Source organism: Monodelphis domestica, chromosome 2 (assembly GCF_027887165.1).
Source record: "Monodelphis domestica isolate mMonDom1 chromosome 2, mMonDom1.pri, whole genome shotgun sequence".
Taxonomy (NCBI): Eukaryota; Metazoa; Chordata; class Mammalia; order Didelphimorphia; family Didelphidae; genus Monodelphis; species Monodelphis domestica.
The window spans coordinates 268,269,367-268,341,455 of record NC_077228.1 but is presented as its reverse complement, the minus strand read 5'-3'; the positions used below and the strand labels follow the sequence as shown (position 1 = coordinate 268,341,455).

Genomic DNA, 72,089 nt, shown 5'->3' with positions numbered 1-72,089 from the left:
ACTGAGTGTGTCCTCACACAGGGACCTTCCCTGAGATTCAGATGGAAGGATCCAGCCAGGGGGCTACAGGCTCCCCTCTGTCTCTCTCTGTTTCTCTGCTGTCTGGGTGCCCCCGCGACTAGCTCAGGTTGTTTTCAGGATATAGCCTTTAGAATAGCCGGCCCTGAGGTCCTTTTGCCGGCTCTATGGGTTACTGTTGTTTTAGAAGAGCCTGCACTCTGTGATAAGGAAATCACTTTAAAAGACTGATATATATTAATTTAAGGTCGCCAAGGAATTCAGCTATGTAATTCCTAAATGAAAACTCAAGTCAGCAGTCAACCTTTTATGGAGTTCTTAATTACAAACAGGAGGAAGAAAGGTGAGAGAGAGAGAGAGAGAGAGAGAGAGAGAGAGAGAGAGAGAGAGAGAGAGAGAGAGAGAGAGAGAGAGAGAGAGAGGGTGAGAGGGAGAGAAGGGAATAGGGCTTAAATACCCCCTCTGTTTAGGCTGGGCCAAAGGCCCAAGCCCTTAGATAGCTGAGGCAAAGAAAAGAGATCAGTCCCTATCACTCACATGACCAAAATGGAGAAACAGTCTCAGGGGCCTCCACCTCCAGTCTCCTTCAGAGCAAGCTTCTCAGAGCACAACCTCTCAGAGCAAAACCTCTCAAACCCCTCAGACCCCACTATCTTTAAGGAAACCATTTAAGTCCCCTCCCCTCAGTTCTCACATCTACCAATCACTGTCGATGTCTCCCCTGTGCCAATGGTGGCTCTAGCTTAACCCAGGACCGCCCAGAGGTCTGTTTCCTTTGCACATGTCTGTTGTAGGTCATATTCTCAAATAATTAAATCTTGATCCTTTGCTGCAGCCCTTCCTAAATCCTGTTAGACTGAGTAGGGTGGAGATTGTATTTTCCAAGACCTGGTTCTGTCATTCCAAGTATCTCTATTGTATCAATTCTAAAATCAATCATGACTCAAAGAACTTCCTGTTCTATGCTTAAGCATAGGTCAAAGCCCTTTTCATTGTTTAGCAAAAGGTTTCTGTCCTAAAGTAGTCTTAGGTAGGAAGGAGAAGGACCCTCCCTACCTAATGTTGGAAATGGGGAAATTTCCAACATTCATAAGTCTAAGAAATTTTAACGTTTACAACTCTGAGGGGGGAGGGGCCGTGGCTTCCCGGAGCTCAGAGGGCTCCTGATAGGATTAACTTCACCTGGGTTGGACTGCCTGTGCCCTTTCCCCGAGACTCGGATGGAAAGATCCAGCCAGGGGGCTACAGGCTCCCCTCTGTCTCTCTCTGTTTCCCTGCTTTCTGGGTGCCCCTGTGACTGGCTCAGGTTGTTTTCAGGGTGCAGCCTTCAGAATAGCCGGCCCTGAGGTCCTTTTGCTGGCTCTTAGGTTACCGATGCTGCCTCAGACTCAGCGCTCTGGGTTGGGGGGAATGGGTCCTGGGACCTTCCTTCTGCCTACCCCTTAGATCTGAGTGATCTCAGGTTTTGGCTTTTGGGGGGCCATACCTTTTGATCCAGGTCCAGGAGGAGGGTTCCCGGGGTCTATCCTGTTGTTTGTTTTGAATTTCAGTGTCCTAGGAGCATATAGTTCTAGATCGGTAAGGAAGGGTTTCCGGAGATCTGAACTTTAGCTCTCTCTAAGCTGCCATCTTGACCAGAAGTGATTCCATATTTTTTAAAAGTATTTTGTTCATATTTGTAATTGTATGTTACATACTAAATTTCAGTTAGTGTTTAGTGAAAAAAGACGTACATTTTCCCCCATGTGCCTCTTAAGAATCTCTAGCCACTAGGCTAAGGACCCCTGAACTATATATAATAAAATTAAGGTCAATAGAGAAAATAAAAACCTTATCCTTAGGTGCAAAAAAATCCATTTCATAAGAGAGGATTGGGACAATATGGTTAGCCAACACTTTGTCTGAAAGTGGACTTAGGATTCTAGTGGATCATAAACTCAATATGAAAATTATGCTGTCAGCCCTAATAGCTAATGTGATCTTGGGCTTCACTGAGAGGCATAGCTTTCAGGAAAAAAGAGATTATGACCTCTCTGTATTCTTTCCTAGTGTTATGGGATTTGGGAACATTCTTAGACCACCAACAATAACGTTATCCATGGGGAAGATACTTGGAGACAACTTTTGGAAGACTAATGATCTGGAGCAGGCATGGACATTCTGCTATCACATGGTTGGAAGTAATCTTTTATTCCCCATAGTTGTTCTGTCAGATGCTTTGAAATTATTTGATTGAAAAGGGAAGTATCCCTAAGGGAATTGATTCTTGAGTCATAAAGAGAGCTAAAAATTTCAAAAGGCAAAAATAAGGAGAGTAAAGAGAATATTCCAGGTACTATCAGACTTATTCTCACACTTGGAACATTCTGTTTGCTGTCATAATGCAGAAGGAGAGAAGATAGTAATGAGAATTAAAAGCAAAGCTGTTCGTTTGCATGAAGAGATAGAACTGCTTCCAAAAATTGGAGAGACACCCATGAGATGGGACATTGATGCTTCAGGAAGAGAAAAAGTGTTTAGAAACTTCATGTATTCAGGGTAAGTCAATTTCTCAACATGCTCCTAATTTACAGCCTGCCTCTTTATAGACTTTATAGACTTTCCCCTCATGTGGGATAAGTCCACTTTCTTGGTTTGAGGTGAAATCTTAACTAACTTTCAGCAAAGAGCTCTTTCACTCATATATATTCTGATATCCTATTCTGTATTACTTCTCTGGTTTTGGTTTGCCGATTGCTTGGCTAAATGAGTTCACATGCTACTTACTATTTGTGATGATCTTTTATGTAACCAGTCTTTGGAAGGAAAGGACCTGCCTGGTAGAAATTAGAGTAATCCTTGCCCTTTAGAGCAACCAGGGATATATGGAGTATGCAGAGACAACTTGCTTCTCTTTGCATCTCTTGTATGAAGGCTTGTGAACCCTTTTCAAGACTGTTTATTCACCTTTGGTGTCTACCTTTGATCCAACTCTCACCTGTGTCTCCAAGAAGCTGTGGTAGGCACAGTAGCAACATCCCAGTAAAACCATCTTGGCAGGATAAATCAGGTTGAGACTAACTGACAAGCCTCAAACCCATCAGTGGCTTAGGGGGGTTTCTACCCCATGCATGCAGTCTTCTCCTAGTGGAAAAAGCATATGAAAACAATTTGTTCCAACATCCATAAAGGCAACTTAAGAAAGTGCAATGGAGCACCTAAAGCCATATTGGTGAACCTATGGCATGTGTGCCAGGAGGCTGCTCCCCTTCCCCTCTCCACCACACCTGAGGACATTTCTTTTATCATCTGCCTCTCTGCTCAGCAGCCCAATGGGAGCACTTCCTCCTTTCCCAGTCTGGGGTAAGGTGGTTCACATGCAGCATGAGAGTGCAGTTTGGACACTTGGTCTCTAAAAATGTTTGCCATCACTGACTTTGAGCTTGGTCAAACAAAGATGCCAAAGTCATCCACTGCATCCTGAGTCATGGCCAATCATTCTGAATTTTGCCTCAAAATTGGCAAATGGACTTTCATGTCTCTGGACATAAAACTGGACTTTTATGACTCCGGAAGAGAGAGGGAGGCTCACAGTATTGTTCAACACTACCTTACTTAAATCCAATTCATGGACTAATCAAGACATCATTTCATGATACCATTGGCTTTCTTCAAAACAAAGGAAAACAACAAGAGAAACCATAAAAAATGGTGTCGTACCCCTAGACCAGAAAAAAATCACATAAAATATGTCTCTATATAAATAAATTATACCTATTCATAAATATAGGTCTATGTCTACATATAGTTATAGTTCTGTCCCTCTCATGTAGATAGGTGAGAGAAGGAACAATCACTCAGTCATGGCCCTTCTCCTATTCTCCTCAAGGAAGAAATTTCATTGTTGCTTGGAGAGGCTGGTCATATTTAAGAGATAGTTATCCATGCCTCTCCTGTGAGCTATGCATGCATGTGTATACATATGAGTGCACTCATGTGTGCATACACACAGGTGATATGTAGCCTATATAAAGATACTGAGGTGAGAGATGCATTGTTAATGCTAGGTTAAAGAGTAGGGCAGTTTGTAGTTTGTAAGGGGAAATAATTTGTGATCATCTGGCACAAAGGAAAATTAGTATTTTATTCTAAAGAGAAGACTCCTAAAGAATATTGACTAGCGAAAGGACATGATTAAACCTATACTTTGAGAATATCAGTTTGAAAGCTTTGTGGAAGATGAATTAGTAAGGAGATAGACAAAAAGCAGAGAGAATAATTAGGAGGAATCAGAATAAAATATAATTTAAAAATCCCTACCCTGAAAGTGCACAAAGATCATCCAGAAGCTTATGGGCAATGGAAAAAAAGACTGCTCCTATAAGCAAGATCCAGTCCAGAGGCAGCAAAAGCAGAAAGTTTGCCTGAGAAAACCCTAGAGAGTTCAGAAAGCCCCAGATTAGGGACTTAGAAAGATATATTAGGGGCCTCAGTCTCTCTTTCTTTGCATAATCACTTTGCATAGCTGACTATGTCCCTCTTTCTCTCCCCAACCTCAGACAAGTCTGGCCATGAGTTTGCTTCAGTTTTATTCTGCCACCAACCACATTGACTTCATACTTGCTAAGCCATCTTGACACATTCCATCTGGGCACTGCTGCCATGATTTTGTGTCTTTGGACAGTCATTTATCTGGAGTTGGTCTTTACTGCTTTGGATCTAGTGGACCAGATATGCTTATTCTCCTGACTTCTGGCTTCATTTACTGGAAATCACTTAGACTTTGGGCCTCTCTGGTATCCCCTCAGCCAGAATTCCTGAAACCTTCCGGCCATTTTTCTTTGCAAAGCTCAGCTGTATTGAGGAGCTTACCAGAACTTCTCTTTACTTACTATTAACATTTTGCATCATTCTCCTTTTTCATTTATTCTAGCATTTCTCAGAGGTGTTGGACATGGCTTGAAACTTTCATATCATTATTTTTGACAAATGCCTGGAACTGGAATTTTACTGAAAGACTGATATAACTTGATCAGGAAAAAATTGGACCAGGTGGCCTTTAAGGTCATTCAAAGTCAGAAGGGAAAGGGAGAATAAGAGAAACAGAGAGGAAAAAAGGAGGGAGAAAAGGGGAGAGAGGAAAAGAGAGATGTGGAGAGAATGGAAGAGGAAGAGAGAAGAGAAAGAGAAAAAAGGATAGGGAGGAGAAAGAGAAAAATGGAAAGAGAGAGGGGGAGGAAAGAAAAGAAAGGAGAGAGAAAAAGGGAGGAAGGAAGAGAAAGAGGAAGGAAAAGAAAAAAAATATGTCCAGAGTCAGAGGTGAACTTTATCTGAGTTATTCAGAAATAGATTTTAGCTCTCATTATACCCATCTTCTTCCCCTACCCTAAACTAAGAAAGGAGCTCATTGAAATTATATTGAGGAGATTGCTTTCAATTCCCTTTAATGCTTCTCATGTTCTATAAGAATCATATAGGCTAAGGTTGGAGTAAGACCTTTTGGGCCTCAACCGATAGAAAGAAGGCAGGAGTTGCAATCATGATATCTGACAAAGCCAAAGTACAAATAGACCTGATCAAAAGGGACAGGGAAGGTAAATATATTCTGCTAAAAGGAAGTATAGACAATGAGGAAATATCACTAATCAACATGTATGCACCAAATGGTATAGCACCCAAATTTTTAATAGAGAAACTAGGAGAATTGAAGGAGGAATTAGACAGTAAAACCATATTAGTGGGAGACTTGAACCAACCACTATCAAATTTAGATAAATCAAATCAAAAAATAAATAAGAAAGAGGTAAAAGAGGTGAATGAAATCTTAGAAAAATTAGAATTAATAGACATATGGAGAAAAATAAATAGGGACAAAAAAGAATACACCTTCTTTTCAGCACCACATGGCACATTCACAAAAATAGATCATACACTAGGTCATAGAAACATGGCACTTAAATGCAGAAAAGCAGAAATATTAACTGCAGCCTTTTCAGATCACAAGGCAATTAAAATATTGATCGGCAAGGGTACATGGAGACCCAAATCAAAAATTAATTGGAAATTAAATAACATGATACTCCAAAATCGGATAGTTAGAGAAGAAATCATAGAAACAATTAACAATTTCGTTGAAGAAAATGACAACGGCGAAACATCCTTTCAAACCTTATGGGATGCAGCCAAGGCAGTACTTAGAGGAAAATTCATATCCCTGAGTGCATATATTAACAAATTAGGGAGGACAGAGACCAAGGAATTGGAAATGCAAATCAAAAAACTTGAGAATGAACAAATTAAAAACCCCCAGAAGAAAACCATACTAGAGATCCTAAAAATTAAGGGAGAAATTAATAAAATAGAAAGTGACAGAACTATTGAGCTAATAAACAAGACTAGAAGCTGGTACTTTGAAAAAACAGACAAAATAGACAAAGTACTGGTTAATTTAATTAAAAAAAGGAAAGAAGAAAGGCAAATTAATAGCATCAAGGATGAAAAGGGGGATCTCACCTCAAATGAAGAGGAAATTAAGGCAATCATTAAAAACTACTTTGCCCAACTATATGGCAATAAATATACCAATCTAGGTGATATGGATGAATATTTACAAAAATATAAATTGCCTAGACTAACAGAAGAAGAAATAGTCTTCTTAAATAATCCCATATCAGAAATTGAAATCCATCAAGCCATCAAAGAACTGCCTAAGAAAAAATCCCCAGGGCCTGATGGATTCACCAGTGAATTCTATCAAACATTCAGAGAACAGTTAACCCCAATATTATACAAACTATTCGACATAATAAGCAAAGAGGGAGTCCTACCAAACTCCTTTTATGACACAAGCATGGTACTAATTCCAAAGCCAGGCAGGCCAAAAACAGAGAAAGAAAACTATAGGCCAATCTCCCTAATGAATATAGATGCAAAAATCTTAAATAGGATACTAGCAAAAAGACTCCAGCAAGTGATTAGAAGGGTCATCCACCATGATCAAGTAGGATTCATACCAGGGATGCAGGGCTGGTTCAACATTAGGAAAACTATCCACATAATTGACCACATCAACAAGCAAACCAACAAGAATCACATGATTATCTCAATAGATGCAGAAAAAGCCTTTGATAAAATACAACACCCATTCCTACTAAAAACACTAGAAAGCATAGGAATAGAAGGGTCATTCCTAAAAATAATAAACAGTATATATCTAAAACCATCAGCTAATATCATCTGCAATGGGGATAAACTAAATCCATTCCCATTAAGATCAGGAGTGAAACAAGGATGCCCATTATCACCTCTATTATTTGACATTGTATTAGAAACACTAGCAGTAGCAATTAGAGAAGAAAAAGAAATTGAAGGCATCAAAATAGGCAAGGAGGAGACCAAATTATCACTCTTTGCAGATGACATGATGGTCTACTTAAAGAATCCTAGAGACTCAACCAAAAAGCTAATTGAAATAATCAACAACTTTAGCAAAGTTGCAGGATACAAAATAAACCCACATAAGTCATCAGCATTTCTATATAATTCCAACACAGCTCAGCAGCAAGAACTAGAAAGAGAAATCCCATTCAAAATTACCCAAGACAAAATAAAATACTTAGGAATCTATCTCCCGAGACAAACACAGGATCTATATGAACACAACTACAAAACACTTTCCACACAACTAAAACTAGACTTGAACAAATGGAAGAACATTAACTGCTCATGGGTAGGACGAGCCAATATAATAAAAATGACCATCCTACCCAAACTCATCTATCTATTTAGTGCCATACCCATGGAACTTCCAAAATTTTTTTTTACTGATTTAGAAAAAAACATAACAAAGTTCATTTGGAAGAACAAAAGATCAAGGATACCCAGGGAATTAATGAAAAAAAATACAAAGGAAGGGGGTCTTGCAGTCCCAGATCTCAGACTATATTATAAAGCAGCAGTCATCAAAACAATTTGGTACTGGCTAAGAGACAGAAAGGAGGATCAGTGGAATAGACTGGGGGCAAGCAACCTCAGCAAGACAGTATATGACAAACCCAAAGATCCCAGCTTTTGGGACAAAAATCCACTATTTCATAAAAACTGTTGGGAAAATTGGAGGACAGTGTGGGAAAGATTAGGCTTAGATCAACACCTCACACCCTACACCAAGATAAATTCAAAATGGATGAATGACTTGAACATAAAGAAGGAAACTATAAGAAAATTAGGCGAACACAGAATAGTATACATGTCAGACCTTTGGGAAGGGAAATACTTCAAAACCAAGCAAGAATTAGAAAGAATTACAAAATGCAAAATAAATAATCTGGATTACATCAAATTAAAAAGTTTTTGTACAAACAAAACCAATGTAACCAAAATCAGAAGGGTAGCAACAAATTGGGAAACAATCTTCATAAAAACATCTGACAAGGGTTTAATTACTAAAATTTATAAAGAACTAAATCAATTGTACAAAAAATCAAGCCATTCTCCAATTGACAAATGGGCAAGGGACATGAACAGGCAATTCTCAGCCAAAGAAATCAAAACTATTAATAAGCACATGAAAAAGTGCTCTACATCTCTTATAATCAGAGAGATGCAAATCAAAACAACTCTGAGGTATCATCTCACACCTAGCAGATTGGCTAACATGACAGCTATGCAAAGTAATGAATGCTGGAGGGGATGTGGCAAAGTGGGGACATTAATTCATTGCTGGTGGAGTTGTGAATTGATCCAACCATTCTGGAGGGCAATTTGGAACTATGTCCAAAGGGCGATAAAAGACTGTCTGCCCTTTGATCCAGCCATAGCACTGCTGGGCTTGTACCCCAAAGAGATAATGGACAAAAAGACTTGTACAAAAATATTCATAGCTGCGCTCTTTGTGGTGGCCAAAAATTGGAAAATGAGGGGATGCCCCTCAATTGGGGAATGGCTGAACAAATTGTGGTATATGTTGGTGATGGAATACTATTGTGCTAAAAGGAATAATAAAGTGGAGAAGTTCCATGGAGACTGGAACAACCTCCAGGAAGTAATGCAGAGCGAGAGGAGCAGAACCAGGAAAACATTGTACACAGAGACTGATACATTGTGGTACAATCGAAGGTGATGGACTTCTCCATTAGTATCAATGCAATCCCTGAACAATCTGCAGGGATCTAAAAAAAAAAATACTACCCACAAGCAGAGGATAAACTGTGGGAATAAAAACATCGCTGAAAAGCAACTGCTTGACTACAGGGTTGGAGGAGATAAGACTGAGGAGAGACTCTAAATGAACACTATAATGCAAACTCCAACAACAGGGAAATGGGTTCGAGTCAAGAACACATGTGATAACCAGTGGAATCATGCGTCGGCTATGGGAGAGGGAAAGGCGGGGGAGGGTGGGGGAGGGGAGGGGAGGAAAAGAAAACGATCTTTGTTTCCAGTGAATAATGTATGAAAACGACCAAATAAAATAATATTAAAATTAAAAAAAAAAGAATCATATAGGCTGGGCTGGGGAGTAAAAACCAAAAAGGATTATTAAACTTTTTTCCACTTTTCCAGATCCTCCTACTATTGCCTTCTGTTAATCTCTGCCTTTTGTTACTTTTTACATTTTGTGCTAAATTCTAGACCATGGAAAAACATGTCTAGACTCATATAAAAAGCATTTGATTGTCTCTACAAATAAATGAATAAAATAATTATATTCCATCTTTTAAGTAATTATTTTTCTACTTGTGTAGTTTGTAAAATGACATTTTCAAAATTTTAGAGCACTTGTGTGAAAGTAAATATTTCAGCATCTTATGGAAGGGGAGTATTGCCTTTCTTGGGAAAGGATTTTCCAAAGGTTAGTTAAGGAACTTCCCAGAAACACATCATCAGACATGTGATCATTCAGAGGAATATGAGGCCAGGTTTATCTCTAACTCCAGTTTGATATTGTCAACAAGATTTGACCAGCTTTGACCACTTCCCTAATTCTCTTCCCCTTGACTTCAATTGAACATGTCAAATGAAGCCTCTTCAGATGGGACATCCTGCCCTGAATTTGTGTCAATATGGAACAGATAAAGGTTACATACATCAGTAGGCAAGAAAGTAAATCCCAGACTATTTTAGGTGTGAAAATGTCTGTGGTTCCACCACAAGGAATAACTCTAATGTCTGTCCTATTCTCTACACCTATGCTGTAATCATTTCTCTGGTATTCTAGGGAAAGGAACCCCTGGACCAACCACTTCCTATTTGGGTATTTTTTGAATCCTTTTTTTAAAATCACATATTTTTTAATTACATGGTAAATAAAAGTGGCAAATTAAAATTAAGAAAAGCTGGCCTATTTGGCACAGTGGATAGAGCACAAGGCCCTAGAATCAGAAAGACCCAAGTTCAAATTTGATCTTAGACACTTAATAGCTTCAGGACCCTGGAGAAGTCACTTAATCTCCATCTACCTCAGTTTCCTCAACTGTAAAATGGAAATAGTGACAATAATAACACCTACTTCCATGGGTTATTGTGAGGATTAAATGAAATAATATTTGAAAAGCTCTTAGCGCATTGCCTGCCATACTTAATAAATACTTGTTCCCTTCCTTCTTATATGGAACAAAATATTGTGCCTGTTTATTCTTCCTATCTCTTTAGTGTTGCCAGTTATGCTTGATGCCTAATGTTTAAAAATGCTAACAAAAAAAAATCTACTGAATTTCATCTTTTTTTTTAACTCTACGACTGTTATTACACAGGATAAATACAAATGTGCTAGATACTAGGATTGCTCCCCTTTCTTCCTTCCTCTCTCATATGAATGGATGGGGGTGGGGGGTAAGTCATCATTGCATCTGAAAGCATGGATACCAGTGCATGTTAATTCAGAGTCACAGTCTCTAAGACCTGAAGAGACTTTAGATTATAGCTAGTTCAACCTCTATCTGAACTATAATCTCTTCTACAAGATCCTCTAAGTGATAATTTAATCTCAGTTTGAAGGTCTCCAAAGGGAAGAACTCTATCTGGAAAGAAAACCTCTTTTGAATAATTCTAATTGTTAGGAAGTTTTCCCTTTTACCAAGGAGGAATTAATCCATCTACAGTTTTTACTCATTGTTTCTAGTTGTTAACTCTTGTCCACATGTCTAATTCTGCTTCCTAAAGGGAGCTTTTCAAACACTTGAAGACACCCATCATGCCCCTACTATGCCTTCAGTTCTCCACATTAAATATCCCTTATTCTTTCAGTTAATCCTCTTCAGCATGTCCAATAGTCCTCTCACCACTCTCATCTCTCTTTTCTAGATTCTCTCTGCATTGTCCAGGACCTTTCCTAAAATGTAGTTCACCAAACTGAACATGTGACTCCAGAAACTGCCTGGCCAAGACAAAGTGGAGCAGAATCATTACCACCAGGAGCCTGGCAAAAACAGCAGACCAACAAGTAAGCAAAGAAATAAAAAGTCAGTCAGTGGAGAGTGAGAGAGTGAGAAAGAAAAGGACTCAGGACACTTCATCCTCATCTTTCACAGTGGCAATGACACTAGAAGATTGGAAAAACAGAGATTTTTCTTAATTTTTTTAGGGAAACTAGTGGATCAGGCAATTGTTCTTTGGAGCTGGGCAACATCATGGAACATGTCAAGAAAGTTATATATTTTTAAGTTATATTGGATGAATCACTTAACTCCCATTACCTAACCCTTACCTCTCTTCTACCATTGAACCAATACATAGTACTGATTATAAGACAGAATGTAAGTTTTTTTAAGCTATATGGTGATCAAAAGAAAGATGAAAGGGGGCAGCTGGCTGATTCAGTGGATTGAGAGCCAGGCCTAGAGATGGGGGGTCCTAGGTTCAAATCTGACCTCAGACACTTCCTAACTGTGTGACCCTGGGTAAGTCCCTTAACCCCCATTGCCTAGCTCTTACCACTCTTCTGCCTTGGAACCAATATACAGTAAGGTAAGGGTGAAAGAAAGGAAGAAAGAAAGAAAGGAAGAAAGGAAGGAAGGAAGGAAGGAAGAAAGAAAGAAAGAAAGAAAGAAAGAAAGAAAGAAAGAAAGAAAGAAAGAAAGAAAGAAAGAAAGAAAGAAAGAAAGAAAGAAAGAAAGAAAGAAAGAAAGAAAGAAAGAAAGAAAGAAAGAAAGAAAGAAAGAAAGAAAGAAAGAAAGAAAGAAAGAAAGAAAGAAAGAAAGAAAGAAAGGAAGGAAGGAAGGAAGGAAGGAAGGAAGGAAGGAAGGAAGGAAGGAAGGAAGGAAGGAAGGAAGGAAGGAAGGAAGGAAGGAAGGAAGGAAGGAAGGAAGGAAGGAAGGAAGGAAGGAAGGAAGGAAGGAAGGGAGGGAGGGAGGAAGGGAGGGAGGGAGGGAGGGAGGGAGGGAGGGAGGCTTGGAGGAAGGTCTGTTGCTTAGAGCAAGGAAAGGGAATAAACATTTATCTAGCACCTTCTATGTGGTAGGTACCATGTTAAGCAATTTGATCCTCACAATTCTTTAAGATAGATGCTATTATTATCCCCATTTTACAACTAAGAAAACTTAAGTGCTTTCTCCAGGGTGGTGTAATCAATAAGTATCTGAGGTCAGATTTGAACTCAGGTCTTCCTGATTCTAGAGCCTGTGTTCCATTAACTGACTTATTTCCCTTCAACCAGCAGGGACTTCAACATGACTTCAAGATACAGTGATTTCTACCAGAAGAAGCTTTATATTTAGGAATGACTCTGGGCCAATGTGGTACAGTGCCAAAATGACTCAATTTAGCATTAGAGAGCCCAGGTTCAAATCTTACTTCTGCTACTTACAACCTGTATGATATTAGACAACCACTCTGGTCCTCAAACTACATATAGATCATATGTAGGTTCATATGTAGGACAAGGAAGATTGGTCTACTCGGGCTGTAAACTTGCCTCCAGAGGCAAATTTATGCTTTATACATATATCTTTAAGATGAATAGTTTCTTTGTTGGGGTTATAAGATAAGAAAGGGAGGAACTCTTCCCCACTCACTCAGTGTAATCACATCCTTTTTGTATCATAAGACTTTCTAATACAAACAAGAATTACCTTTTTTTTTTACAAACAAGAAATGAACATCTTCATATTCTAATCAGCTCAGAATTAGAAATCTTTTTGTTGATTCTATTCTAGTACCCAGTTTTAATAACTAAATCCCTGTCTGGTGACCAAACACCTTCCCACCCGGACTTTGAATCAAAATTCCAAATCCTGGATTTCAATTATCTTTATTCTTTATTTGTTTTTCTACCCTTATACCAGACCTGAAAAGTTGAGTTTACTTGCCCAGGGTTTTAGCTAATCTGTTGCAGAACAGGGATGATTACCAGTCCTAAAATGTCTATACCAGACTCCAAAAAAGTGGTCTACAAAATTATCCAGTTTCTTTGAGTATTCAAATGTCCTTAATTCTCTAGAGAAAAAAAAATATATATATATTTCCAAATTTGCTGAGGAATTTCGTTAATTCTCTCTTTCAAGCTCAGAGCACAGGAATTGTGTGTGTGTGTGTGTGTGTGTGTGTGTGTGTGTGAGAGAGAGAGAGAGAGAGAGAGAGAGAGAGAGAGAGAGAGAGAGAGAGAGAGAGAGAGAGAGAGAAGTAAGTTGGGTGTAGACCACAGATATCAGGGAATGGTCCCTGATCTCTAATGCTGGGGATTCTCTGGGAATCTATATCAATTTTCTTCTAACTTCTCTTTATTCTGCCCCTCCACCCACGATATTTTTTTTTCTATTTCCATTTGCCATTGGGAGGCAGAGCCTCTCTGCAGCCAATCAGAGTTTAAGCTCTGTTTTTTTTATATAATGCCAGAGTGAGTTTGTTTCAATGTTTTCTGATTCTCGACCATGGGATTCTTGGTGCTCTCTCTACTTTTGTTGGGGACCCTGGTCCTTACTGAGATAAGGGCTGGTAAGTGTAATTATTAGGTTAAATGCCTGGAGACAAGGTCGGGAGGGCTGGGACTAGTTTGCTCCGGGACACCTCAGCCTTTGCTACAGATACTGAGCACAGACTAGACTGCGACAGCGGGAGTGCACCGAGACTCTTGGGATCCAAGTCCTGAGCCCCGGCCAAGTTCTTCCTTGTTCCTTGTTCCTGACTCAGGCTCTCACTCTCTGAAGTATTTCTACACCGCGGCATCCCAGCCCGGGCTAGCCGAACCGAAGTTCACAGCTGTAGTCTACGTGGATGATCAGCAGGTCTTGAGCTTCGACAGTGACAGCCGGAGCCAGAACATGGAGGCCAGAACTCCGTGGATCGAACAGGAGATGTCCGATTACTGGGAGCTGGAGACGCGGTTTTCCAGGGAAGCCACGCTGCGTTACCGAATGTGCCTGCAGAAGGTACCAGTATACTACAACCACAGCGAGGGAGGTGAGTGACAAGACGGGACCCCAGGTTGACACATCCGTCCATTCCTGTTAAGGGCTACACACGTGGTCGGGGGCGGGGATGGGGAATCAGAACTTGGAGAGAAGGGCGTGTGGACTTAGGGGGAGAGAAACAAGATTTCTGATCTTGTGGAAATGTCTTTGGGACGGAGATGCTGTGTGATCTTGGCGAGACACAGCCCTTGGGCCATACTGAATCTTCTTGGGGGTGTCAGGGGTTCACACATACCAGCGTCAGTCAGGCTGTGAAGTGTTCTCCAACGGGAGCTTCAGCCGTGGCTTCGTGCAATACGGGTTCGATGGACGTGACTACCTAACACTGGACACTGGGACGCTGCGCTGGATCGCTGCAGATGTCGGAGCTCTGAACAATAAGCGCAAGTGGGAAGCAAATCAAGGAATTGCGGAATATTGGAAGATCTATCTGGAGGAGGAGTGCGTGCACACGCTTCAAAGACACTTGGAAAATGGAAAGGAGAGGCTACTTAGGGCAGGTACCTTCCTACCTTCCTACCTACCTCCTAGCTCCGCTGCACCCCTTCCCTAGGGGGCTTATCAGGCTTCTTCACTCTGAAGCCATGTATGTGCGTGCCGGGAGGTTTCAGAGAGGCTCAGCCTCCCCCTCCTTGAATGGGGGAGACTCTAGCCCTTCTCTTTCCCCTGCAGCTGCTCTCCTAGCCTAAGCTCTCCCAGGAGATCTCTAGTCCTATTCTGGGTCAGAATCTGCCCAAGACGGGACTGTGGTCCCTCTCCCGGCCTCCAATCTTATCTTTGTGTACCTGAAGCAGGATCACCTTGGTCAAGCAACTCTTACCATACTTCTGCCTTTGGCCCCCCACAGACCCGCCCTCTGCTCGAGTGACCCGACACACAAGTTCTGACGGGGAGGTAACCCTAAAATGTAGAGCACAGGACTTTTACCCTGCGGAGATCTCACTGGTTTGGCTGAGGGAGGGAGAAGAACAGCTCCAGGACACGGAGTTCATTGAGACCAGACCTGCGGGAGATGGCACCTTCCAGAAGTGGGCAGCTGTGGAGATGCTCTCTGGAAGTGAGCATAAATACACCTGCCGAGTGCAGCATGAGGGCCTGCCTGAGCCACTTTTCCTGAAATGGGGTAAGGACCGAGGTGGGATTGGGGGAAGCTCTCTGCCTCTAGCTATTTCCAGGGACAGAAGGCTCTGAAGCTATTCTTGAGTGGTAAAGTGGGACTTCGAATAGGGAACAGTGTCTCTCACTTTTCATTTTCCTTTTAGAGTCACAGTTCTCATCCATAGGACTCTCTGCAGGAGTCATCACTATTCTCCTCCTCCTAGCTGCAGTCATTATCGGAGTTGTGGTCTGGAGGAAAAATACTTCAGGTAGGGAAGAGTGAAAGGGGTTCAGTAGGTAGCAGGCATGGTGGAAATTCTGTGTCGTTCCTCCTTGTTTTGTATCTGTCTCACCCAACAAATCTCATTTCATAGTAAAGATTGATAATCTATATAGTCCCTGTGACAATAGATGAACAAACTAATAAAGGTACACTATTTTTTCACAGATTATCTATTTTGGGTGCAATAGGGTCAGTGAGTAGGGTAATTACTTCAGACAGACCAGAAATAGATGCAGAAATTTAGGTGGAAAGAACTGAAAACTTTCTTCTCTTCCTGTTGTTAGAGTCACAGTTATAAGAACTTATCCTAGGTAAATGGCAGATCAATTGAATCCCTGGGATCTCAGTGTACTTGCCTCTCCCCTAAACTTTCCCACTGGCTTGTTGTTTATTCATTTATTTGTTTGTTTGTTTAAATTATAGATAGCAAAAGAGGAAGCTATACTGCAACTGCAAGTAAGTAAAGGGTTGGCATATGGATAGAAGGGAGAGGTTGGTTTATTTAAACCTTGGGATGTGGGAAGTGGGAACCCAGAGACTCTCACCTCTGCCCATCCCTTTTCATACTCCTTCCTGTTCTGGGCAATAAGATCTTGATTAGGTTATCTCTCTCATGTTTCTCTAGGTAATGACAGTGCCCAGGGATCAGATGTCTCTTTTACCGCAAGAAGTAAGATTCTGGAGGGGATGGTATAAAGGTGACAAATGCAATGAAGATGAATGACAGTGATTGGGGCTAAGAGAGTTCCTGATTTTGGGAGTGGTGGTGAGATAGGTTGTCCAAAGTAATGAGAGGTTTGATGGTAGAAATGACTTTCCTTAATCTGTGTTTCTTTCTTTCCTTTTTTTTTTTTAAGCCTAATGGAGTTACCCTGTATGGGACAGAGAGACAACCACGGGCACTTGCTTCTCCATTTCATTTTTATTTCCCTATTCCCAGCTTCTCTCCCTGTATAAACCTTTGTGATCAAACCCATACCCACCAGTCAAACCTTATAATAGGGAACATTGGCCCTCTCAGTGTATTATTTTCTACCTCTCCTGCTCCTTCCACCCGCTCTCTTTCTATACTACCTACCAGACTTTGGAGGAAAGAAATTAGAGTGAGAGCAGTAAGATTATATAGACTTCTCTGTCCTCCCCAGCAATGAACTTGTCTTTTTCCTGATGTTTGCTTTATGAGTAGAAAGATATACTGAGTAATTTTTCTTGATAGCTCAATTCCCATTCCTCCCCATCCCAATTTCATGGAATTGTGCATAATACATAATATATAATACATAATACAAGAAAAGGAAAAGAAAATAAAGATTTTAAGATTTTTAAGAATTATATTATTGGCAGGGTTGATTCCATGGTTGCAGATGGGAGTCTTGGTTAGGGTGGAGGGAAAGACTGAAGTAGAGGACAATGTCTTTTTATAATAACTACTCAAATATTTTGTTTTTATTTTGTTTCTCCCCTATACTGTATGTTCTGTTAGTCTGCATATGTTGTAAAACTGACATTTTCCAGGAAGTCAGAAAGACCCTACGTTACTGTAACCAGAGAGTTACAAGCTGATAAAGTTATAACCAGAAAAACCTCAGGGGCTATGTAGTCAGATCTTTTTATTTCATTTAGTTGGCTAGGTGGTATAGTGGGCTTGGAGCCAGGAGAACCTGGATTTGAGATGCCAGCTCTGATAATGTCTATTTGCATGACTCTAGGTAATTCACCTAGCCTCTCTGGGCCTTAAGTTCATCATTGGTAAAATAGGCATGCCAATAGCACCCACCTTACAGGGTTATTGTGAGGATCAAATAAGATAATATCACATATGCAGGTTCTTTCCAAACCTTAGTTCGGTTGTTCAGTCATTTTTCAGTCAGATCTGACTCTGTGACTACATTTGGGGTTTTCTTAGCAAAGAGATTTGAGTGGTTTACCATTTCCTTCACAGGTGAGAAAACTGAGGACAATAGGGTTAAGTGAATTGCCTGAGGTCACAGAGGTAGTAAATACCTGAGGCTAGATTTGAACTCAGGAAGAAAGTGAATCTTTTTGACTCTAAGTTCAGCATCTTATCCACTGTACCACCTGACTATCTAGGATATCCCAGTGATTTTCCTAACTCACTACCCACCCATCCAACACATACATGGGACCATGTGGGGATGCCAAGAATGTTTCTCCTCATCATAAAAACCTCATGGGTTAGCATGTAGTGATAGACCTGGGGTATGGGGATAGAAGATGAAAAACAAAGAACCTGGAGTCTTGACTAATAACCTGACAGAGTAAGTGCTATACCACTCTTCTCATTTTCTATCATTTTCCTCCTGGTTTATAGGTTGAAGGATAAATATTTTGCTTTCAAATAGTCTCAGTATCTCTGATGAAAAGTTACTTCACATTCTCCCTAACCAGAGCAACTGCTATGTTCCAAATCCCTAAACCTGTAGTACGTAATGCATATATATAATATGTATACAACATATGGATATTTGATATATAATATGCATATATATGATATATGAATATCTATAATATATCTCTTCATCCTACTCTTCTAATACAAGGTCCAACCACTTTACCAATCCTGTCAGTACTATCTTCAAACAATATTTTAGGAAAAGACATATTGATATTATACCAAACAACAACTCACAAGAAGAAACTTAAAGATAAGCAAAGTTGCCTCTGAGTCAAAATCTGAGAACCCTACTATAGGCATACATTCCAATAAAAGTAAATACTAGTCCTACTTTCACAACAGGGTCTATGATTGCTTCTCTTATCTTTATTGAGAATCAGGAGAGAGTAAATCTGTGTACTTGACATAAGAAGCTCTTAAGTTTATCTATCAGTTAATAAACAACTGTGACCAGCCTTTCTAACTTTCTAGTTACCTATACTACTTAAAGGATTGTATAAAACTAATTAGTTTCATACTAAATCATATAAAAGCAAGTTAAATGAAGTATATGCAGATGAAGCTCTTTACTATTACATTTTCTGATCAGATGCTGGTAGTATTCTCAGGGCTGTCACTTCTTGGATGCCATTAGTTGAAATCCTACCCTTATTCTTGGGGTTCTTGTCCATTCCATTAGTTAGCAGTGACTAGGGTCCCAGGTCCAATTACCCAGTTAGCATCAATAGCTTTTTATAAAGGAATACTTAATTAGAATGTATTACAAGGATGAATTTCTCACCAATACCTTGGGAGTTCACTGTCCCCTGAAATTACTTCAGTTTCTGGGGAGAGTAGGCTCAGACATAACCAAATTTCTATATTACATTGGTCCCTCCTAATTTGTATCTAAATGCAGTATTATTTGGCAGTGGCCAAATAAGTCCTCATTTCAGCTCCTTCTGTCTGGGTCCTGAATGTTTCTCCTTCATCCAAACTTCAAAACCTGGCATGGATTCCTTGACTTCCAGGCTCCTGACTTTCTCTTCTGACCTTTGGAAATTCCTATGGTCATAACCTTCAACTTATTTCACCGAAAAAAATAAAAGAAGGATGACCACAGCAAACAGATAAAGAACCAAAGCTAAGATTCATAAGGTCACATGTCAGCCTCAGAGGGAAAGAGACACAAGGAATTTCCACTTATCTCCTTGTTTCTCACTGCTATCAGTAAAAGAGTAAAGCCAAGATACAAACAAGAGGCACAATGACCAGAGAGCTAGTATACGTGGGAAAGTGCAATGTGGAAAAGAGAGAAATTATAAGGCATGCAGCAAGACAAGAAGCAATGACTGGAGATTGATCAACTGTGAATCAACGGAAGGTTCCATTTGGAATGTTACAGGGAAACAGTTGAAGGCAAGAGCTAACTGCTGAATAATTTCTGGGTTTCTTGGCTGATGGTGGTGACTTTGAAGGAAGAAGCTGAGTTTATCTCTAGGACTTGGGAAAATCAAGTTGGAGGTGGGTTGGCTGATTTGAAGGCAAAAGAAGAAGGACAATAATCCATATATCTCTCTCTGACTTGCTCTGTTTCATGGTAGTGACTGAATTGCCATTTTCTCTCAATATCCTCCAACCTAAGGCTCATTGTAGATAATAAGGAAAACCCCAACCCTGTTACCTCCATCCTTCATCTTTTCCTGTCTTCCCCCAAATAAACCCTTACTTAAGATAAAAGAAGATAGAAAGTATTTTCATTTGAGACAGCACAAACTCACCTTGAGTAATTTAGTAAGCAGAAGAAGAAGACAAAGGGGAGGGAAGCTGAACAGGATGAAGAGGGAGGTTGAGAGAGAGGGAGGAAACAGGAGGAAGGGAGGTATAGAGGGAGGAGGGCAGGCAAAAGAAGATAACAACCTGATTTATTATCGTTTACCCATCAAATATACCCCCCCCAATATTATCTATTACAATTTGGCACCTCAGACTGACTGAACTTTATAATCTCTAAAGATAACAGCAAGATGTTTAAGCAAGTGCTCTGTGGAGTTGTGCTGGGAGCCATTATGGCTTTTTGGATTTATAACACCCTATACAGTAAAATGACCACCATGATTGTAGATTCAGTGGAATACCTTGGCAACACCATGATATTCATACTAAAGTTGCCATTCCAAAAAGAAACTGTCCTCTGGCACATTATGACTCAAGTTTATATCATCTCCATGGCTGTTATACAGACACTGACTTATTTGAAGAACATCTATAGATTTATAATCCCCAAAAAGGCAGCACAGATAATGGTGGTGGATACTAACTTGGAAAATGTTATTAAGAACATGTTTGAGGAATTTATGAAGGCAAAAGGGCTAGACAAGATTAAGGATAAGGGACATGGCCAGACAGATAGTGCACCCAAAGAGAAAGACAGAAAGGCAAAGAAAGCAAAGGCTGATTTACAGGGAAATGGCAGTGACAAGGACACTAAGTCTGAAAGTGGACCTGAGAAAATTTTTCCACTAATGGATGTTACCAAATTATCAAGTACACCTGGTATGTTACATTCAAAGGTGCATAGACAGTTTACAACCCAGGAGCTTGATTCCCTGAAGAAACGGGTTCCAAAATTTATCGATCAACCCTATAAGACTCAGAATTCAAACGTGGTTTCCGAATTTTTGATCCAGATTTCCAAGATGTAGAATTTCTCGTCTGAACTGTTTAGTTCCCATGAGCATTGCCAATTCATTGAAAAGACTAGGTCAGAAAACAACCTGACCAATTGACCCACAGAGGAGCAAAGGGAAGACCTCGATTTTTCTAATCCCACCAGCATGACCTACTTAAGGAAATGTAGGGAAGACCTGCTCCAAGCTATTAAGCTCTGTTGTTCAAAGCCTAATGCCTGGGCAAGATTTGACAAACTAATGCAAAATAGAGGGGAACATACAGCTTCATTTATAGATCATCTCTTTGAAATGGCTGAATCAATTATGATGGTTTAGAGGCAAATACTGATGAGTCTATAATAATCACGTGAGGAGACAGTTTTTGAAAGGGTGCACACCTCACTTGAAGTACTTTTTTTCAAACATTACTTTCCAAAGTATGATTCTGTGAGTCTGATCAAATTACGTGAAATCGTGACTTACCTGCATAAAAATCATTCAGAGCAAAATAAACAAATGCAAGATTTAAGGGAAAAATTAGAGGTAACAGAGAAAAAATTAAGAGAAAAGGAGATTGAGGAAATCAAGAAGCTGAATACCGTTAGGACATACACAAAACCTACTTATAAACCAAAAACAATACAGAGAGAAACTAGACAATATTTTTTCTGCCATAAGAAAGGACACTGGATCAAAGAAATATGAAGTAAATAAGAATAAAGGCACACTAGTAAGACACAGAAAGCAAAATTCTACTTGCTATTCTCATTGTAAGCTAAAATCCACACAACAGCCAACTGATTTACAGGAAATGCAACAGGCTATTAAATCAGTAGCTAAACCTAAATATTCTGACATGATTAGGAGAGAATTATGAAGCCAGGCCTATAATGTATGTAGTTTGATACATTGAGGTAGAAGAAATGGTGAAAATTCAATACAAGAAAGTGAATCTGTGAGTGATAGCAAATGCAATTAGGCAAATTTGGTTGGAGGGTATGTGGAATAACTGAAGAAAAGTAAAATATGATGGATAAATATATAATGTATGCATATTATAATAATGTATATATAATAAATACTTAAGGTATAATATATTTGTAATATGCAATAGAATGGACAAGGAAACCTCCATTTATAGGGTTGAGTTTGCACTGGCTCTTAAAGAACAGGTAAAATTTAGACAAATAAGAGTGTGCCAAGACTGGAAAGTCAGTGAATGGAGGAACTATTTCTAATCCTTTTTATCTGCTTCAACACTTAACACAATGTTTTACAATAAGTAAGAACTTCAATATTATTGCTTGATTCAGCATTAAGCTGGGGAGTAAAGAGATTTATATATATATATATATTATTTATATATTTTCATATATGATTTATTTATATGGGGATATATTTATATATTATAATATTTTATATATGTTTATATATATATTTAATAACAGTACAAAGAATGCTAGGTTTAGAGTGATGTTAAGCTGCATTCAAATTCAGGTTCAATTACTTATTACCTGAATGACCTTGAACAAGTCATTTAAGTTGTCTGTGCTTCTCTTTCCTTTTCTTTAAAATGAATAGGTTGGATTTGATGAACTAAAAGTTGACTCACAACTCTATATCTAGGAGCCCAAGAGCCTATCCGATAAATCTAGCCAGTATACCACTTCATACAGGGGAGTTAATGTGCTGCCTTAGATAGAATGTTGGATTTGGCGTCCCATCTCCTTGTTTTAAATCGTGGAACTTCGACTTATTACCTGTGTGACCATCTTTGTGGACCTCAGTTTCCCCATTTATAAAACAATGGAGCTGAATTTGATGATCTTTGGATCCCTTCCAACTTTTAATCTATGATCCTTATGAATGATGAAAATAAGAAAGTTGGTTCAGGCTAAATTCCTAAAGGCATTTTCTCTCCAATCATGCAACCATCATCCTAGTTCAGAATTAACTTTTGGCTGAACTTTTATAGTAACTTTCTACTTGAGATCTCATTATCTTAAGTCTCTCCTTATTCTAATCCATCCTTTATTAAACTGCCAAATTGATTCCCCTATAGTGTGGTTCTGACCATGCCACTTCACACTATTTAATAAATTCCACTGACTCCCTCTTACCTCCAGGGTCAAATAGAAAGTCCTCCCTTTAGTTCTTGATAACCTAGACCAGAGTTGGCAAAGGTTTTCAAGTTCAGGTGATCAAACTGCAACTTCAAGTGGCTTGTGAGCCCCTCCACATTACCTCAGAGAGCAGAAAGAGGAAGTATTCTTTTTGAGTGGCTGGACAGAGGGATGGGGCACGCAAAAAATGTCTTTGGGCCCTGGGAAGAGGGGGAATGAAGCCTCTCCCTGGGTGCTGGCTCTGCACATGTACCAGGCCTTCGTCAATGCTGACCTAGATAGACCCTTTTCACCTTTCCCATTTTCTTATACTTTCCTGCTCTCCATTCACAAGATTCACAACATTCCATTTCTCATTTCCATACCCTTTCACTGGCTATTCCCTATGCTTATGAGAGAAATAATTTGACCCATACTATATTTGATTAGACCCCTGCCCATCCTAAGTCAGTGATTCTAATTCTATGCTAATTCCCTATGTAAGGGACAGAAATATAAAGGGTTAATATAAAAGGTTGGACTGGCTTATTTAAGAGTAAGGTCGCCAGGAATTTTGATCAATTCCAAAATGATTTTTTTAGCAATTTACTTATAAAATATAAAAAGAGTTAAAGTAAGAAAATCAGAGAGAGGATAGGGTAAGATATCAAACCTAACATACTAAGTATTTTGCTCCAACCCCTGTCCTGCCTCAGCACAGGCAAGGCTAATTAGTCCTTAGCTGGAGGGTCCTCAGCCATGAGCAAAGGACCTGGGGATGCATGAAGCCTCTTTCAAGAGGGGAGGCCTCTCCTGAGGCTAGTCCCTTCAGAAAATCTAGGAGAGGAGTCAGTCTTTTTCACTCACCCCATGTGGTAGTTTTAAGGGAAAAGTCCAAGAGCAGTCTGAGGTCTCAAGCTGGAGCTCCTTCAAGATCAAGTTGAAGGTAAAAGACATCTTCACAGGAAGTTCTTGGCATTTTTAAAGCCCATCCTTTTCATCACTTCCTGTAACTTTCCTCTACTTTACATGCACCAATTACAGCTAAAGCTTTGCTTAGGACTGCCCAGGAGGCAGTCAGTTGATTCTGATTCATCACCCACTATTGCACACGTGGGTCACAGATCTTCCTCACTCAAGTGTAAGGGGGGTGTATATGCTTCTGGAGATTAAATCTAAAAATATGCAGAGGAGAGTTAATCCCATATTTACACCTATCAGTATTATCTAGTTTAATGTGAATCCATTGGGAGAGTGATTATTTCTCTTATATTAACAGACATTAATATACATTCAGTTGGTTAAGTACAATCAACTAATCTTAATACACAATATAAGAAGGAGTAATTAGATTGGGTTGGTTGAAAAGAAGCTTCAAACTTGCAGAGGACTTCCATCCAAGAGACCTGATGAGCAAATGTCTGCCTAAGCAAGACCTCCAGACCTCCATCCTCAGCCTAACCATCTAAGTCCTGTATGATTAGACTAGCACACGTCTCTATGGAATGTATCTTAATTGTTCCAATTTTGTAGAAAGTGCTGGGACAAGGGATATGAGATCATTCCTGTGATTGTCAGGATAAAAGAATGAGGGAAAAGCCATGAAAAATACAATGTTACAGAGCAGTATTAGAATCAAAATGGCATAATATCAAGAGTAAATCTTCACAATTAGAATATAAGGTCCTATAGGGCTAATTCTGTCTTTCATTTGATTGTATTTGTATACCCAGCAGTTTGGCATGCTGTATGGAACATAGTAAGCACTTATTAAATGCTTTTTTCTATTCCTATCATATTTTCTTCCCATTTAAACAAATCAGCAAAAATTACATAATTAACTTTTAATCATGAAAAATTTACTAAAAAGAATAATTATTACATAGCAGTCCACCCATAACTCTGACCAATATGCAAAGAGTAGAAACAAAGTTACTAAAAGCTATCAAGGAGGCATATTAATAAAACTCACATGCCTAGGGCCATTCTGGACTCTGACTTCAGTCCCTGATATTCTCCATTTCTTTGGGAATACTGTACACCACAATTCATCTCCTGGGAAGGCCTCTTTTTCACTGACTTTCACTCAAACTGTGTCTTCATTCGTCTCTCAGATAGTACTATGCTTTTTTCCCCTCTCAAAAGCAGTTTCTTTCTGTATCCCAAAGAGACAATAAAAAGGGGGAAAGGACTTACTGTATAAAAATATTTATAGCAGCTCTTTTTGTGGTGGCAAAGAATTGGAAATTGAGGGGATGTCCATTAATTGGAACAAACTGTGTTATGTGTTGATAATGGAATACTCTTATCCTATAAGAAACAATAAGCAAGATGATTTCAGAAAAATCTGGACAAAAATCTGTGGGAACTGATGTAGAGAGAAATAAGCAGAACTGGAAGAAGATTGTACGCAATAACAGCAATAATGGATGATGCTTAACTGTAAAAACTTGGCTACTCTCAGAAATGTAATGATCTGGGACAATCCTGAAAGACTTATGATGAGGGATGCTCTCCACCTGCAGAGAAAGACTGTTGGAGTTGTCTTTCACATCAGTGTATTTTTGTTTTTATTTTGGGGCTTTGGTTATGTATGACTTTTCTTTTACAACAATAACCAATATGGAAGTGTGTTTTACATAACAATAAGAATGGAGGGCCGGAAAAGCAGTTTCCTTAGGCTTAGGATCTGCAAAACTATTCAGGATGAAATCTGAGGAGTTTTTCCTTCTAAATCAAAAAGTGACAGGAATGAACAAAACAGAGAAACCTCTGAGGGGTTTTCCTTCCATAGGTGGTAGAAAAGGGAAAGCCATACTTCTTTCTTCAGGCAGCTCTATCAAGTAGCAGTGAAGTTTTTCCTCTAATCAACTCAGCCCTCAGTAACACATAGAAAGCCTTTTTTCCTTCCTTCAGGTCAGGGGGAAGGGATTGGGGAATGCAAGCTCTTCTCTCAGTTCTCATTGCATCTGCTTTTCTATGAGCCTCTATTCAACATGGCTCTGGCAGGTATTAGCTCCTTTCCATCAGCAGGGGACACTCTCCTCATTCTGTCTGCTCTATTTTTAATTTATTTTTTCCTTTTCTGTTTCCTTCCTCCAATGCTTTTTCTTTCTTCTTCTACTTTCTGTCTTTCTGGTGCCTCAAAGTGAAATCACCTTGAAACTCGCTTCTATCTTATGATAGAAAATTAAATTCCTTTTTCTGTTAGATTTATCATAAAAAATACAACAGTCTCATAGTCATCAAAAGTACTAGTTAAAAAATTTCCCAGCTATCAACCTTAAATTACTTATGATATTAATAAGTACATCAATTGATAGGAAACAAAGCACTTTAGTCATATTTGCTAAAGTCATTTTTTCTTTGAGAGCTGCATTCTCTTAGGTCCTCTTAGAACTGCCTCATTCTCTAGTTTGTTTCTCCAATGACTTACTTTCTCAGAAATTCATTCATAATTGTCCATGTTTCTGTATATTTTCACAAACAAAATTGTCACATTTGAAAAGGGGCACTCCTTTATAAGAATATAAATCCCCTTTGATAGTCTTGACTTTTTGTTTTTTCCAAATGAATTTTGTTTTTTTTTTTCTAGTTTAATATAATATTTTTTTTTGGTAATTTAAAAATTGGGATAGCATTGAATAAATAGATTCTTTTAAGTAGGGTTCATCTTAATTATATTGGCTCTGCCCAACAGTGAACAACCTATATTTTAATTGAATTAAATAATTAAGCTATTTATTTAAATCCGACTTCATTTGTATAAAACATGTTTTATAATTATCTTTATATAGTTTCTGGGTTTGTTTTGACACAATGTCTAATAGCTGGTGATCCAAGTAATGAAAACCTTCACTAAGGAGTAACCCACCACTTTCCAAGAAATTTCTGTTCCACTTTTGGATAGATAGATTTAACTGACAATAAGTTTTTCCTCATAGAAGTTAGCAGTAGCAGTAGTTGCAGAAACAATTGAGATGGTAGAAAGCATGAGCAGAAAAGGAATAATGATGGCAGTCACAGGGGCCTGATGATATGTGCCTTCTTTATCTTCTTGTCTTAAACCACTGGTGGCAGCACAAATAGCAGCAACTGGAAGGCAAGACAAAGGGTTCACGACTCACTGTTGGCAGTGGATGGATCTTTTCAGGGTCTACTTTCACTTCCCCCTCCACCCTCTTTCCCTTCAGGTGGGGATTTAAATCCAAAGCTTCCTGTTCTCTTAATGTTAATGCATTACTATTATAATGGTATTTTATCTTGTTAGAGATCTCAGTTGAAATTCTTCACTACTATTTCATGATTATATTTTTACTAGGGCGAAGTAGGGATTGGATTGCTGCAGCTATTCTTTGGCTGTGTGGATCAGTGAAAGTTGCCTGTTCCCAACTTGGTGGTTAAAGGTCACTGGAGCAAATCAAGCTAATATTGAGTTATTATTCCATTTCTCTTAATAACTTAACAACTCTCCCCAAAGTGAGACCCTTTGTACCTCGTAGCTTTTTTCCCCTATTCCACACCACCCCTTCCCTATGTCTCCACTAAGTGAGACTGTCTTTAATATTTTCTTATAATCCTTCATGAATCACAGGGAGGGAATTATATGAGCCACAAAGCTATTCTCTCTTCCATAGGGACTGTGACAAGGAAATCACTTTAAAAGACTGATATATATTAATTTAAGGTCGCCAAGGAATTCAGCTATGTAATTCCTAAATGAAAACTCAAGCCAGCAGTCAATCTTTTATGGAGTTTAATTACAATAGGAGTTGGAATTAGAGATAGAGAGAGAGAAAAACGGAGAGAAGGGAATAGGGCTTAAATACCCCTTCTGTTTAGGCTGGGCCAAAAGGCCCAAGCCCTTAGATAGCTGGGGCAAAGAAAAGAGATCAGTCCCTATTACTCACGTGACCAAAATGGAGAAACAGTCTCAGAGGCCCCCACCTTCAGCTTCCTTCAGAGCAAGCTTCTCAGAGCACACACGAACCACACCGACCAACTACTCCCCCCAAAAAAAACCCCTGGAGTCTTCAGACCCCCTATCTTTAAGGAAACCATCCAAGTTCCTCCCCTCAGTTCTCCCATCTACCAATCACTGTTCATCAATTTCCCTGTGCCAATGGAGGCTCTAGCTTAACCCAGGACCGCCCAGAGGTTTCTGGCTTTTGCACATGTCTGTTGAAGGTCATATTTTCAAATGATTAAATCTTTGCTCCTTTGCTACAGCCCTTTCTAAATCCTGTTAACCTGAGTAGGGTAGAGATTGGAATAATTAAATTTTGATCTAGGCTGCAGCCCTTACTCAATCCTGTTAGGACTGAATAGGGTGGAGATTGATTCCAAGTATCTCCTTTGTATCAATTCTAAAATCAATCATGACTCAAAGAAATTCCTGTTCTATGCTTAAGCATAGGTCAAAGTCCTTTCCATTGTTCAGCAAAAGGTTTCTGTCCTAAAGTAATCTTAAGAAGGGAAGAGAAGGAACCTCCCATGCCAATGGGGTTCCCATTCCAATAGACTATCAGTAAGAAATTTTCCAAGTATGAAATATCCCAATGGTGAAATTTCCAACATTTATAAGTCTAAGGAATTTTGAGGTTTACAGGACCCTGGAGAATGGAGAGGACTAGTCAAAGGATAGTGGCTAGGAGAGAAGACTCCTTCCTGAGCTTTCCTAGGTTTGGTCTCAGAGGATGCTTTCCCTTCCTCCTTTCTGGTTGGTCAAGGAATATTATGGAGAATAGGAGACACCCAATCAATTGCCAACAACAATGTTATCTACTGATTTCAACTTTCTAGAATTTAAGTTAGTTAAATGGTTCCAAATACATTTATGTATATTAGAAACTCTTTAGAAAGGTCTAACTCTTTAGAAAATCCCCCCCCCTTTCCCTCTTCATCACAATTATTTCTTTTGCATCTTTAGAATTCCCAGGGAAGAGAGATAGATGGCAAAATCTCTTAGATGTATCCTCCTATTTCTGTTGTTCATAGCTGAATCTGAGGGAAGGAGAAGTGGAACAAGAGAGAATCAATCACTACTAATGGATATTCCTACTGTAAAGGAGCCTACCTAAATTCCTCTTCTATCTTCTATCTATCCTCTCCATCTTAGAACCCACCTCCATTTCTGTGTAAAAGAACAAATCTCAAGCATCTCCCAATCTCTGGATTTAGTCTGGTTGCAAGGCTAACCCCAGAGGGAAGTACATTTTCTTACTTCTGCTTCTTCCCAGGGACAACCACAAAAAGAAGCAAGTTTTCCTTCAATGATTTTAAGATCAGGTGCAAAACTTCAAAGATGAGAAGTTGTTTTTTCAAGGTAAAAAACAAAATCCTCCCATTGGAATTCTCTCATAAACACACTGATTAAAACAGTCTTCTGGCTTACAACCTAAATTGTGAGCTATGAGGTTTGTTTTTCTTCCTGTGACTTATTTGATATATTTGACAAGATTTCAGCACATGGACTCTGTGATGAGAAACTGCTTTCTGTTACCAGATCAAAGATATGTAAAGACAATTGCTGTAATCATAGATAGTAGTTAAAGACTTGGGTGATATACATATCACCCAGGAGAGGAATTGTTAGTATATGTCTATCCCTTTCCCCCTGCCACTGTATAACTTAGTGATGATGAGCTATTTGGAAGGACCTTGACTCTCATCCCTGTAGTGTTTGACCACAGAGTGTCCTTTCAATGGGAATTTTCATGAGGTGACTCAAATTTTGGTGGTGACATATGGGCTGGAAAGAAAGAAAGCTCTGATTCCCACCCTTCTGGCAACTTGCCATGAGCACAAATGCTACCTAGGTGGCCATTTCTATAACCTGAACCTCTTCTTTTTTTTTTTTAAATCCTTACCTTCCATCTTAGAATCAATATTGGTATCAGAATTGTTTCTAAGGCAAAAGAGTGGTAAGGACTGGACAGTGGGGGTTAAGTGACTTGTCCAGGGTCACACAGCTTGAACCTCTTCTTAATGATATGAATTTTGGACTAATGAAAGGGAAGCAGAAAATTTAAATAAACAATCAAGTATTAATTAAGTGCCTTCTATGTGCCAAGCACTGTCTAGGTACAAAACATAAAATGAAACAGAAGTGGTTTTTACAGAGGTTTCTCTTTGTCACTCCTATGTGTTTGTGATTGGAATAGGTGAACCAAAATAAGTTTCGGTTCCCCTAAGAGAAATCCAGTATATTAATGTATTTTCCTCATTTTTCCAAGACTTGTAAATTTTCTGAATAAATAGAAGAGATATGACAAGAAATCCCCCAAAGGGTCAGTTTAGCAGGACAGTGAATAGAGTGCAAATAGTTTGGAGTCTGGAAGATATGGGTTCTATTATGGCTTTAAAAGCTTCCTTGTTGTATGGCTCTGAACAATTAGTTTATAACACCAATTGCCTAGCTCTTATTTCTTTTTTTTTTAAACCCTTACCTTCTGTCTTGGAGTCAATACTGTGTATTGGCTCCAAGGCAGAAGAGTGGTAAGGGCTAGGCAACGGAGGTCAAGTGACTTGCCCAGGGTCACACAGCTGGGAAGTGTCTGAGGCCAGATTTGAACCTAGGACCTCCCATCTCTAGGCCTGGCTCTCAATCCACTGAGCTACCCAGTTGCCCCCCCCTAGCTCTTATTTCTGTTCTGCCTTAGAATCAATACTTAATATCAATTCCAAAACAGAAGATAAAAGTTAAAAAACAATTCCCAAGAAGCAACATTCAGTTAATTAATATTGATATAGATATATACATATGTCTACATATATATATATATCTACAGAGATATTTTTTTACCTGTACATGGATATTTGTAGATTCTCACTGAGAATATTTCTCTATGCATATTTGTTCAAAGACATTTTATTTTTTCTTAATGGGGTGGGAGATGGGAGAGAAAAAAATAGATGTCTTGTGTTTAATATGAGTGTGTGGGGGGAGTGCTATATATATTAAATGTTTCGTACACTTTTACATTAAATTATTTGTACTTTTATTTAATGATTTTTCTTCAAGTAGAAGTAATTTGTTAATATTTATAATGTAAAAACAAAACATAGCAATAAAACAGTAAAAAAGCCTTCAAGTGCTAATTAAATTAGAACAACATTTTAAAGAATGATGGGATTCTTTGATCAGTACACAAAGACTTGTAAAAAGTGCCAAGATTTTTATTTCAGTTATATTGTTTGTTTGGGTTAGTATATAAATGTGTGAATGCTGTTAAGTGTGTAGATTTCTTTTTGCTTTTGCTTATGCAACTGCATGTATATGATGAGACCTATTCAACGAAAAAGGCAAACAGTCCTTAAGATAAAACAAAGCAAAAAAAGTCAAATAAAAAAAAATAAGAGCTTATGAGTAGGAAATTTTTTTCTTTCATTAATTTTTTTTCATTTTGAATATGAAAAAGAACATTTCCATATATGTATATCAGAACATGCAAAAATTATTCTATATGAGACCATAAATCTCTAAAAGTTACCATCAAAATTGTTCTACTTGTTTGTTCTCCAGGAGCAGCTAAGTAATAGTACTCAGACATTTGCTAACCATGTGTCTCTGGGCAAAATCTTATTTTGTTTGCCTCAGTTTCCTCATATATAAAATAGGAATAATAATAACAATATGAGAAGAAGCTCCCAGGGCTGTTGGGAGGATCAAATGAGATAACAATTGTAAAAGCATTTAGCATAGTGCCTGGTATATAGGAAGCATTTTTATATATATTAGTTACAACTACTACTATCAGTACTACTACTGCCAGTGATTTCCTTTCTTTTCTCTGTGTATTTTTTAAGTTACAAAGTCTTCCTAATGTTAATCACCATTGATCTCTTCCTCCCCTGCCTCCTCCAATCAACTTAGAAAAAGAAAAGAGGAAAAAACATCTTTTTAACAAATAAGTTTAAAAAAGCAAAATGAATCCACACAATGAATAATGTGTGTGTGTGTGTGTGTGTGTGTGTGTGTGTGTTGCATGTTGGGTCCATAACATCTCTATCTGGAATTAAGTAAATGTTTCATCATATGTCCTCTGCAGCCATGGCTGATCATGGCTTTGGTCAGTGTTCTCAAACCTTACAAAGTTATTTTCTTTAAAAATTTGCCTTTATGAAAATTCTTCTCTTAGTTTTGCTCACTTTACTCTCAATTCATATTACCCAGAATTCTTTGAAATCATCAGTTATATAATTTTTATACTCTTGTAATATTCTCTTAGATTCATGTATCTCAAATTTTTCAAGCCCTTCCAAAACTGTATGAGTTGATCTAAGGCACTTCCTTAGATTCTCTTATTTTCCATGTTTTTGCTTCCTCTTTTTAATCACTTTCTTTAGGATTGGGAAGTTTTGCTCCTGACTATTCCTTCCTCTTTATCTTCTTCCTTGACCACTCCCCAGCAATCCTCCTTTGTTTCCTCTATTAAGTTCCAGGTCTATACCAAATGGTGCTTGTGTGTGTGTGCGTGCATGCATGTTTGTTTTCAACCCTCTTTTGTTCCAAATAAGAAGCCTATCCACTCTAAGACTTCTCTTTTTCTCGCTTTGAATACATTAAGGTTCTGAAGGGATATTTTTTCCTCCTAACAATAACAATTACCATTTATATGGCACAATGCAGTTTGCAAAGTGCTTTACAAATATTATCTTTTATCCTCACAACAAACCTGGGAGGTGAGTGTTACTATTGTTCCCATTTCATAAATGAAAAAACTAAACCATAATGATTAAGGGACTTGTCCAAGATCGCATAGCTAGTAAGCGTCTTAGGTACATCTTGTAATTGCTTTTTAAGAAAGCAACTTTCAGGGGCAATAGGATGGATCAATGGATAAAGCACCAGGCCCAGAGACAGGAGGTCCTGGGTTCAAATCTGGCCTCACACACTTCCTAGCTGTGTGACCGTGGGTAAGTCACTTAACCCCCATTGCCTAGCCCTTACCATTCTTCTGCCTTGGAACCAATACAGTATTTATTCTGAGTCAGAAGGTAAGGTTTGTGTGTGTGTGTGTGTGTATGTGTGTGTGTGTGTGTGTGTTTAACCCCTTACCTCTAATTGAATTTATATTTACTTCTGAGGTAGAAGATATTACATATTATAGCTTCTTATTAGATTTCTTTATTATTATTCAATTTGATGTGAACTTTGGAGTTTTGCTGGAGTAGCCATGTGGGAGCTGGGTAGTCTATGTACTATTCAGTCAGTCACTTTGGTGAGAATTCTGTAAGGAAAAAAATTTAAACTTACAAGACATTGATGGAAACTTGGAAGTTACAGTGGCCAAGAGTATTCTCTTCAAACCAAGCTGGTAGGAAGTATAGTGTATAGAGTGCCAGGCCTAGAGTCAAGGAGAGTCATCTTCTTGGGTTTAAATCTGAGCTCAGATACTGTGTGACCCCTGGCAAGCCATTTAATCCTGTTTGCCTCAGTTTCCTCATCTATAAAATGAGCTGGAGAAGGAAAAGGAAAACCATTCCAGAATCTTGACTAAGAAAACCCCAAATGGAGTCATGAAGAGTCAGACATAACTGAAGTGACTGAAAAACAACAATAGCATCATCTCTAAAACAGAATTACCATTAGAACCCTGAAAGAGTTTGAATTATACTCATTTGGGGTCAAAAACCTCTGTGGGAACCTTAGACTTTTAAATGTAAAGACAAATTGAAGTAAGACAGTTAACCCAAAGAGCAAGAGTCAGGAACATGCCACATTCAGGGACAATAATCAGCTCAAGGAATTTTAGAATTCATGAACATGGGAGTAGAATTTTAGTGATGGCAGGATAAAGGGCATAACAGAGGTAGAGTGGGTCATGGGAGCTGAGTAAGTCCTAGGTACTAGATAGTTTTAGGAAGGGCCAAAGCAGAAGGTAAGAGGTAGAAAAGGCCAAGAGGGGCAAGAGTTTGGGGAAGAGGTGGGATAGAAGATTTGGAATGATTCGTGGATAACTAAAAGGTGGAAGATCTGTAATTCTATGAATTCCTTTATTCTCTTAAAATCTCACTTGGTCTCACTTTTCTTCATATATCAGCTTTAGCAATCCAGAAACTATTTTTGAAAGGACATCATGCTTTGACATTCACTCTCTGTTACTTGTCATTCCTTTCACTTCTTTAAAAAATAACCTAAGTTGGATTTTAAATTCACTGAACATCCATATCAACCATCTAACTTAAATTTTAAAAAGTATTGGAAGCAAGGACAGGTAACGAAGACTGAAAAGAAGAGCAAGATGCAGCACAAAATAAAAGTTTTAGGAATGCTAAAGCTCAGAATGAGTGGAGTCTGCTTAGGAAAGCTAAGAAAAAAAATTTTTTTTAAACTATATTGGTAGAAAAAAGATATAAAAAAGATAGGTTCTCGGAATAGATCACTAAAGAAACAAGCATCCATCCAGAAAGAGAAGTAGCATTTCCAAAAAGCCAGCCTGGTATCATCACAAACTATCCATGCCAATCTAACTGTGTTTCCCTTTTTTGATAGGGTTACTCAACTGACACACGACAGAAGTAAGATAGAAAGAAGTAGTTTACTTAGACTTCAGCAAAACATCTCATGCTATTGTAACAGGGTATGAACAGAATTCTGCTTTCTACTTCTGGATGACCACATGCCCTAGATCAGTGCTTGGGCACTTTGGGAATGATGAAATCTTTGTCTACCTTTGGGTTGGTCTGATGTGACCCTGTACTGAAGGACTCAGACTCATTGGGGAAGATGAAGCAATTCCCTTACTGGCTACTGAAAAGAACTGCTGACCAAGTGAATCTTTAGCAGGGAATGTCCCACTCTTATTTGTCTTTTCCCTTCCCAGATGTAGATTTTGTCAGATATAGTTAAGTCTATCCACTTGTTAGCTAAGCTATATTAGGGACTCATTATTATTGAAGTTCTTTTGAACTCTCAAATTCTGTGGTGCTATGAGTCTATCTATGGAGGGATTTTGGATTCCCTTCCCTTTTTCCTGACAGGAAGGGTAATTTCTCCCAGGTGACCCCTAGAGCAGTTGCCTTTGGGGCTACTGAATATTTTAATTTTTGTTTAGTTTTCCTTTCCTTGGAAAATCCTGGGGGTGGTCTCATCTACTCTTACAGGCAATTTCAAGAGTTTGAGAGGTTGAAGATTCTGAGTGTTTGGTCAGAGTCAAATGGCATCAAGGAGAGTTGTTTTTTTGCATGGGAGAGGATAGCATTGACAAGAGGGTCTTCTCAACTCCCAGAGGAACTTCCCAAAAGACAGGTTCCATGAGAGGGAGAGTGAAGAGCCAAAGTGAAATGTAAAATGCCTAGTTAAGAAAGCTGATTCATATTGATGTTTGTCTCAAGCTCCTGGAAAAATATAGCAATAATTAGAAGTCACTACATCATGTTTTATGTCTTTCTATGCATTTTAATGTGTATTTTGTGTTGTTTCTTTTGCTTTTAAGAAATTTAAATATTTGTCTCATAACCTATTTGCACTGAAAATTGATTCCATTTCTTCTCTGCTCTTTGAGGAAAATCTAATGAAAACCAAACCTAAGCTTTCAGCAATTTTTCCAGGGTGGGGATGTAATAGGGTGAAGAAGGAAACAAGCATTTATTTAGCATATATTATGTGCTGTGCTAAGCACTTTTAATTAAATTAATTTAAAATAAAATATAAGTGAACTAATATAAATTAATTAACTAATGACCCAAAAATGTAGGAAAGATAGACTAACCCCTGTCATTGGAGGACAAATTCCCTTAGAAGTAGACCCAGTCACTTGTGTATGAGTTCAGAGTAGAAGAAACTCTTAATGAAGGGGAAGAGAACAAGGTCCTAGCCCCCTGGATCCAGCTGCAATTCTTATCATTATACTTGTGGAAGACAGATATGGAATAGATTATATATGAAATAAATTTGATAGATTTGGACAAATGGACAGAGTCAAAGAACAGCTCTTAAAGATTCCTTGGAAGGAGATCTCCAGTGGAGTGTCTTTGGTATCTATGCTTTTTAGCATTTTGTATCTATGTCTTGGATACAAAAGGTATAGGATAAGGAGGTATGAACTGAGATTGCTGACCTCAGCCTTTTTTCTTATTGATTTACAAGCTCATGTGGATAACTCAGATAAGGGTATAAGAGAAAAGCTCATCAAATTTGCATGAAACCAGTAGAAAGTAGCCAACATATTTGATGGAAGAGTCAGAATCTGAAAATTTATGACATGCTAAATCAAGGGTTCTTAATCTGGGGGTGTGAGTGAACTGCTTTTTTAATGAATATGTTTATAACTATATTTTGATATCATTGATTTTCCTTGTAATCTTTTTTAGTGATTTAAAAACATTATTTTAAGAAATAATTCACTGGATTCTTTGAACTTCCAAGAGTATATCACAAAAAAATTAAGAACCTTTGGGCTAGAGCATTTAGGTTAAATATAATGAGAAGAAATTTAATAAGGATAAACTCAAAATGTTATACTTGGGTTAAAAGAATTAATTCCAAATACAGGATCTGCAAACATGGTTAAAAAAAAAAAACAGTCTGCACAAGACCAAGGCTTTTTAGTGGGCAGCCTGCAGACTCAAAATGTGACAAAAGAGTGTTTTGGCAGCCAAAGAACTAAAGTCTTGGGCTTCAGTAAGAGAGACAGAACTTCATGAAATAAGGGGGTTACAGTTCCTTTCTTTGGTGCCTAATTAAGACTAACTGGAGTAATGTATTTACTACACCTCAACTGAAGGACACTGATAAGTTGATTTTCTGGAGGGCAACCTATCAGGTGAAAGGTCAATTGAGTTCAAGTCACATGAAGATGAATGGAAAGAACTCTAGCCTTTTAGTCTGGAAAAGACTCAAAGCATATGCAATGGCTATGTTCAAGTATTTGAAAGGCTATCCTATATCCATATGGAAAAAGAACTGGAGTCATTTGGTCTCAAAGAATTCTTGGTATCAAGAATAATAGTAGAAGTTATGAAGAAGCAAATTAGGTTTGATATCAGCAAAAAAAAAGTTCCTCCCAATTAGAGGTCTCCACAAGTGGAATGACTTATCTCTAAAGCTGGTAGGTTCTCTTTAACTACAGGTCTTCCAGTAGAGGCTGGAAGAACATTTAAGTATGCTACAGTGTAGATTTTTTTGGAATATGTATTGGAATATATGCCTGCTTAGATTTCTTCTGGCTCTCAAATTCTGAGATTCTCCATTTATTCCACCCATCTACTGATAACATGCTTGTATTCCCAGTTGCCACTGTGGGGCAGGGCATCTCTACAGCTGGTCAGAGAGCCAAGAATCTGCCTTTATATAAAGCCAATAAAAGTTAGTTTCAGCATTTGGTGATTATCTGCCATGGAACACAAAATGCTCCTCTTTTTTTTGATGTCCCTGGCCCTGACTGAGACCTGGGCAGGTGAGTGGAGAATAATAATGTAAATAATTATATGTATGTATAATATTTAATAATATAATATACTGTATATATTATAATGATGTATATAATAATAATTAATACTAATCAACTGTCTGAAGAATGAACTGTACATAGATCAGGAGCACATTACTGGGCAGGAATAGTACTTCCTACTGCATAGAGTTCCTTTCCCCCATCCCCAAAAGGAGTCACTCTCAAATGGAGTTTGACTGGGGAAAGGTACTGGTAGTGGTGGCCTGGATTCAGGTGGCAATGAATAAATGTTGATGCCTTGCATCCTCCTGCTGCATTGGGAATAATTGTTGGGAATTCTGACCTGGTTTCCCTATGTTTAAAAAGAGGAAGGGGCTAATAAGGGACAGGGCACTGAGGGGTGCTAGAATTGAGAAAGGGAGCAACAGTTCTGGGGAAGAAGAAAACAGAGTTAAAGAGGCAAAAGGAGAAAATAGCCTTAGATCTCGGGGGAGTAGCATGGGAACCGGTAGTTACAGAAGGTAGGAAAAGAGAAACACGATGATTTTGAGGAAAGCTCCTTGTAAATAAATCTCAAGGCTCTTTATAAGTGTGAATTTAAAAAAAAAGTTATTATTACTGTACCAGTCCAGAATCTAGAAGGGATGCTAGGAGAGTGTTGGAAGAAGTGCAGGCAGGGGCAGGAGATCCGGACCAGAACAAGCGGTGCCCAGGAGGGGGAGGGCAGCAAGGTCAGTCTCCGAGTGATATCGGCTGCTCTGGGATGCTTCGGACCTTTAGCAGAAGGAATTCCTGAAGCCGATGAGGTTTGGGGGTGCACAGTCACTGGTGAGCCGGAGCCCCATCCTGACTTGGGCCAGATTTCTCCAATATTCCCGATTCTCTCAGGCTCTCATTCTATGAGGTATATCGACACCGTCGTTACCGCGCCCAGGCTGGGGCTGGAAGAGCGGTGGTTCACGTTAGTAGGCTACGTAGATGATCAGCAGTTCGTACGCTTCCACAGCAACAATGCGAGTCAGAGCACCGAGATTGGGGCACCTTGGATAGAGCTGGAGACGCCGGACTACTGGGAGCGGGAGAAGCGGCACCTAAAGGACTCACAGAACTGTCCAATGAGCCTGCAGAACCTACACTTCAACTACAATCAGAGCCATGACGGCGGTGAGTGACTTGGAGGAACTCAGATTACTCTTTCGTTTCGACCTGGTCCCGTCCTCAGTCCTAAAAGGGGAGAGGGAGGGAAGGCTTTTTACGGCCGAGAGGAGGGTGTGGGGTGCTGGGACGATCCTGGACACCAGCAAACCCGGTCAGGCCGCTCCACAAAGAGGAGATGGCCCTGTTCATCCTGACAGGTGGCCTTTTCCTTGTGGAGGGGCTGACAGCAATGCTGGGCACTGGTCAGGTGTTCACACATTACAGCGCATGTACGGCTGCGAGGTTTTCGGCAACGGGAGCTTCAGCACTTTTTTCCTACTTTATGGCTATGACGGACAAGACAAACTCTCCCTGGACCCGGAGACGCTCAACTGGATAGCGTCGGACAGCATGGCTCTAAGCATCAAGCTTAAACTGGACGCGGATCGGAGTCCCGCGGAGAGATGGAAGGTCCTCTTGACGGTGACGTGCGTGCAGTGGCTACTGAGACATCTCGAGAAAGGGAAGGAGACGTTGCTGCGGACAGGTACGGCCCGACCTCAGCTTTCTAATGGGCTTGACTTGCTCCCTCTTTCGGGGCCGCAAACCCAGCCATATATGCAGAACCCCGGGCCGGATCTCAGCTTCGGTCTCCTTGAGATTGGACCTTGGGCTTTTCTCAGTCTCACCTAAAGCAGTAGAATCTTCTGGCTCTTGTCTCCTTCATACCTCCGGGCAGGTTCGGCGTCTGCCAAGTCTCAGGCTGAATGACTTACCACAAGGCACTTTCTAAGCGCAGCTGGAGGGGAGTCTGCCTCAAAGGCTTTCTGGAATGAGTGCGCCTCGACTTTCTTCTTACTCTTGCCTCTTAGACCCTCCTTCTGTACAAGTGACCCGCCATATCGCCTCTGACTCAGAAGTGATCCTCAAGTGCAGAGCGTGGGGCTTTTACCCTGCGGAAATCTCATTAATTTGGCTGAGAAATGGGGAAGAACAGATCCAGGACACAGCGTACATTGATACTAGACCTGGGGGAGATGGGACCTTTCAGAAATGGGCAGCTGTTGAAATGCCCTTTGGAAATGAAGAGAAATATACCTGCCGAGTTCAGCATGAGGGACTGCCTGAACCACTCTTCCTGAAATGGGGTAAGCACAGTAAGATGGCACTGGGGGAAATTCCTTTCCTTCCCAACAAAGGGGTCTGGAACTTTTTTTTTGGGGGGGGGGATAGAGCAGGAATCAGGGCCTTTCCCTTTTCTTTTCTATTTTAGAGCTACAGTCACCATTCACTGGGTACATGATAGGAATCATGGCTTTTGTCCTGCTTCTCACCTCAGTTATTGCTGGAATTGTGATCTGGAAGAAATGCATTTCAGGTAGGGAAAACCAGTAAAAAAAGGAAGAGGCAGGCCAGAAATCCTTATTCCCAAAGCCTAGTTTATATTTGCCTTTATCTAATCCTAAAGTCTGCATTGAGACTTTTCACAGCTATTGAGACTGTCGATGAACAAATTAATAAATGAACACACTTGAAAATGGATTAGCCTTTTAGTGGTACTAAAGACTAGATGAAGGGAGTAATTGCTTCAGTTCACACTCAAATTTTTTTTTAACAATTTAAGTCAAAAGAAATGCAGGTTGTTCAGCAACAAGGAGTTTACTTAGTATAGCTGGAAACCCATCGTTTTCTGATAGAAAGGGACACAACTTCAATGCCCCTGAAGTACAATAGACATTTCAAATTCAACATTTCCAAACCAGAACTCATTATGTTTCTCTCCAAATCACACCTCCTCAAAATCTCCTTATTACTGTTGAGAGCACCACCACACTTCCTTGTCATTCAGGTAGACAATCTCAATTCTTTCTTTGACCTTTCATTCTCAATCCACATATAGGATCATGTGTTAAACATAGCCATTTCCATTTTCCTATTTCTCTTATACATATTCCCTTCACTCAAACTTCCACCATCCTAGTTTAGAACCTTAATATCTTTTTCTTGCCTAGACCATAGCCTTTTAGTTGGCCTGACATCAAACCTCATCCAACTCCAACCTATTTTCTACTCAGCTTCCAAAGTGATTTTCCTAAAGCATAGCTTTCACCATATCTACTTCCTTCTTGATCAACTCCAAGGGCCCCTTTTACCTTTTGGATCAAATCTAAAGTAATCAACTTGGTATTTAAAATTCTTCAGAACATGACTGCATTTCCAGTCTTCTTATATTTTCCTCCCCTCCAAGCATGATGGGATCCAGCAGATTCTACTTTCTGGTCCTCATGCATGATACTACATTTCCTGTTCCTCTGCTTTTTCACTAGCTGTTCTTTCATTCCTGAAATGCTCTTCATCCCCTCCTACCCTTCCTAAAATTCCTGGCATTCTTCAAGACTCAAGTCAAATGTTCACTTCAGTAGTGCATATACTAAAATTGGAATGATACAGAAAAGATTAGCATGGCCCCTGCACAAGGATGACACACAAATTCATGAAGCATTTAATTTTTTGAAAAGGCTCAATTCAAGTGATACTTTATGCAGGGGGCCTCTCTTAGTCCCCTGTCTATGCATATTGTATATACCTATTTATTTTCACATTGTCTCCAGTCATAAGAAGATAAGCTCCTTGAGGCCAGAGATTGTGTTTTACCTTTCTTCTAATATAATAAGCACTAGAAGAATATTATTGATTGATTCTTGCTGGATTCTGATCCTGCACTAGGTGAGAATATGTATATTAGGATGGTAGGAGTAGATCACTGTTCTAGAAACTTATCCTGCTTATAATGGTTACAAAAACAGACAAATAAACTTTCTAAGTTTCACTCAGTATATTTGTCTCTCCTGGACTCTCATATATATATACACACACACACTTTTTTTTTGTCTTCCAGGTGGAAAAGGGGGGAATTATGCTTTGACCTCAGGTAAGTGAAGAATTGTCATGGGGTGAGGAAGAAGAACTGGCCTATCTACAGCCCTAAGAACATAAGAAATGAGAACTGAGAGGCAAGCCCTCATCCCTTATCATAATGCTGTTCTTAGTAAGGGGTCTCTGAATGGATTCTCTTCATCTTGAATATCTAGGAAGTGACAGTGCCCAGGGATCAGATGTTTCTATTACAGAAAGAGGTGAGATTTTGGTGAATCTTGCTGTGGTTGCAAAGTTAGTAAGAATAAGTATAAAGGTGGTTGGGTTTATGGGGGCCCTGATTCTTAGAGTGGAGATAAAAAGTAGACTGTGGAGAATAAAGAGGAACTTGAGGCTGGAGATGATTTTTTCAGATGCCATATATTAATTTTTGTTTCTTTTCTTCAGCCTGAGGGAGCTGCCCTATGTGGAACAGAGAAGGAAATCAAGATACTTCTCCTTTTCCTGACTCAATTCTGTTGATCTCCTCACTTCTCTAACTTCTTTTCCCTACAAAGGCCCCTGTTATTATGGCTAGCCAAACCTCATAGGGAGCATCATCAGTGCCCTCATCCTATCATCTGTTGCTTTCCTCCTCCACTAGTTTTCCCTCCTGTCCTTCCAGACTTTTCAGGGAGGGAAACTGGATTGGGAGGAGAAAAATTCTAGGACCCTTTTTCTCTCCATTTGATGTTACACTGAAACCTGATCTTTTTCCTATTGTTTAATGAGGGAGACTACATACTTAACTGAATTGCCTTTTCTTCAGTACCGTTATTTCAGACTGTTACAAAGTAGTAGTCTAGTACCAGCTAAAAAATATATGGTGGAACAGTGGAATATATTAGGTTCCTATTACACAATAGTCAATGATGTTAGTAAATCTAATTTTTGCTAAACCCAAAGATCCAAGCTTTTCAAACCTGAATTCACCATTTGACAACAATTATTGAGGAAAATTGAAAGCTGTTGGACAGGAACTAGGCATAAACCAACATCCTATGCTATACACCAAAATAAGGTCAAACTGGACAAATGATTTTGAAATGAGGTGGGTCATATCATAAGAAAATTAAGTAAGCATGGGAAAAAATCACCTGTCAGATATATGGATAAGAGAAAAGTCTATAATCAACCATGAGATAGAGAGGATCACAGAATACAAAATGGATAATTTTGATTATATGAAATTAAGAGTTTTGCACAAGAAAAACCAATGTAGCCAAAATTAAAAGGAAAGCAGGGAACTGGTGGAAAGTTTTTTTCTCTGATAAAGGCATCATTTATAAATGTTATTGAATTGAGATAAGTTTATAAGAATAAGAGTCATTCATTCTCCACTTGATAAATGGTCAAAGGATATGAAAGGCACTTTTTAGAAAAAAATTAGTTATTTATGGTCATATGAAAAAATGTTCTAAATCACTATTAATTAGAGAAATGAAAATTAAAATAACTTTGAGATACCATCTGAAATCTATTCAACTGGCTCACATGACAGAAAAGGAAAATAATAAATTCTGGAGAGGATGTAGAATAACAGGGATACTAATGGTAGAGATACTAATGATTGGAAGAGTTGTGAACTGATCAAAATATTCTAGAGATCAATTTGGAACTCTGCCCAAAGAGCTATAAAACTAGGCATACCCCTTGACACAGCAAAGCTACCATTAGCTCTGTATTTCAAAGAGATCCAAAAAAGGGGAAAGGACCTATTTATTTAAAGCAGCTCTTTTTTTTGGGGGGGGGCAAAGAACTGGAAATTGAAGGGATGTCCATCAATTGGGGAATGGTTGAACAAGTTGTGCTCTATGGTTGCAATGGATTATAATCATTCTACAAGAAAGGATGGTTTCAGAAAATCCTAGGAAGGTTTATATGAACTGATGGGAAGTAAAGGGAATTGATCCAGAAGAAAATGGTACACAGTAACAGGAATATTGCAATGATGTTCAACTATGAAAGACTTGAATACTCCGATCAAGAAGTACAATTGGATCGAGAAGATCCAAGACAATTCCAAAGAACCATGCTGAAAAATGCTATCCACCTCCAGAGGGAGAACTGATGAAGCTGGAGTGCAGATTGAAGCATATTTTTTCACTTTGTTTCCTACTTTTTTCTTTTTGTAATATAGATAATTTGGAAATGTATTTTGAATGACTTAGATTGCTAGCCTTCTCAAAAGATGGGAGAGAAGCTAGAGACAGAAATAATTTGGAATTAAAAAAATTTTAAATGAATGTTAAAAATAAAAAAACGTAATTGGAAAATAGTAAACAGAATAAAAATATAGAAAGGAAAAGAAAATAAAGACATTAACACTTTTAAGACTTGTCATTTATTAAGTTCATGGTTATAGGTGTACAGAGATTGGTTTAAGGAAGAGACAAGGGAGAATGAGAATGGGGAGAATTACCTGTACATAGTTAAGACCTCAAATATTTATTTTTGATTTGGTCCTATCTCTCCATCAGTCTACTGGTTTACATATATAATATAACTAACTTGTTAACAGTCATTCAGATAGATCACAAATGACAGCTTGATAGATCATAAAGCATGAAACTGAACCTATCTTTAAAGACAGAAGGACCCTCAAAAGGCCAGATAGTCTAACTCACTCATTTAACAAGTGACAAAACTGAAACTTTCTGGAATACCTTATATATGACAAGAGCAAAGAGAACTCATCTTTCCAAGATAACAGAAATGAAAGACAAAGTGGAATATAGGAGATCTACCTTTCTTCTTCCCACAAACCTCTCAGTCTCTCTGGCCCATATGTTAAAAGAGAGAAATCTTCCTTTTGACTCTGATGAATAATGAACCCTCCCATATTCTTCCCCACCTATTTGTTAACCCATTCCAGGGAGTCCTTAACATTAAGGGCACAATGTTTGCACCTCTCAAAGTACATTTTGGATTGAGAAGCTACATTCCCAAAGCTGTAGCTATGCTAGAGCATAGGAAAGATTCATGAGCAATTCCTCCAGGGTTCAATATTCACCAGTGGCAGAGAAGCATTGGAGCTAGCACCCAAAGTTTCTGCCCACCTTTGTGCAATAGAAAGAACACTGTGGTAAAAGTCAGGGGGCCCAGGTTTGCAACTTAACTGCCACTTTCCCCTTGAGTGGCCAGGACAAACGACTGTCTTGGGCCTTTATTTCTGTATCTCTTTCCACTTTGAAGTTCAATGTAATCCTATGACATGTCTTTTCCCCACCACATTTTTTCTCATTAATGGGATGACTTCCAGCCCCTGCCATAAAAGTGTGGGGAGCCCCTAGGGAGGAAAAGAATTCATCATCCTCAGTCCAACCCCCATCAACCTCGTCCACCTAGCATGGGATGCACTTATAACTCCTCTAGGAGGTTTGCAGGTGGTGATCCTCACAACTTATTCAGTAGCTAGAATGAGGGAGTGTTATTCAGCCCCATTCTTGAAGACCTTGTGTGAAAGGGGAGTCAGTCACTGTGGTTTCCTGATACCCTGCCCCCATAGCTCTTTCCCTCCACCACATACTCACCCCACTTCAGAACCACATTTGGAAAAATTGCATCTGAAACTGTACAACTCCCAGTTCTCCTCCATAAACCTAGGATAAAGCCCAGAATTTCTAGGGAATTCTCAAATGTCTTATCTCATTCTATTTCCTTGTCTTTGAGTTTAAGAGTCACATTTCACTTGCCATAATCATGGTGTCTATAGCTTCAGGAAGTGGAATTGGAACCATACAATAAAGAGTGGAAATGTGTTTGGTTAGGGGCTATTTGGAGAGTAGACTGAGGAAACTGAGGGCCCCATCACAATTGAGCCTTTAAAATGTTTCAGGGATCTTTGGAGAGAAAAGTAGTCATGAAGATTAGCCTAGTTCTTTTGATATCCCCTTACCCCTTCCACCAATCTGAAACTTAGAATTCCATCAACCATGGAATGGGATGTGATAATATCTGTATTTTCTATCTTGCAGTATGGTTGGGAGGATCAAATGAGTTGATAGCATAGAAAGCACTTTGCAAACCAATCCTCTAGTGGATCTTTGATCAATGTGAGTATTCCATCCAAGATTTCAAATTATAATCCATCCATTCCTGTCTCTTCTATATGATATTCACCAATGTCTTTCTCTAAGTTATTCCCTAGGGGCCCATGTAACACATTTATTATTCCCTTATTCCCTTGACATTGATTCAGAATCAATGGATCCTTAATTCTTTCCATGTAATTAGACATTTTTTTTCCTGTTCATACATTCTATTGGTGAAAACTCTCATACCACGTTTCCTGGGAAATTCTTTTCATTTTGTGACTTGCTGAAGCCAATTATATCTACCATATGCCTTTCCTTTGCCCTTTAAGTAATCTTCATCTAACTTTTGGAGACTGTAGTGTTCAATGATTCACAATCATGCCGCATGAATTTGTGAGTGGGGCACTTAATCTATCTTCCTTCCTGCATGGTATTAGATGCTTTTTAAGTGAATACTTCTTGGAGTAAGGTGACAGCCATGCCAAAATAAAAATCAGCACATATGTGATGTTATATCTAAGAGGAACTTTTTGGGTACAAGCAAGTAGTCATTCAATTCAAATTCAGAGTTAGGAACAAGAGTACTGATGGGCCCAGGATACTTTTAATTGGGGATATATTCATCTCCAGGATTATAGTTTCAGGTGTGGATTTGAATGGGATCATAGCAAGGAGAGGTGGGATCTCAATGACAGGGACAATGGTATAGGTACAAGCCCCAGCTGCAGCAAGGAGGAACCTTGACATAGAGACAAAGGCAGGACCAGTGCATCCTTTTGTTTATTGCAATCTCAGATTGATTGAGACTCCTTTGTATTGGTGGTCATTGAACAACAGACCTAGGGAGAGCTTAGAGAACCAAGGAGTAGCCCTTGTGAAGTGGTTTATTTTCCAGGACAAAAGGAAAGTACAATTGCTACCACTCTGGGACATGGAATCCCTAGGGTGAAGAAAGTTTTGGAAACTAAATGGGAGTGAATTGAATAAGTGGTAGTACAGGGTTATTCTGGGTACCAATGCTTATATTGAGATAGTCTACATGACCTCTTAGCTACCTCACTAGAGATGATGCTGATATGTGATTGCAAGAAGTGTCATCATCTTTCCTCTAGACCCTATGCTGCTTCTGAAGAAAATCATCCTGGAACATGTACTATTCCAACCTTATTTTTATATCCAGTCCCAATTCTTTCATAATTCAATTCATGGATCTAGAGTCTGGTGTATTTAATTAGTTGGTTTTATGGAGAGAAGGAAACAATTTGAGAAAACTGGCCACTGACTCAGGAAAATGGGGTTCTAGCCCTTCTTATCTAGCAATTGCTTTAAGACTTTGGGCAAAATATTCCCCTTCTGTAGGCCTCATTTCTCTCAGAGGAGGAGGCTAGAGCAGATGATCTCCAAGTTGCCTTCTAGTTCTAATAGTCTGTGAATCTGGGAGCACCCAGGGAGATGTTTTTCTACAATAAGGTACCAGTCTACTCCCTTCTCTTTGTTGCTTGTGGTCATTATTTCACAAAGCAGAAGAGAAAAAAAAATAAAAGTTGCAGTTTTGGAAAAAGCTCCTTTGCCAGGTCCTAAGAGGTATAATGAAAGAAAGGGAAAAGGTCCTGCTCCTACTCTGATAAAGTCCCAGGGCGACGATGATAGGATGGAGAGAAGACAAATTTGAGAGCCATTGGACTACTAAAATGAGTATGTATTAAAAATCCCCTTCCACCTAAACATGAATAAATGTATGTATATACAAACAAACACATATGTATAGAATCATTGAACATGAGCCATGTGAGGAACTTTAGAAATTAACTACCTGTTCTAGGTTCTCATTCTTGAACCCAAAACAAAAAGAGATATTTTATCTCTGATTTACCCAAAATTGCACATTTAGTCTTGTTGACTTCATATTGTAAAAACTATTAATAACACATATTAAGATACAGTAGTGAAGTCCTGTAGGAGTGCAACTTTTAGGTAAGTAAGAGCTGTTGGGGGAATGGGAGAGTATTTCACAGAAAATAGTTTCACAGTATCTTATATCATAGTCCACAATAAGCACTATCTAAATGTGACCCAGGGGTCGAAGTTCACATCATTGGGTAAAAAATGGTGGAGAATGAAATAATGTACTTTTCACAGTTATTGCTTTAGGGAGAATTTATAACTTAGCCCAATATTTGGTCATAATGAGAGGGGGATGGAAAGACTCAGGAAAAGAAAGTGATCTACTGAATAGGTAATGATTGACTTTGGAGGGGGATTGTGGGAAGAAGGGACAAGAATTCAGGGGAATGTGAACCAGAGCACACCATCACAAAAAGATGAAGCTGAGATAAGGGAGGAGCCATGGAAAGTGAATAGCAGAGGTCTCCTTACCACAGGCAATTGTAATAACTCCTGGAGAGTACAAGGACAGTGAGGAGTTTGAACTATATCTTGGGTGAAATCTGCACTGATGAACAGACCAGGACAAGGGGCAGCGACAATCTCTTCATTTCCTTCTTCTACGTGGGCACTTTCACATCTGAGACATTAAATGTGACAAATATGATCTAAAGATAAGTATTGGGAAGGGAGATCAACTTTTTTTCAAAGATAGGAAACTGTTCAACAGAAACTAACTTGAATTTTGAACTATAAGAGTAAAAAGATTCTATATGCCAAGCAAAGAATTTCTGTACGAGCTACTTTTAATAAAAATGAAGTTGGTAAAACCCATGGCAAAAGTGACCTAATACCTTAGACATTTCTCCTTACTTCAGAAGGCAATTCATGCTGGTTTTAAAAACCAAAACATGACCCAGAAGAGAAATGAGTTGTCAGAGAAACTGTACCCATTCTTCCAAAGGGAATGAGGGGAGGAAAATAGTTTCCTAGACATAAGTGGTCAGTTTCTCTCTCTCAGCTCTCAGCACCATCTGGTCATTGTGAGTGGGAGATGAGTCTGGAAGTATGAAGATTTTCCCTTTGCAGGTTGCCTCATGTTAGATTGACTTGCTTGGTTATAAATTGTGTGTCCTTCACGGTGCCAGAATTTTTTGTTTTTCTTTCTAATTCACTACATCATTAGTTCAGAATTTCTAGATATTGTGTGAAAGTGTATTTTCTTCCTTTTACCTTTTATTTTCTCTATTCATTTGTTAATTTTTTATTTCATCATTGAATTTTTCTATTATTCCTAAATTTTACAAAATAAATACTTTGGCTTTCTACCTTTTTTTTTTTTTAGTTTTGTTTCAAGTTGTAGCATTCCAAGACAAGTTTGTTTTTTTTCACTTTGATGTTTTGAATGCTAGTTTAAATTTTATTTTATGTTTCATTTATTCTCACCTAAGATTGTTTCTGTCTGTCTGTGTGTCTCTTCTTTTCCCGGCTTTAACTGACTTTCTCTCGGATCTCTTCCCTCTCTTTCCTCTCTCTGTTTTTGCCCTCTGGCTCTGCGTCCATTTCTGTCTCTGTCTCTCTTTCACATAATCTACTTTAAATCATACTCCATTCATGCAAATTGCCTATTTCACTAATGCTCAGTGTTGTATCAGGCATGTTTTGCTCATAATATGGGTATGTGCAACACTTTGGATTGAGTGAATATGCTACTTATTTATTTCAAGATTTCTTATTGAAAAGTTGGTATTACTGTCATATTATTAATAATTTTTGCATTTGCTTTACCAGAGGAATCTAGGTAACATAGGAAGTAGAACATTGGGCTTGAATATCTGAGTTAAAATCTGGCCTCAGATATTTGCTATCTATGTGACCCCAGGCAAGTCATTTAACCCTTTTGCCTCAGTTTCCTCATCTGTAAAAATAAAATAGAGAAGGGAATGGAAAACTACTCTAGTATTTTCACCAAGAAATCCAAAAATAGCACTATGAAAATAGACACGACCAAAATACCTGAATAACAAAATTTGATTTATTGTTTATTTATTAAATATCACTTGCTTTGCTTTATTGTGATATTGTAATATAGTTTTGCAAATTTATCCAGCAATTCAACATTGCTGGTTTATTAAATAGTGTCATTCTGAATCTATCTATATATATATATATATATATAATAGATGTGATATAATGTGAAACATATTGTGATATTTTTTATATGAAAATTTAGAACTTGTCCTGATTATGGAAATAGACCCTAAAAATAAAAATAAGTAAATTGAAAAGAAAGGTGAAAACTTTGATAAGCTGAAAGATAAATTTTAACATGGTAAAATTTAGAGCACTCAAATATCAATTATCTGATCCATCTGATCATTCAGATCTAGTATCTGATCTGATTAGAAAAGAGATTTGACTATTAGACGTGATAGTAGGAAACAGTCCCCTGAAATCAATCTTCAGAGCCTCTCCTGAGTAGAAAAAGCTGGTTGACCAAGAAAAATAGGCCTTAATTAGCAAATGAGGCTTGACAGTATAGATTGATGATGATAATAATAATAAATATAATTTATAAAATATTTTATGCCAGACACTGTGCAAAGTGTTTTTCCAATGTTATCTTAATCAATTCCCACAGCAACACTGGGAAGTAGTTGCTATCATTATTCTCATTTTATTTTTGAGGCAACTGAAGTCAACAGAGATTGAGTGACTTGCCCAAGATTAAAGACCTAATAAATTTCTAAGGCTTCCTGGCTCTAGGTCTAGCTCTCTATCCACTGAGTTACAAAGCTGACTTCCGAGATAAGGGAGAGTGCTTATACCTGGAAGAGAAAGCCTATCTGTAGGTAAGGACAAAATTAGATCTTCTTCACCAGAAAAGTAAATTTCATCCATGAGGAGGTCCTAAACTAAGTCTCCTGTGGCAGAAAGATGAGCCTCTCCCATGGAGATGACCAAAGCTAGAGTCTCTACAGGAGAAAAACCACATTTGCTGTGGTTAGTGATGAATCTGGATTGCAGAAGGATGTCTATAGCTCCAAGTTAGGAATCTTTACAGGAAAGGCCCTTGTTCTCCTAGAGAAGATTCAGTATAAGTCTGGTTTTTATATACACCCAAACTAAAAAAGAGCTTTTAGGCATTGAGCTGAGAATTATTTGATGGAAAGTATCAGAGGATGCATTTTTGACTTTTAAATATATGTAGACTGGGGATAGGATCTCTGAATTCATGCAGCCTTTAGACTTTTTAAGACCCTACACAAACATGGGGAAGAAGCTTGAGAATGTTGACTTCAGCTGTCCTAGACAATTAGTCTGAAGGGACTATTTTTTTCATGACACATTTAGAATTTAGAATTCAGACTTTAATTCTGGCTGTTAATTAATGAGCTATGCACAAGCACACCCAGGCAAGAGAAGACATGAGCTATTTAATCTAGGATGCTCCTGTATACCAAGGAACTCAAACATGTAGCAAAGTCTTGAAATGGTAAACAGCAAACAGTTCATAAACTGAGATGAAAAACAGTATCTAAGGAGTATAATCAGTGAGGTAGTCTGAGAAAGAAGCAGCCAGGAAGCCAAAAAAGCATGTAGAAACAAATACTAAGCAAGTAAGTGGGAAGAGCCAAGAAAGAGGCAACTGGATTTGTCCATACTGGAGTGAACATGATTGTGACATAGGGTCTCAGAGTGGGAAAGGAAGTAGTCTAAACCATATTGACAACAATAGCACTATATATATATATACATATATATATATATCTAATGGAGTCATATAAACTTTGCCTGAAGACCCCCAATAAGTGAATCCATCTAAGTCCAAAGACTGGACATTTCACTTTTCAATATTTCTAATTATTAGGATGGATTTTCTAATTATTTATATTGGTTAATAAATAATAAATTATTTAGGAATTTTCTAATTTCTAATTATTTAAGATGGTCAATACTCCATTTACTTCTTTGTACTTCCACCCATTACTCTTCATTATATCCTCAAGGATGAAAACAGAACAATTCTAATCACTTTTTGATAGGACTATCCTTCAAATGCTTCAAGAAAGCTATTAGTTCTAGTCCTAGTCTTAAAAGAAAATAGAAAGAAAACAAGGGTTGAGTTTCTTCAACTTGCTTGGAGCAGAGTTTTATTTCCCTTCTCTCCTCCTCAGTCTTAAAAAAAAAATCTAATTTTTTGTTGTCCTTAGATTTCCTTGACAAACTCGGCAGATTCTGCATTTTAACATTCCTGACACTATTCTTCTGGGCCTGCATCATCTTTTTGTATTAATTTTCTATTCTCCCCTCTTGCTTTTATTTCTATATAATTTTTAAAATTCTAGGATGGTCGAATAGTTCCTCAGATTTATGACATTCTGTTGACCAAGTGTTTTACAGAGCAAATACAGAGGAAGTCTAACTGTGTTCAACTGAATTGACTCTGATGAATAACCTTTCTCAGATATCTCAAAGTCTGTCTCAGACCCTTCCTCGTTGTGTGCTTACAGGCAAGTAACCTTAACCTCTGTCTGTGTCAGGAGCTTCAATTGTAAAACAAGGATAACAATAATAACAATAGTAATAATAATAATAATAGCATCTATCTCACAGAATTATTATGAGAATCAAATGAAATTACATTTGGGAAAATGGAAGTCCTGGAATGTAGTAAACACTAAGTAAGACTTATTTTTTTCCTTAAATGTTGCTTGTTCTACAAATGTCTCATTTCATTCCATTTTCAAGCCTGAACCACCAGTTTGACCTGAGTCTGGTCTAACCCAAAACCGAAGCTCTAAAGGCCTATCTATCTTCAGATCACTAAACTTCTCTCTTACAATTTCTTAGAAATTTCATCCTCTCTCAGAGTTTCACATATTATCACTGGGCAGGTGTGATGAGTGGGTGGTAAAGGAAAACAATATACATAGCAGTGAATTCTAATAGTGAATTTAACCATGAAATTCACTCAGGCTCTTACTACCATTATAAAGAACAGCTGGTGGTCATGTGGTCTCTAAATTATTTATCCAGTTGAGAATGGATATATTTCTTGGCCATGAGATGGCACTTAGGCTATCCTTGAATAGCATACGCCCCAAATTCTCAACACGTCTCTCCTCCAAGTCTGCTTGTATCTGGTTGACCTCCTGGTTCAACAGAAATCTCATGATACATCTAGATTATACCCCCAAATTAACAAAGACATGAAATATCATCTCTCTTTTTAGTCCCCATCCAATAGACTGGATTCATTCCCTCAGTCACTATCCCTTAATCAATTAGATTTGGCAATTGTCTGTTAATAGCCATGTGATTTATTAATACATTCAAGAAGAATAAAACCCCCCAAACCCCAAAAGATTTTCAAGTACCTACCTGCTCAATCATGGTTGCTTGGGTCAATTCCCATTTCCCCTACAATCCCTCACCCCACTCTTCCTCCTAGCTAGTCTAAACTGAGATAGAAAAGAAAGGATTGAGTACAAGTTGGAAGTTTTATCAGCAAACATTCTGAGGAAACAACAACGAAGATATGGGGGTAATAGACTTTAAAAAAATTATTATTCTCATCTCAAAGATGGCTACTCTTGTTCTATCTCTGATCAAGATGGGCATGCCTAAGGTTGACTGCTCAGAGTGTCCCCTCCTCCAGAGGCAATCTCTAATCTGCTTCACCTCACTTCAGTTCCTGCAGTCTGTTCTAGGTCTATGAATGGTCTCATAGTGCTCAATTCTTATTTTGTTTTCAGGCTCAAGGCAACCAAGGCAGCAGTAGAATGTGCCTTGACTCCCTTTCCAGAGTTTAGTTCTCAAAACTTATTAAAAATTATGGTTGTAACTCCCTCCAAGGACAAAAGGAAATAAATCCAAGGACTCTGGGGAAATATGCCCACATATATTTCATAGGTTATTTGAGTCTCCATTATTCTTTTTTACCTTAGGCATTTCCAGAAGGTCTTGGACAGCTGGGTTATACAACCTAATGTCCAGCTCCAGTTCCACTCCCCTATTACATCATCCATTGGATACCTCACTCACCTATTGAATATAATACGACTTTAGATAAAAGCCATGGCCTTTCCTTCCCTACTTCCTTTCTCAGCTTCTCTTCCAGCTTTTCTTGCTATAGATGACCTCTTGAGATCCATGGTGGAACCTTACATTTGATATGATTCCTAATTAATTCTTTCCAATTTATTTAATTTCCAATAAATCTAGTGTTAAGAAAAATCCCTGTTCCAAAGTTGTTCAAACATAATACCCTTCCTCCCTCTGCTAGTTAGAGTCCTTGGTGTTTGCTTGTGGGATGGGGTGTCATATGGTATAAGACTAGGCGTAGTGTGTCCAGCCACTTCTTTCCATTCCATCCATGTTAGTATTTTCCAAAAGACTTGTCTGCTAATTAGCACACTTTCCTCCAGAGCAGAAGATGCCCAAAGCTTTTTCAAGTTAACTGGACAGACATTTCTTCTCTCATGGATGAGGTACTTGCAGCTATATTTACTTTAGCAATTGGAATAGTATAAACCAGAGGTGTAAAACATACTGCTCTGGCTAATACCCTTGAGTGCCACCCAAACCAGATTCAATGAAATTGGGAAATGTTTAAAAAGAATAAATAAAAAAACATAATAGAACTTGGAATTAATATATGGTTTTCCAAGAAAATGTGCTTTTGAGGGAACCCTTATGTCCATGTTTTTATTTGAGTTTGACACCCCTGGTGAAAAAGACTGATTCAACTCAAGCTAAGGGAATGGAGTAGTTTTACACAGCTTGAAATAATACAGTTCTGAGACATGGGACAAGGATTCATGTTGATACTTCTGGTTAGGTTTCAATTGAGTTTGGTGGTGTTGACGTTTCCCTTTGTCTCCTTTTTATCCCTACAGAGGCAATGCTTGGATGGTACCAAAATAAGGTCAGCATGAAATGGAGAGTCCTTCATGTTGGAGAAAGTAGGAATCTGCCTTGGTGGAGTCTTTTATAGGATCAGGGGTAGACAAGGTCTTTGTTATCCATACAAAACCTGTTAGTATGCATGAAACAAAAAATCTTTTAACTTTAGTTGCTTGGCAAGAACTACTGGCCATTAACTTTCCCCTACTCTCAGTGGCTTTTAATTCTATCTCTACCTACTAGGGACTTTCCCAATGAAATCTCATCTATACCTCAGCACACAGACTTCCTCCTTGAAATTTCATCTGTTCCATAAAACCTGCTCCACCCCTTGTAATATGTCTAGACCTGACCATAGCCTTCCATAGCTTCCCACTCATATGCCTCAACTTCCTGAAGAGACAGATGTAATTCTTAATGCCAGCCTCTATTCCCACCTACATAAAAACCCTCAGGCTTGGGAGTCTTGAACAAAGCCCTAAAATGATGATATAAAATATATATTCAGGGATTTGTTGATAGGTACTACTACGAATTGTACTGATCAACAAATAGAGACTTTTAATAACTGGCTTATTATATGCTCAGAGTATAGTCCCATGATACCTAAAAACCGGTGGGTCCCAAATGACATTTTCAGCAAACTTTAAAGGTTTAACCCAGAATAAATGAAATTAGAATTTTACGGATGGGAAGTAGAAAGTAAAGATTTACCCATCAAAGAACTAATAGCAGGAGGGAAAGGTCTGCATCAGGTAGAATAATAAACTGATCAGCAAATACTAGAGGATTTAGCTGACATCTCAACCTGAAATTTTATAGACAGAGCAGGAACAAACCAAATAGCACCAGTGCTAAAGTTAGATACTTCAACTAAATTCTTCCAGCTTTTGCTAAATGTTTTAAGTTATATTCCTTTATCCAATGAAATATTTGAAAACCAACCATCTATTTCCTAGTTCTCAATTGGAAGAAATCAAATCTTATTGCTTTCTCCAAAGAGAATTTTAATATTCTATTAAAACTTTAACATCTTTATCACATCACATATTTATCTTATCCTATTCTATCCTTTGAGGATACATATACACACAAATACACACAGAGTATACACATACACACATATACATCAAGAAAATACATAAAAGAAGGATGGGATTGTGTATATTCATATGTATACATGTTACATGTGTATATACTTTCATATATCTGCCTACCTATATATACACATGTATAGGATGTATTGGACATTCAAGGAGGACTAGCACCTCTGGTGCTTGTTGAGTTTGCTAAGTCCTTTTCGGAGTTACTCATCCACCTTTGGTGTCCACCTTTCACCCAAATTCCATCTGTGATTATAAGAATAAAAAAAGTTACTGCCAGCCCAACTATATTGACGCTTTTTGGTAAAACTAAGTTAGCTCAAAGTTGTAACATTAGTATATGCTATTCCAGATGCAATAAAAAAAAACTCCTACCTTCTGTCCTAATATCAAATCTAGGACAAAAAAGGCAATGGCTAAGCAAATGATGCTAAGTGACTTGCCCAGGGTCACACACAGCTAAGAAGTATCTGAGGCCAGATTTGAACCTGGGTCCTCCCAACTCTAGGCTATCTCCTTCCAGATGCAATTTCAAAGTTTATAGAATCAGACAAATGCATCATTTAAATAATAAAAATATTTTTATCATGTTAGCTTCTCAAGGCTTCACATTGCATATTTCCCAATATTATTTCAAGTCTCTTCTCAGAATTTCCTTTATATAGAATTGCTCTTTGTAAATTGGAACCATACCAATTAAGTTGAATCTGTCAACACTTTTCCCACAGATCAAAATTGGAGTTCAGTAGAGATCAAAGGAATTATTACAAGATTGTGCAAACAGAGATTGTTCTCAATCTACAAGTTACCCAGTGTTCCTATCTTGAAGATCTCCACTATCTCTTAAAGATTTCCTGCCCTACCTGGATATTCTAATAGATGCAACTGAGAAGTCTCTTGCCCCAAGTATATATATCTTTTCAATTCTCAGAAATTTTCTCACAAAAGCAAAATCTATTCCAATTCCCATTTTTGCTTGTAACTTAACTCATGTACTTTAGTTTTGTTAAATCACTTCGAGTGATAAGGTGAAAAAATTCTTCTCTTTTAATTCAGTTTTGTGTTTACTCTCTGATTTAAAGAAGACTCTTTGTCTTTTCCCCAAAGATGTTATTAAAAAATTTTCCAGTTTCCTGCAAAAACAATTTTTAACATTTCTCCTCTGACATTTTGCAATCCAAATCCTTTCCCTCCCTCTCCTCTCCTCTCCTTGAGGTGGTGAGCAATATATATACATGTGCTATCATGTAATACATATTTTCCATATTGAATCGTGTTGTGAAAGAATATGTATATCACCCATTCAAGAAATGTTATTGAAGGAAATAAAGTGGAAAATGGTATCCCTCATTTTGCATTCAGATTCCATTAGTTACTTTTTAATGGTGGATAGTAATTTTCATCATGAGTCTCTTGGAATTATCTTGGATCCTTACATTGCTGATAATAAAGTCATTCACAATGTTAACCCTTTGAGCCAGCAATACCACTACTAGGCTTGCACCCTAAAGAGATAATAATGAAAAATGTTTGTACAAAAATATTCAAAGCCACACTCTTTGTGGTGGCAAAAATTTGGAAGACGAGGGGGGTGTCCCTCGAATGGGGAATGGCTGAACAAATTGTGGTAAATGATGGTGATGAAATACTACAGTTCTATAAGGAATGATGAACTGGAGGAATTCCATGTGAACTGGAAGAATCTCCAGGAACTAATGTAGAGTGAAATGAGCAGAACGAAGAGAACATTATACATAGAAAGTGAAACTGTGGAACAATCCAATGTAATAGACTTTGCTAATATAAGATAACCCCAAGGAACTAACGAGAAAAAATGCTAACCACATTGAGAGAAAGAACTGTGGGAATAGAAACACCAATTATTTATTTATGTGAATATATGATTGGTGGTTTTGGTTTTAAAAGATTGTTCTAGAGGGCAGCTGGGTAGCTCAGTGGAATGAGGGCCAGGTCTACAAAAGGGAGGTCCTAGATTCAAATCTGGCCTCAGACACTTCCCAGCTGTATGACCCTGGGCAAGTCACTTAATCCCCATTGCCTAGTCCTCACTGCTCTTCTGCCTTGGAACTAATACATAGTATTGATTCTAAAATGGAAGGTACAGATTTAAAAAAAATAAAAGATTGCTCTGTTGCAAAAATGAATAATAAGGAAATAGGTCTGAGTGATAATATCTGTATAACCCAGAGGAAGTGTTTATTGGATCCAGGAAGGGGGGAGGAAATAGGGGAAAGAAAGAAAATGAAATATGTAAACATGAGAAAATATTTAAAAATAAAATAAAATAAAAATAAAGTCATTCAAGGTTGATAATCATACAATATTGATGTTAATGTATACAATGTTCTCCTGGCTCTGCCCATTTCACTTTGAATCATTTCATTCAAGTCTTTTCAGGTTTTTCTGAAATCTTCCTATTCATCATTATTTATGGCACAATAGTATTCCATTATAATCACATGCCATCATTCCCCAATTGATGGGTCTTCATCAGTTTTCAATTCTTTTCCATCACAAAATTGTCATATATATTTTTGTATAAGTAGGTCACTTTTCCCTTTCTTTGATCTCTTTGGGATATAGACCTAGTACAGTATCACTGGATCAAAAGGCATACATAGTCTTAACCCCCATTGAGTGTGTGGTTCTATATTGTTCCCAGAATGGTTGTAATTATATATTATATGTAACATATAATATAATGGTCTCAGCTCTACCAACAGTGTATTAATGTTTCAATTTTCCCACATCCCCTGCAACATTTATTTTTTTCCCTTTTTGGTTAAATTTCTCAATCTGATAGTTGTGAGGTGGTACCTTGAAGTTATTTCAATTTTCATTTCTCCAATCAATAGTGATTTGGGAATTTCCTCATATGACAACAGATCATTTTAATTTATTCATTTGAGAAGTACCTATTCATATGCTTTGGCCATTTATCTTTTGGGGAATGACTTGGATTCTTTATAAATTTGACTCAGTTCTCTATATATTTGAAAAATGAAAACAAGCCTTTTTCTTTCCAAGACGGAAAGAAGAGGTAATTTGAATTGCCAAATGAGACTGTTTCCTCCTTTCTTTCCTCTGGGGAGCCTTCTAGGAAATTATCTATAGGAAATAGGTAACTGAAAGGTGACTTGAATAATAAATTTGTCCTTTTCTTTTTTCTTTTTACTGTCTGTCTTAGTAACAACTCAGAAGTTATTTAGTAACAAGACAGAAGGATAAGGGGTAGGCAAATGAGGTTAAGCGACTTATCTAGAGTCTCATAGCTAAGAAGTATCTGAGGCCAGATTTGAATCAAGATCCTCTCTACTCCAAACCTGGTGCCCTATCCATTAAGTCACCTAGCTGTCTCCTTAGTAGATTATTTTCAAACAACATTTTTTAAAATTTTAAGTTTTATTTTTATTGTCATGTAAAATATACTTTCATATTGGTCACTGTTGTAAGAACACACTCTTACATGAACAAAATCCCACAATAAAACCATAAATACAGTGATGTGAAAGACAACTCTAACAGTTCTTTCTCTGTAGGTATGGGCCATTCTCCATCATAAGTCTTTCAGGAATGTCTCAGATCATTGCATTGCTGAGAGTAGCCAGTGATCATCATACTATATTGCTGTTACTGAGAAAATGTTCTCCCACTTCTGCATATTTCACTCTGCATCAATTCTTGAAGATCTTTTCAGCTTTTTCTGAAATCATCTTGCTTATCATTTCTTATAGCACAATGATATTCCATCATCAACATGCACCACAATTTGTTCTGCCATTCCCAAATTGATAGACATTGCCTCAATTTCCAATTCTTTGCCACTACAAAAAAAAGTAAACTGCTATAAAATTTTTTGTAAAAGTAGATCCTTTCCCTTTTTTTATTATCTCTTTGGGACACAGACCCAATAGTGGTATTATAAGGTCAAACAGTATGCCCTTTGGGCATAGTTCCAAATTGCCCTTGTAAAAATTAAATTATATTTCTACTAATAAAAATATTATTTTTATGAGGGTTATTAGGGATTATTAGAAATCAAGAAATAAAGAAGATACAAAATAAAAACCATGTGCCCATGGTGATTAGCCCATTTAAAATCCCCACACTTAGCTTACCACTATACTTGCTACATCATTGCAAAGGAAGAGAAGACAGGTGGGAGTTGTTACTGCCAGTTAAATACCAATTGTGATCTTACCAATGTGGAGACTCAGGTGAGATTATAGGGAATTCTGGGAAATACCAAAGACTTCTGGGGAATGAAGTCTAGGGATCAAAATCTCCATTGATACACCCTCCAGAATGGTTGGATCAGTTCACAACTCAACCAACAATGCATTAGCTTCCTAATTTTTCCACACACCTTTCAATATTTATCATTTTCTTTTACTGCCATATTGGCCAATCTAATAGGTATGAGGTGGTACTTCAGGATTATTTTAATTTGCATTTCTCTAATCAAGGGTGATTTAGAAATGTTTTTCATATGATTATTGATGGCTTTGATTTCTTCATCTGCAAAGTTGCTTGTTCATATCCAATTGCTTGCTGATAACCAATTGTCAATTGGGGAACGGTTTGTATTCTTATAAATGTGTCTTTGTTCTCTATAAATCTGAGAAATTAGATATGTATCAGAGAAATTTACAATAAAACTTTTTCCAGTTTGTTGTCTGTCTTCTAATCTTGGTTACATTTTGTTTGTACAAAAAGTTTTAAATTTTATATAATCAAAATTATTCATTTCATATCTTATAATACTCTGTTTCTTGTCTGGTCACAAATTCTTCCCTTCTCTGAAGATCTGCCAGGTAAACTATTCTGTGTTACCCTAATTTAGCTATCACTCTTTATGCGTGACTTATATAACCATTTGACCATATCTTGGTAGACAGTATGAGATTTTGGTTTATACCAAGTTTCTGCCATACTGTTTACCAATTTTCCCAACCGTTTTTGTTAAATAGTGAGTTGTTATTCCAAAAGCTGGAGTCTTTGAGTTTATCAAACACTAGATTGCTAAGGTTATTAACCCTTTTATATCATGTATCTAATCTACTCCATTGAATCTACCACTATTTCTTAGCCAGTACCAGACTGTTTTGATGATTGTTGCTTTACAGTTCAGTTTGAGATCTAGTACTGCTAGGCCACTTTTCTTCAATCTCTTGTTTATTAGTTCCCTTGATACTGACCTTTTCTCTTCCAGATGAATTTTGTTATTATTTTTTTTAGTGCTATAATGTAATTATTTGGTAGTTTGATTTGGCATTGAATAAGTACATTAATTTAGGTAGAATTATCATTTTTATTATTTAGTTCAGCCTACCCACAAGCAATTAATATGTTTCCAGTAGTTCAGATATGACTTCATTTGTGTGAAGAGTATTTTGTAATTATGTTCACATATAATTCATGTGTTTGCCTTGGCAAGTAGATTCCCAGGAATTTTATATTGTCTAAAGAAATACTGACAATTTATGTGGATTTATTTTGTATTCTATAACTTTACTAAAGTCATTAATTATTTCAACTAGTTTTTTAGTTGATTCTCTAGGATTTTTTAAGTAGGCCATCATGTCATCTGCAAAGAGAGAAAGTTTAGTTTCCTCATGGCCTACTTTAGATTTTCTAATATAACATTAAATAATAGTTGTGATAATGGGCATCCTTGCTTCACTCCTGATCTTATTAGGAAGGCTTCTAACTTATTACCATTATAGATGATAATTGCTGATGATTTTGGGCAGATACCATTTAGCATTTTAAGAAATGACCCATTTATTCCTCTGCTTTCCAGTGTTTTTAAAAGGAATGGGTATTGTATTTTGTTGAAGGCTTTTTCTGCATCTATTGAGATAATCATGTGATTTCTGTTAGTTTGATTATTGATATGGTCAATTATGCTGATAGTTTTTCTAATATTAAACCAGCCTTGCACTTATATATATTATATATATATATATATAAATATATGTATATAAATTATATAAATCCCACCTGGTCATAGTAAATAATCTTTGTGATATATTGCTGTAGTCTCCTTGCTAGTATCTCCTTTAAAATTTTTGCATCTACATTCATTAATGAAATTGACCTATAATTTTCTTTCTCTGCTTTTGCTCTTCCTGGATTAAAATTTTTTTAATAAAAAGAATTTGATAGGATTCCTTCTCTGCCTATTTTCCCAAATAGTTTATATATTATTGGGATTAACTGTTTTTAAAAAGTTTGATAGAATTCACTTGTGAGTTCATCTGGCCCTGGGGATTTTTTCTTAGGAAGTTCATTGATGGCTTGTTCTATTTCTTTTTCTGAGATGGGATTACTTAAGAATTCTATTTCTTCTTTTGTTAATCTGGGCAATTTGTATCAAACAACATTTTCAATGAATAGTTCATACATGATAATTAGATTTCTTTTTAGTTTTTTTTTTCTGTAAAGAGCAATTCTTCCTCTTATCTAAATTTTTTTCTTTCCTTACCTATCCAACCTAGCCACAATAAAGAACCTAAAGATGAAGAAAACATATTCTCAGAATTTTTCCTGTCATTATCTCCCATTAAAGTTGAACTAAAGGCACATAGTAAGTCCCTGTTTTTCAGGAAGGTGAGGTCAGAATTCGAATCGAAGTAACCAGGGACAAATGAGCTAATTTAGGTAAAAAGCGTCAGCACTTTATTTAAGCCTTCACAAGATTTTAGTTTCAAAAGATCCTCTTGAGTTCTTGGATGTTGTTTAAACCATTTCCCAAATCAAAATAGAGTTGACCCAGAATAATTGAACTTCCAAATCTGTAGGCAATTACCACACATTAGAATGACCAGACTGCCCCCAAACTATTTTGCTAACCTCCCAATATCAAATTAAGGCTCTACAGATTTCTTTTAACCTAACCAGATAAGACCATAAGAGATCACAAAATTGATCATTGACCTCTCAAAGGAGAGGGTTTTATTTTGCCAATTTTTATCCATACCAGAATTATTTCTTGCATATTTCCCTGCAAGGAAATGGAAGTGAAAGGACTCAAGGTTTGTGAGAAACTTAGTCCCTCCTATTAAAACACTAGAGTTTCTCAGTTCAGCCCTTACTTCTCATCCTAAGTACTGTGTTCATCGAGGATGGGAGGTCCTAGGTTCAAATCTGGCCTCAGTCACTTCCCAGCTGTGTGACCCTGGGCAAGTCACTCAACCCCCATTGCCTAGCCCTTACCACTCTGCTGACTTGGAATCAATACACAGTATTGATTCCAAGACAGAAGGTAAGGGTTTAATAACTAAGTAAATGAATGAATGAATGAATGAATGAATGAATGAATGAATGAATGAACGAACAAACAAATAAATAAATAAATGGTAGCTAGTTCAAAAGAACTAGTTGGTAACTGACCTTGCAGTGGACTGGATTCCACCTTACTTTCTAGTCTTATTTCATAATGTTAAGCATAGCAAAGAGTTTGGAATGAGAATCAGGAGTGTCAGTTCTAACTCTTAGTATCTATGTGACCCTAGAAGAGTAATTTTGCCTTTATGCCTCCAAGTCCTCTTCTGCAAATTCTGATGATTATACTATTTCAGATGGTCATTATAGGAGAATACTCTGTGAATCTTGAAGGTCTACATTAATATGAACAATAATTACTTCCCTACTTGTATTCTGAAGTACAATTACATTGAGTGATGCTGAAAATATCTTAATAAGATCCCCATCTTAATTTCTGCTTGTTATCTTCTCTAAACCTGACACATAGCATATGATTAATAAATGCTTCATTGTTTATTATTCATTCATTTATATATTTACCCCAAAGACTCTAAATGTTGAAATAATTTTCTTCCTTTATTAAAAAATATTTATTTTTAAATCTTTACCTTTTGTCTTGGAAGCACAATTAAGTATTGGTTCTATTGGCTCCAAAACAGAAGAGCTGTAAAGGCTAGGAAATTGGAGTTAATTGTCACACAGTTAGGATATGTCTGAGTCCAGATTTGCATTTGTTGTTCAGTTGTTTCAGTTCTGGTTGACTGAAGTATTTTCAGTTGTGACTCCTTCTGGGGTTTTCTTGGTAAAGATATTGTAGTGGTTTGCCATTTCTTTCCCAGTCCATTTTATAGATGAGAAAAATGAGGCAAACATGGTTAAGTAACTTAACCAGAGTCACACAACCAGTAAGTGTCTGAGACTAGATTTGAACTCAGGAAGATGAGTCTTCTGGACTTCAGGCCCAGTGCTCTATTCACTGTTCTACTTAGTTGCCCTTTTCCTTCACAGTCAAGGTCACTGTTTCCCAAACCAAAGCCAAAAACATTCTCTTTTGTCAAATTTCTTGTATTGCTTCCATGAATTCATCTCTCTCTAATCAAGGTGGTTATATCTCTGTTTTAAACTCCTTAAAATATAAGTTCCTTTTGGACAAGGAGAAAGGAACAAATGACCTTTAGTTTTTAAACTGCTGAGATGGGACATATACTGGATACTCCTGGAGGAGCTAGAGATTCACCCCCTCCCACCTCTATTTTTTGCCCTTCTCCAAATTCTTCTTGTGGACACTATCTTTCTTTAAGACCCCAGAGAAGTGTCACCCCATTGGATTGTAGAGTTGGAAGTTCCCCATGGTAATAAGGTGGGGAAGGTGGTTAGACCTCAGAAAACTTGCCAGTGGGAAAGGTTGAGAAGGATTAAAGAGAAGACTGACTTCTTTTTTCCTTTCCCTTTTGTTTGGATTGAATCTATGATTTCATTGATAGAGGGAACTTCCAATGAGAAAATTCCCTCAAACAATGTAACCTTCTCTGCAACTTAATGACTTTGAAAGTTGACTCATGCTCTGAGAAGTAAAATTACCTGTGCCGGGTCACACAGTATTTGAACTGAGCCTTCATGATGGTAAGGTGGCTGACCCTTCCCACTGTACTCAACATAAAGACCATACAGGGTGGCCTTCAGTCATGGAGACTCCTAAATTCTCAGAGTGAAAAAGAGGTTTGCAAAGGTTGTTGAATCCCCTTGTCCCTTAAGGAATTAGTTTTTTGTTATTGTTTTTATCTATAGCCTCTTTGTTTATCATAGTTCTTTGGATAAACAAGATCTTTCAGGAGTTATCTGATGTGTTTTATTTAGTTTGGCTCCAGGGCTCAGGCAGGGGATCTCCTGGCTCCATATTGCCTCACTTGTGCTAGTCTCCCTAATGTAGCTGAGCACAGCCTAGCCAGGCCCATCTGGATGAGACTTGCTGCTATTTAATTCCCAGAGATGGCATCTTTAGCAACAGAAAGATGCTATTGCAGGTAAGATAATAAGATTTCCTTGCTTCAGCAGTACTAGACAAGGTGAGCACATGGCAGTCCTCTATCTGAATCTCTCTGCAGCTTCATCTCTTCCACCTTGACCTGAATGCCCCCGATTACTGAGCAGTTAGGGAACCCAACACTACTAGTAAAAGATCAGAGCTCCTGGGAAGCAGAAATGGAGAAACAGAAGAATGACATGCCCCTCTTTTTTACTGCCTCACTCCTGGGTCCTCCCTCTTTCTTTAATCACCCTCTGAGACAAGTGTATTCTAGATTTTTGACCCCAAATCTGTCCCTTGTCTCAAGTGCTTTGGGATCCATAGAATTCCTTCTCTTAAATGACTTGTCCCTTTAGGGATTCTTTGAACAGATCATGAGCAGGAAGATCTGGGCTTTCAGAGCTGGAGTGGATGATATATTGGGAGTCAATGGGAAAACCAGGCAGGCTTGGGGCTCTATTACCTCCAACCATCGGTGCTGGAACATCATTGTGGCCTGACAATAAGTGAAGTGAGAAATGGTCAAAAGCATGGGAAGTATAAGATCCTCTTTACCCTTACCCCACAATATGGGTGACAGTCAAATTGCAGATGTGGAAGATGTCATTGATCTCAAAGAGAATAGATCCTTCTTTATTGTAAAGAACATATCCATCAAATCCAAGCTATAAAAAACAATGGATGGTCACTGGGAGCACCATGAGGATAGAAGGTATGATGTAGGGTCCCTGGAGGAAAAGAAGACCCTAGAATTAAAGGAGAGCCATTCCCTTCCCTCATTGGCCTCTGGATTTAAGCTATGAAGTACAAGGGACACGTGAAGGTTCATTTCTCTTTTCTGGTTGGAGATAAGGCATGGGGAGAGGGAAGAGGGGGAATTGAATGATATCACCCATCCAGAAAGCTTAGCCTGGGACCACTGTGCCATAACTCTGTCCCTGTCTCTATATTTTTTTGTAATTAGGAAATCCTTTTATGGATACAGCTCTCTAAAAAGGGGAAAGGTGTCAGACATAAGGTCAAAGGACAAAGTATGGAGACTGAACATAGGAGACAGGTCAGGAAGGGAGAAGAGATAAAGAACACCTTGGGGCTTGATAGCCTCTCTAGGGTAAAAAGACAATTGAGGAGAAGCAGGGAGGATATGCTAGGGACACAGACCCTAAATTTGGGTGAGTAGTATGATCTAGAGGTAAGGTCTTCTCACCTATCCTCACCAGCTCTAAAGGATCTGATTAATAATTATAGCTCAGATACAGGCATTGCTAACACCTCACTTTGCTTACTGTCATAGATCATTCAAAGGACTTTTTTTTCCCCAAAATCATGAGTGTCTGCTTTATTCCTGGAATCAGGTTGCCTCTCTCTCCAGATCATTCACAGATGTTCAGAGTTCATCTCTATCTGAGGGAGGACTAGTCATCATCGTGTGACATTTGTAGTGTTCATATGTATACAAGTCAGCAAAGCTCAGATAGTAACAGAACCAGGTAGGAGTAATATGTGAATTATCTCCTTTGTGGCCCCTTAGTGCATCCTGCATTGAGAGGAGCTGTCAGTAGATAGGGAGCATTCCTTTCAGAATCTTTCCACACTACTTCCTATTTAGCTGCAACATCCTTCTCTGTTTTCCCCATCTTAGCTTTCATATTTTTCCAAGTTCCCTTCCACAATACTCAACTTTAAGTGGCTCCAATTTAACTGAGGGCAAACAGTGTGATCATGGTGAATCTTTGCCCTGAAACATACTTAATTTGGAATACCTTAAGACAGTTATGAACTAAAATCTTGTGTGTCTTCACTCAGTTAAAGAGACCATTTGAAGGAATTATAGGAAGAAACCAGAGATTTTTTGGGGTCTCAACTAACCAAAATAAGTTAAACTAGAAAAAGATTTTAAGGACTTTCTCCCTGGAATACATACAGGGAAGCAAAAATATCAACAATAGTAGTGCTTCTCTTCCTCCTTCCAATATACTAGAGAAGAATTTTCAGAGGAGAAAGTCAACTTCAACTTACTTATAGGATTTGTGAGCTGATATCCATTTGGTAAGAAGCATTGGTGGAAGACACCCACTTTCCCAACACAACTTATGACCTTCCTTGTTGGCTTGCCCCAGGGCCTGAAATTTGAATATTAGAAATTCATCCATTAGATTAAGTACTTAATTTCTATGTTTCTTGAAAATACAAATATTTGTAGAAATAGAATACATTAGGTCCTTGATGGTCATTAAAATGTCATTTTAATTTAATTTAATTTAAAATAATTATTTGAAGGTAAATTTATCACAAAGAAACATTTAAGTTTTGTTCAGACCATGAAAAAGAATAAGCAAGCCTGAATTATGGAGCACTTACTGCCACAAGAAAGTAGCTCCAGGAAGAAACAACTAAAGGAGTCCCTTTGTTGCCAGGGGCCAGCATGAGGGCCCTTAGTGACTTTGGTGCCCATGAAATGGAAGACAAAACATATCTAAAAACAGCTTCAGAGTTTTTCCTGCCCCAGGATCCACAGTTATTACATACCCCCTACTTCTAACCACCACTCACCCACCCCACACAAGTATATTCATGTTCGTTGTCAGTAGGGTTATAGGAGAACATAGGAATTATCATTCCCCCCCCCCAAAAAAAAAGATTCTCTTAACTTCTCATCTTAAAACAGATCTCAGAGCTAGAGAGTTTAAATGAATAGACTTGATAAAAGCTGCTTTTCAACCACATTCATTTGGATTCCTGAAGAAGTCTGTTCCAAGAGTAAACTTAAAGGGATACTTCAGATTCCTTTCCTCTCAGCTGAAGCTTTAGTTCAAGTGACACTGTGAAGCACAGCCTAGGTATTAAAAAAAATCCTTGCTTAAATGACTGAAATTCAATCACTTTAGAACTTCAAAAATTCCTTTTGCTTAGAGACAAATGATGCAGAGAAGTCCAATGCTAACTGGTTCTTTTCTCGAAATGACTGTACTGTTTCATACTTTTTCCCCCCTGAGCTGTGAAGATCAGAATTTACTTTGTGGGAGCCTTTCTGAAAAATATTCCTCGTTCCCCTATTCTTTCTAAGTCTCTAGGATGGCATATGAGTTGGTCCTTATTCCAATAGGGACTCTTTTGGTCCTGAATCTGCCTGTGGCTAGAGGTAGAGGCATCCCAAGTAAGTATGGAATGGTTGTTCCTGAGATACAAATATTGCTAATAGTGTCTCAGGACCCAGGACTCCCCAATCTGCGAGAGGGTGGGAGATATCTTTCCCTGAGAGGCTTAGACTGGTTTAGTAGGTGCTCTTATTACAGTCTAGAGTTCCCTATTCATTATAGACATCTGTGCTCTTTATCTTTCTCATACACTGCTAGAGGGGAAAGTATTGATTCCTTATTCCTAAAGCACAGATATCAGACTCAAAAAATGCCACAGCAAGAAGGACAGAAGCGCTAATCTATATGTGTTTTAAAAAAAACAAAAACAAATAACAACAGTGGATTTTTAAAAAAGTTTTTTGGGGGTAATCTAAAGTACCTCCAGAGAGAATGAACAAAACCAGTCATCCTAGGTCCCTGTCTGCTATATGAGAAGAATGTCCTAAAGCTCCCTGAGTTTAGAAGCTGAAAAGTTCAGGCTGTCAGGAGTCATTCTGGAGCTGCATTATCATTGTAAGAGAGATTTACTAATCTCTGAGGCAGAGCTGGATGGCTTTCGGGGATTATATTTTGAGGAAGAATAGGGGTAAATGTAGACATAGACAAATATGTCTGTCTCAAAGGCTCAGTTAGGCAGTTACTGACAATATGTCCAAACTAAGAGATGTGGTCGTAGTTTAATTAGAGATTGGAAAGAGAAGAAATGGGAGACCTGTGCTCTCTCTGACTTGAAAAGGATTGAATCGGTATTTCTCTAGAGAAGGAAGAAAGAGGAGTGCTAGGTAAAGGGGAAAATCTATAGGGAGCTACAATGGCCAAGAGAATGATCTTTATACGTCAGGGCCAAGATCAGACTCCTTTGTTCATTCTCATCATTCTATTATGTGTTTTCCTTGGGGCTAGTGGTATAGTGGAAAATAAAAATTCTGGCTTTGGAATTTGAAATTCCAAGCCAAAAATCCTATCTCTAGCATTCCCCTGATGTATAACCATATTCAAGTCATTTAACATTTCTGGGTCCCAGTTTTTTCATCTGTAATACAGGGATAGTAAGACTTGATTTACAACATTTACAAAATTGTATAAACCATAATGCATTATAAAAATGTGATGTCATGACTGAAGAGAAGAAAACCTCTGAAAGACAGGATTTCCCAAGGACAATGCCCTGACCTTTATTTAAATTTTAAAAATAATACCTTTAAAACAACCTTCTTAACCTTCTATTTTATTTTTTTTTTAAAGTAACAATTGGAGCAGATATGTTGATTCAATTCCAAGCTAGGCGGTGACTTCCACTGTCATCTCAAGACATAGTGCCTTCCCTTTTTGTTGATATTTTAAAACAATAGCATTTATATAGTCCTTTAATTGTTGCAAAATGCTTTACATAGGTTATCTAATTTAATTCTCATAGCAGCATCATGAAATATATGCTTTCTTCATCTTATAGATGAGGAAACTGAGGCTAAAATAAATTAAATGACTTGGCCAGGATCACACAGTGATTAAGTGTCTGAGACAGAAATTGAAGTCACATCTTCCTCATTCCATGTCCTGCAAAGCTATGACAAAACTATGACACCTAGCTGCTTGATTTCTTGTTGATGACTAGGGAGAAAAAAGATCTGATTATTTGACTCGGGTTGGATTGGAATGATATTGATATTGATATTAATCTTACAGACTGTCCTGGAAAGAGTGTGTACAGGTAATGCTATATAAGTACACAGGTGCAAGTGCACCTATAAGTGTCTGTTCAAAGGAGTGCTGTTCTCATAATCCAGTGGTGCTTGGTAGAGAGTATAAGAAAACGACTGAAGCATCAGAGTTGCCTAGTAAATGGAATGTGTCATGTAGACCCTTTGTTACCACTGTTCCCTGCCCCCATCCTGAGCTTTCTCATTGCAGAGGATTTCATGTTGCAGAGCAAAGGTTTATGTTACTTCACCAACAGGACAGAACAGATATACCATGTGACCAGATTCGTCTATAACCGGGATGAGATCATACATTTTGACAGTGATGTGAGGGAGCTGGGTCAGTCAATTGCCCAAAATTGGAAAGACCAAAAGAATCTCCTGGAACAGTATCAAGGATATGTGAACTCTGTGTGCAGATACAACTACAGGCTGATTGAATCATTCACAGTGCAGCAAAGAGGTGAGTGGAGGAACCTCCCTGGCACCACATTAACCCAAAGTCCAGCATTCTATCACCACACCATTCTGCCTAAGATCATAATGGGATAAAGCTGTATCACCAGAACTGAAGATGCCCCTTCCTAGGTGTGTAACCCCAGAAAAGCTGGACTACTTTTGAGATACTCTTTGAGGATCAGGACCAGAAATGAAAAAAAAAAACTAGCAGAGAAACTTAGCATGTTCTAAAGGGACCAATCACATCAAGGTCTGTTACGTAGGATCTTGTGTTATTCCAGGCACTTGAGTTTCTTTGGTTATCTGCCTGAATGCTGCGTTCTATAGAATGTGACCCTACTTATCCCCACAGATACTGTATGTACTGCTGGGAGAATATGGCCCAAGTTTGTGGCTGGACTGATATTTTGATTATTTTTAAGTTTGCCATATATTGAGTAACTGTGATATTATGATTATTCTTTTTTTTTTTGCTTTATTATTGAGTAAATGTTTGATGTTTAAAAGTTAATTATGATTGATGTTATATGAGGAGAAAGCACACCAGTGGGGGCTTAGGATCTACAGTGATGAGTAGTAGAAATGTAATCTTCTCTTTCTCCCTCCACAAGGTTATACCTAGGACCACATATGAACAAGCCCTCTTTGAAAACTCTAGATGTGCCAGGACGAGGGCAGTGTGGAGAGAGTGTTTCAGACCAGAGTATGCTAGTTGGTATCCATGTCTGAATGAACTATAATAATTTACTTATTACAGGTATCTAATCTAATCTATAATTTATCTAATCTAATATTATATTTATCTAATAATTTATCTAATCTAATGTATTATAATTATCTAATCTAAATGATCTAATTTATCTAATATTCATCTAATCTAATAATATCTATCTAATAATTATATAAATCTAATCTATCTAATTATCTAAATCATATAATATCTAAATTTATCTAATGGGAAAAAATCAGTGTGAAAAAATAGTGAACTTGATATTTTCCACAGAAGTAGTTATTGGATTGAGGCTTCTGTTTGAATTTGGACTATCCAAAATGTAATTTAACTCCTGGAAGTAGTGAATTTTCCCTTCACTGAAAATCTTTAAGAAGAAACTAAGCGAGCATCCATTGAATTTATTGTAGAGGGGATTTGTACTGAATGTTTGGGCTGGAAGACTTCTGAGGTCCCTTATAACACCAAGATTTTAAGATTCAGTGAAAATTATAGATGGCACTTCTGAGCTAATGTGCTGTGCTGAACTTTTTAGAATGTATTATCTTTTGAGGGCAGGAACTGTTTGACTTTTTCTTTATTTTCTTAAGTTACTAAGGCAGTATTTGGAAAATAGTAGCCAAAATTCTTATTGATAGATTGCTTGATGGATTGGTGCTGATCTGAAGTCCAGGGACCGTTTGATTTAGTGTTAGAAAATAAGTCCGTTTAACACTTTGATGGAGATTCTGTACTTTCCAAACCTTCTGTGGAGGTTACAATAAATAAATCCATATGTACTAATTAGTGACTGGAGCTATGAAACCTTTCTCTATCCCAATATTCTCTCTAATTGGCATGCAAATGAAATTGAACAATAATAAAATTTAAGTGAAGAGGGCAAGATTATCATCCTTCACCCTTGTGGACCACATTCCTGCTTTTATAGACAAATACACATATGTATTTGTCTACACATATGTATTTGTCTATACACATATGAATGTGTATGTATGTCTATTTGCTAGGATTAATGACAATAAAAATAACAATAAAACATCAACAATAACTAGTAGTTATGAGCTATATTCTGTCCAGCTTAAAGTCTTATTATCTCTCTTCATGTATATTGGAATATGTATGTTCATATTATGTTCATTGTTGAATCATTCCCATGAAATGCAGGGCATTACTTGGAGCTGTCAATGCTCATCTTCAGTCCATCAATCCATCTACCACATAGTTGCAGAGAGGCACCATGCATGGTGATCATGCATTTAGGACCCATTCATGCACATAGAAGAGTAATTTGCACGTCCAAAGCTGTGGATCATATTGCTCTTACCATATATACTCCTTGTTGGGCATGGTATCTTTGTAGGGCTGGCTCCTCACTGAATATGTTGCTCCAATGGTTTTAATGGGGAT

At 38.0% G+C, this 72,089-nt stretch overlaps 2 protein-coding genes and 1 non-coding gene across 4 annotated transcripts; all 3 read left to right on the top strand.

Annotated features, from left to right (window-relative positions):
- The first annotated feature begins 13,826 nt into the window (after positions 1-13,826).
- Positions 13,827-18,536, top strand: MODO-UE (MHC class I antigen). Its single transcript, XM_056817962.1, has 8 exons — positions 13,827-13,929; positions 14,125-14,394; positions 14,627-14,905; positions 15,253-15,528; positions 15,668-15,772; positions 16,210-16,242; positions 16,412-16,456; positions 16,644-18,536. The coding sequence occupies exons 1-8, from the start codon at positions 13,866-13,868 to the stop codon at positions 16,646-16,648; spliced, it is 1,077 nt and encodes a 358-aa protein (XP_056673940.1). The 5' UTR covers positions 13,827-13,865; the 3' UTR covers positions 16,649-18,536.
- An 18,717-nt stretch (positions 18,537-37,253) lies between these two features.
- Positions 37,254-42,777, top strand: MODO-UM (MHC class I antigen). 2 transcript variants are annotated; one of them, XM_007483441.3, is made up of 8 exons: positions 37,254-37,357; positions 38,240-38,515; positions 38,757-39,035; positions 39,361-39,636; positions 39,762-39,866; positions 41,388-41,420; positions 41,581-41,625; positions 41,813-42,777. In XM_007483441.3, exons 1-8 carry the CDS (start codon positions 37,297-37,299, stop codon positions 41,815-41,817), a joined length of 1,080 nt encoding a protein of 359 aa, XP_007483503.2. In that variant the 5' UTR covers positions 37,254-37,296; the 3' UTR covers positions 41,818-42,777.
- On the top strand, positions 40,900-41,002 carry LOC130457660 (U6 spliceosomal RNA). The gene has a single exon (XR_008916952.1). It is a non-coding gene; the product is annotated as a U6 spliceosomal RNA (small nuclear RNA).
- Positions 42,778-72,089: the final 29,312 nt, after the last annotated feature.

Coding starts and splice junctions, on each gene's coding strand:
- MODO-UE (XM_056817962.1), top strand. CDS start 13,866: ATGGGATTCTTGGTGCTCTCTCTACTTTTGTTGGGGACCCTGGTCCTT. Junction 13,930..14,124: donor CCTTACTGAGATAAGGGCTG/GTAAGTGTAATT, acceptor TTCCTGACTCAG/GCTCTCACTCTCTGAAGTAT. Junction 14,906..15,252: donor GGAGAGGCTACTTAGGGCAG/GTACCTTCCTAC, acceptor GGCCCCCCACAG/ACCCGCCCTCTGCTCGAGTG.
- MODO-UM (XM_007483441.3), top strand. CDS start 37,297: ATGGAACACAAAATGCTCCTCTTTTTTTTGATGTCCCTGGCCCTGACT. Junction 37,358..38,239: donor CCTGACTGAGACCTGGGCAG/GTGAGTGGAGAA, acceptor CGATTCTCTCAG/GCTCTCATTCTATGAGGTAT. Junction 41,421..41,580: donor GAATTATGCTTTGACCTCAG/GTAAGTGAAGAA, acceptor TTGAATATCTAG/GAAGTGACAGTGCCCAGGGA.